Below are 72,089 nucleotides of genomic sequence, written 5' to 3'. Positions count from 1 at the left end.
GTGTACATACAACACATTTTATTAATCCACTAATGTACTGATGGGCACTTGGGTTGTTTCCCCATCTTTGCAATTGTGAATTGTGCTGTTTTATACATTCTAGTGCAGATATCTTTTTTTATTCAGTGTGTTTTTTCCTTTGGGTAGATGCCCAGTAATGGGATTGCTGGATCAAATGGTAATTCTACTTGTAGCTCTTTGAGGTACCTCCATATTACTTTCCACAGAGGTTGTACTAGTTTGCTTGATCTAAACAAAATGATAAACAGCAGCACTGTAATAGTTGGAGACTTCAACAACCGTCTGATGGAAAAAACTGATCCTCCAAACATAAAATAATCAAAGAAACAGTGGACTTAAACACAACTCAAGAACAAATGGGACTGACATTTACAGAACATTCTACCCCAAAACCACTGAATATACCTTTTTCTCATCAGCTCATAGGACATTCTCCAAGACTGACCATATCCTAGCCCACAAAACATGTCTCAACACATTTAAAAAAAAAACAAACAGAAATTATACCATGCATCTTCTAAGACCACAGTGGAATAAAATTAGAAACCAACTCCAACAGAAACTCTAATCTCTACACAAAGTCATGGAAACTTAACAACCTTCTGCTATATGATTATTGGGTTAAAGAGGAAATTAAGATGGAAATCAAAAGATCCTTTGACTAATTGATAAAGGAGGCACAAGTTATCCAAATCTGTGGGACATAGCTAAAGCAATCCTGAAAGGAAAATTTATATCCATAAAGGTCTACATTCAAAAGACAGAAAAATCACATATCAATAAGCCAATACATTGTCTCAAAGAACTGGAAAAGGATGAGTAAACCAACCCTCAACCCAGCAGAAGAAATGAAATAACCAAGATCAGAGCAGAACTAAATGAAATCAACAACAAAGAAAACTATATGGAAGATTAATAAAACAAAAAGTTGGTTTTTTGAAAAAATAAACAAAATTGACATGTTTCTTGCATATTAATGAGAAGCAGAAAAAAAGAAAGGACTGTAATAAACTCCATCTGGAATGAAAAAGGAGAAATTACAACTGATACCACGGAAATACCAAATGTCATCTATGAATACTATAAAAACCTCTATGCACATAAACTTGAAAACTTGGAGGAAATGGACAAATTTTTAGAAACATACAGACTGCCTAGGCTCAATCAGGAAGAAATAGAGTTCCTGTAGGATTCTATTTTTTTTTTTTAATTTCAGCTTATCATCATGGGGGTACAAAAGTTCAGGCCACATACACTGCCCATGTCCCGCCCATCCCCCCGAGTCAGAACGTCAAGCGTGTCCATTCCCCAGACAGTGCACATTGCACTCATCATGTAGTTATACCCCCATCCCCTCCCCCCACCCCATCCCCCTAAGTCAGAACATTTGAGCGTGATCATTCCCCAGATGGTGCGCAATGCACTCATCATATAGTTATACACCCATTTCCTCCCCCCACCCCCATCCCCCCAAGTCAGAATATTCAAACGTGACCATTCTCCCAACGGTGCACAACACACTCATCATGTAGTTATACACCCATCCCCTCTCCTCACCCTAATGTCCATGTGATAATTTGTGATGTTTCATTTTTTCTTGGGTAACTTGGCTAAAGGTTGTAAATTTATTGGTCTTTTCAAATAACCAGTTGTGATTTTTCAGATTTTTAAAATTGCTTTCACGTTTTCAACATCACTGACTCCTTCGTTTTAAAAGACTTTCTTTTCTTATACTAGCTTTACACTTAAATTGTTCTATTTCCTCTGTTTTCCTAAGGTGGAAAATTGTTGATTTCAGATTTTCTTTCCTAATACATGAATTTAATGGTATAAATTTCCAACCCAACACTGCTTTGTCTGTGTTATTACAAAATTTGTTAATCTGAAGTTCCATTTAGTTCAAAATATTTTTTAAATCTCTTTTGAGATTTCTGCGTTAGTCCACGTATTGTTAAGAATTGTATTAACAGGTATACAAAAAGGTGTTTAGCCACACTAATTATCGGGAAAATACAAATCAGAGTCACAATAAGTTATCACCTCACACATATTAGAATGGGTACTATCATAAAAAAGAAAGGTAACACATGTTGGCAAGGCTGTGGAGAAAAAAGAGTACAGTGTTGGTTGGAATGTAAACTGCACAGCCATTATGGAAAACAGTGTGTGGGTTAGAATTTTAAAAAGTGAACTACTTTATGACACATGAATCTCATTTCTGGGTGTATATTCATATATCCAAAAGAAACAAAGTCAGTATGTCCCAGAGATATCTGTAGTCCCATTTCATTACAGCATTATTCACAAACGTCAAACCATGGAAATAACCTGTATGTCCATTGACAGGGAGGAATGGATAAAGAAAATGTGGTGTAGTTACGCAATGAAAAAGTCAGTGTTAAAAAGAAGGAAATCCTGCCATTTCTGACAACATGGATGAACCTGGAGGACATTATGTTAAGTGAAATAGCCAGGCACAGAAAGACAAATACTGCTTGCTCTCATTTTTATGTGGAATATTAAAAATGTCAAATTCAAAGAAACAGAGTAGACCAGTGGCTCCCAGAGACTAGGGAGAGAGGGAAATGGTGAGATGTCATTCAAGAGGTACAGTTTCAGGTATGCAAGAAGACAGCCAACATCCATCAGGAAAGTCCCCTAGCTGAATACTACCCCATGCCTTCTCCCTTCCACGCTGTACTACTGCCAGGGCCACCAGGGGCAGGGCATGTGGACAAAACAGCACTTGGGCCCACATTAGGCTCTGGGCTGTAGAGGAGGGGACATGGCCACTGAGCCTCAGGGACCTTCTGTGCCAACCACCTCTGTTGACAGACAGGGAAACTGATGCCTTGGGGGATAGAAAGAAAGTGCTCAGTCACTCAGGAGCTGCCTGGCAACTCAGGAGTTGCCCAGCATGTCGTATGGAAAGTGACCAAGTGGTTCCTCCCCCATTTCCAGGAGCCCGCAGTGTGAGGACAGCTGTATAAAAATGCTAGAACAAGTACATAGAAAAGAGCAAGTGCTATAGTGAAAGTAATGTAACCTCACCCCTTCCTCTGACCCAACAAGTCCCTCACCTCTCAGCCTCCACTTCACCTTAATGTGCAGGCCTGCAGATACTCATGGCCTTGTATAAGGTGATAACATCACAAAAAGGTTTTCTCTGATATTTCTGCCAGTATATAAACAGGGACTTTGCATTTAACAAAGTTGCCAATGGGACTAATGGAAGCCAGGTTCCTCTGGGAGGGGACTGTGGGTCACTCAAGTGGGAAGTCCTCTCACCCCGCCCAACACTGGCCATGGTTGGTGGCTTGGGGCACCTGCCCTTCATGCATGGAGATGGAGAAGTTGGGTCATCAAACGGCTTCTCGTCGATGTCCTCCATGGAGCTCTGCAAAGAGAGTTTTTGGCAGCTGGACCAAGAGGTGTCAATGTCCTGCCTGCCTGTCCCAACATGGCAACACCCCCAATAGAAATTCTGCTCCCCAGACCAGGCACATAGGATAATCTGCATAGACCTCCAACCAGGGAAGAAACCAGATGACAGCCTGAAGTCTTGGGATTAATATATGAGCAGACAAAGGTGGTTCCCACTGCATACCCTTCCTTGCCACCAGCCATGACCTGAGCTACAAACCTGACAGACCCACCAGGCTTCCAACACCCGACAACCTGCTCCTGTCCAGGAAGGGTCCCCTCCTCTCTTGCTCCCCGAGCACATGGTGATGGGGAGGGTGTGGGCTGCCCAGAGGGGATCAGAGATGAGGCCTGCCAGGATGGGCCTCCCCTGGGCTGCCAGACTTGTGCAGGGCTGGTTCCCTACTGTCATTCTGGTTATGACATTAATGTCACCTCAGTGAGTCATGTGGGTTCCCCCATGCAGTGACTCCCCAGCCCTCCCTCCCAACATCCTACATTACTTTCACTATAGCACTTGCTCTTTTCTATGTACTTGTTCTAGCATTTTTATACAGCTTTCCTCACACTGCGGGCTCCTGGAAATGGGGGAGGAAACACTTGGTCACTTTCCATACGACATGCTGGGCCCATCCATCAGAGCACCTGGCACAGGTCAGTGCTAGAGGCAGAGCTGCTGGGTGAATAAGTGGGGGACCTCAAAGCCCCTTCCTGCTCCTGACCACCTCATCATGAGGAGCTCGTTGATCATGACAGGAAGTGCAAGTGGGGTCTGAGGCAGAAGATGGCCAGTATGGCCTCAGCATGACTCTTCCCTGGCTTCAGCTGCAACAGCCAAGCTCTGTGGGCACCAGGAACACAGGAGGATGCCACACCACGGTGGCCAGAACTGCCCTGCAGCCCCAGGCAGGAGCATCACAGAACAAAGCAGGCACATGCCTTTGGGAGTCCTTAGGCTCTCCAGGGACCAGGGGTCAAAAGGGCAGGTTCTGCAGGCTCCACGGGAAGCTAGACACATCAGAAGCCTCTCTTGTCCCCTCTGTGCCTCCACCTCCTGGGGTGTGCAGTCCCCTCATAAGGCAACCTCACCTCAGCCGGGGCAATGATTCCCTGCCACTTCTAAATGAGAACCTTGAGGACCCAGCAGGGACTGGTATTTTCCCTGGATGCCAGGCTCAGAGTCCAGCACACCTTTCTCTGCTTCGAAGTACCCCCAGGGAGTGGAAAGTATTTTCCCATGGTCTCAGAGCACAGTGGGTCACTAATGGGGAACCAAGGCCAGTAGACACTTATATGTAAGTGGAACCTCTGAGGTCATCAATTCAAGTGCCCCTATTTATGCAGGAGACTGAGGCTTTATCTCCCATAACCCCTACAAAAGGATGGGGGGAGCCAGACCCACTTAGTTCCACTTATTAATACCATTAGCCCAAGTTTGCAAAACATGTTATTTTAATGAGGTAAAGATGACAGCCCAAAAATATGAGACAGAGGAAGAGATCATAACTCTACTTGCCACAAGAGGGGAAAACATAGTTACGTGGTCGTGTGTGAGCCAGCTGGCCCAACTGACTGCCGTGCGTGGTTTCAACCCCACAGTTCCAGGAGTTCCATGTGACGTGACTGGCACCACTGCATGAAGATCCCTGTGTTAAATGTTCCTTTTCACATTCTGTTCTCTGATTCAAATGGAAGAGTCACCTTTTAACACTTTGCTTCTTTAATTTCCTCCATTAGTGTCTTCTCTTTCTCATCAACCTCAGGGTTCTTTGTCACATGCTAAGAGAACACTGGCCATCAATTCCTAGAATACCATATTTTGCTTCTTCCTAACATTTTAAAATTTGAGGCTGTTCTCTGACTGAATCTCACTCCATCTCTCTCTCTCTCTGTTTTTACCCAAACGGCATGTCCAGTGGAGCCAACATTTTCATCAGCCACTTGCATCCTCTCCCTCCTACTCTGAAAACTGAGCAAGATGTTCATCCTCCCTTTATCTCCATTATTTTTTTTCTTTTCCTTATTTCAACATATTACGGGGGTACAAAAGTTTAGGTTACGTATATTGCCCTTGTCTCCCTTACCCCCACCGAATCAGAGCGTCAAGCCTGTCCATCCCTAGATGGTGCGCATTGCACTCATTATGTATGTATACACCCATCCCCCCCCCCACATCTGCTCAATACCTGATTAATGTTATTCCTAAATGTGCTCTTAGGTGAAAGATGTGGGTCTAGTTTCAGTCCTCTACATGTGGCTATCCAGTTTTCCCGGCACCATTTATTGAATAAGGTGTATGTTTTTGTCTGCTTTGTCAAAGATTAGATGGCTGTATGAGGATGGTTTTATATCTGCATTCTCAGTTCTGTTCCACTGGTCTGTGTCCCTGTTCTTGTGCAGTACCAAGCTGATTTAATAACCACAGCTTTGTAGTGTAGTTTGAAATCTGGTAAATTAATACTTTCCATTTTGTTCTTGTTGCCAAAAAGATATGTTTTAAATTATGTTTTCAGAATGTTAATTGCTAGTGTATAGAAATACCATCAATATTTGCATCTTAATATCATATTTGGCAACATTTCTGAACTCCTTTATTACTTTGAGTAGATTTTTAGTAAATTACTCCAGAGTTTTTTAATATATTTGATTATTTCTTTGGTATTAAAAGGCAATATCTTGGCTTTGCACTCTGGAGTCCTTTTCCTCATTTTCTTTTTCTCTCTTACATGATTTCTTTAGTCAAATCCTCCAGGACAATGTTAACTAAAAGTGGGAAAAGTGAATATTTCTGTCTATTCCCAATCTTATGAGGAAAATGTTCATTCTTTACCCACTAAGTATGATGTTTACTGTAGATTTTCTGTAGATACCCTTTATCAGGTCATTTAAGTTCTTTTCATCTTTTAGTTTATTTAGGGTTTTAATCATAAGGTGGATTTAGTCAAATTCTTTTGCTTGGTGTCAGTAAGATAATCATATGCTGATCTGTCTTTATTTTATGTAAATAGGGGTTACAACATTAATTGTATTTAACTAGTTTATTAAAATATGACAGATGTACAATCTAATCTCGTAGTGCAGTTATGGTCTGCTTTATTATTTAACATGGATCATGTCTTCCTTTGTATTTCTTCAAACATGTATTCATGGCATCATTATCAAAGGCTTCCTTCCATTTCCACCATAATGTACTTTATTTTGCTTTGTTTTTTATAGGTGAGGTCTTGCTTTGTAGCCTGGGCTGGAGGGCAGTGGCTATTCACAGGTGCTATCACGGGGCACTATAGCCTTGAACTCCTCCCCCACTCCTCTACCTGGGGGGGGGGGTTGGATTACAGGCACATGACATTTTTGAACTATGCTTCATTGCTGTCCTTTTGTTCATTTTTGCACCCAAATGTTTATAGCAGCACAATTAACAATTGCAAAGATGTGGAAACAACCCAAATGCCCATCAATACATGAGTGGATTAGTAAAATGTAGTATATGTATACCATGGAGTATTACTCAGCTATAACGGTCATATAGAATCTCTTACGTTCACCTTGATAGAGTTGGAACCCATTCTACTAAGTGCAGTATCCCAAGAATGGAAAAATAAGCACCACATATACTCACCAGCAAATTGGTTTCTCTGATCATCACCTAAGTGCACATTTGGAAACACCACCAATTGGGTGTTTGGCTGATGGCCGGGGAGGGGATGGGTGTATACCTACATAATGAGTGCGATGTGCACTCTCTGGGGAATGGACACGCTTGAAGCTCTGACTTCGGCGGGACTGGGGTACAAGGGCAACATACATAACCTAAACTTTTGTACCCCCCAATATGCTGAAATAATAATAAAAAAGTAACTAAAAAAAAAGATTAAGACTCTAAAAGAAAATACAATAAAAACAAAAATAAATAAATGGTACTTAATTAAACCAAAAAGTTTCTGCATAGCAAAAATAATAATAATAATTAACAGAATAAATAGACAAGTATATACCAAGGTATCTAAAGAGTGGGAGAAAATATTCAGAAACTGTATATCTGACAAAGGATTAATATCCAGAATCTACAAGGAACTGAAACAAATAAGCCAGAAAAAACAAATATCCCCATTAGAAAGTGGCCCAAAGACATGAACAGACATTATTCAAAAGAAAGTATACAAATGGCCAACAAAGGTATGAAAAAATGCTCAACATCACTAATCATCAAAGAAATGTAAATTATATACACAATGAGATATCACCTTACCTCTGTCGGAATGGCCATTATTAATAAGTCAGAAAACAACAAAGGGACTCAAGAAAAAGATGGCAGTTCGTGGTGGCCTTGTGGCTCACCGCTCCCAGAAAAGGAGGTGAAGAGCAGGGACGGCTACAGAGTGGGTCGCTCACCCCACACACAGCGTTGTGAATTCGCAGAGCAGCAGCGCTGGACACGAAGGTGACAGAGCTACATTCACAAAGACCGGGGAGTGCGAGAAACGCGGTAGCGAAGAGCTCGCCTGAGGGCCGCGCTCGCCAGGCGGCGCCGGTGAACCGACCCGGCGAGGACGCCCACCGCCCCCACAGGCCTCCCCACCGCTCAGACAGGGACGCGCCTGAAGTCGGTGCAGCGGTGGCAGGGACGGCAGGCTCTGTGAGAGCAGACGACAGCGGGAGACATGCTGACCTCTCGGGTGCTGTGTGCCGGGACGCACAGGGCTGGGGAGGGACCGGTCTGAGCGGGGCTTCCAGAAACTGTGCGCCGGAGTTTGGAGACGGGCACCTCACCCCTGGAGGTCAGCGGGACGAGGGCACGGGAGTAGAACGGTGCGCAGCGGGCTCTGCCCTCGGAGACCACTAATTCCCACTAATTCGGCGGCTCTGGGTGGGACAGAGAGAGCCGAGCTCTCTGCCCGGCAGACGTGAATCTGCGGGACTCTGGTGCTGAGGACACAGTTTGCAGTCTGTTAATTCTGCCCGCCGGCCTGGCTTTGGCTGTCCCCTGCCTGAGTGCTTGGCTCGGACACCTGCTCTCCAGGTCTGGTCGGCTGCCACCTTTTGGGTCCCCGCTTGGAGGTCCTGTTCGGCGGCACGGTTTCAGGTGCCACTTCACCCCCTGCCCGGGGGCTCTGGTTGCGGGCGTGGCAGGCTCCGCCCTTGGAGGCGGGGCAGGTCAAGGGGAGTTGCGTCCTCTGCCCTGCGCACCTGCAACTGTGGGGCCCTGGTGCTTAGGAGGCAGATAGCTTAAGTGCCAGAGTCCCCTCCTCCAGATCCTAAGCACCCCCTGCCTCCCAAGCTCTGAACTCGCCCTCCAGGCCGGGTGAGCCTGCCGTCCGCATGCTCCAGAGCAACGGGAGAGTCCTGCTATGCACACAAGTCCAGAGACTGCTGCTGCCAGTGAGCAGGAAGCTTCCTGCGGTCAGAACACCAGGCTCCCAGAGCCCCCAGGGGACCTCCCATCCCACTGACTCCAGTCAAACATCAGGCGCCCTGCTGCTTCTACAACTACAGGGCACCTCGTCCTCCCCTGGGGGCCTCAACTCCCCAGGCTTCATCCTGTGCATCCCACACAGGCGTAGCTCAACTCCAGCCCAGACTGTAGGAGCCACAGAAGTCCCGTGGGTCCCAGGGTGTTCTCCATGACTTCAGAGCCTGGTCATTCTGGATGGATTGCATCCCAGAGAGAGGACTGGAAACCACCAGAGGGTGGACTTTCCTCTACCCAGACTCTTTTTCTCCCATCCCCTCCCCCTCCCATGGCTACAGACAGAATTGAGCCGCCACACAGAGGCTCCCACGGGGAGTGGGGCTCAGAAGTTCCCTTTTGGGGTCCTGCAGTGGACCAAGGGGTGATTGGACTGCATGCTCCCTCTTTTTGGTATAACTTTTTTTTTATTTTACCCGAGATTTGATTTGGTTATAAGGCCACCATTAATACAGAACCTTACATACCTCCTCAAATGATAAAAGACTTTTTGTCATTTCTGGAAAGTCCTTTCTGATATAGAGAAAAGTATCCTTCTGATTTCTACAGAATTTATTTTCTGTCTCTGAGGCATGACTCTTCTGGTTAATTACTTTTGGTTCTTATTGTGCATCTAATTTAGTATTTCATTTGATCTGCATGTCTGGGTTATATTTTTGGTGAACATTATTATCTTGATTTCATTTTGGTTTGGTTATGTGTGTCCATAAATGACTTTGCTCTATTCCCTTTCATGTTTCTAAAAATCTTCTCAGAGCAAAAAAAAAAAAAAAAAAAAAAGAAAGATTATAAATGGTGGGAACAGGATGGCTAATTAAAAGGCACTAAGTTTTTTGCCACCATCTAAAACACTGATGCAAACCACTGACATTCTCTGACAAGATTTATTGGATTTTCTTTGCTCTTGGGGAATTAATAAGAAATAGAATGGGATTCTCAACCTTTAAGGCAAGACAAGGTTTTCTGGCACTCTAGCTGGTCATACTATGACCCATTCTCATGCACATTTTAAAACTTATAAACAAATTACATAGGAAACCTTCAAAGCCTAATAGTCATTATTCAAACTTTCTCTTTAAAAGAAATCGGCAAACAGTTAACATGTGGAGTCTTCTAAGTTCTCTCTATATGCACATGTTTTTCTGCCTACTTTGAATCTGTTGATTTTTCTACTGATGTTGAAATAAAATTCACTTCTTATGTCATTTCTGGTAAGTTCTTTAAAAAAAAAGTCTTTAAGGGCTCTCAAATTAATAACTGTATAAGTTACAACAGCTCCATGATAACCAACTACTTAGACACTTTTCAGAATTGTATATTTAAGTTTGCCTAACAATTGATTATGGGGATGGAACAGTTAAATGTAGAATTAATTATCCAAAATGAGAGAACTAGACCCATATTTTAAAAGTTAGACTTCCAGATCCAACAGGTCCAAATCTTGAGCTCAGAGTAATAATATATTTCCTCTCTGCTTAAACTTTTCTTTGTCTGCCATCTGGGAGCCAAAAAATAAAAATAAAAAATAAAAAGCCCATTTTTACTTAAAATGCTTCCTGGCAGGCATTGATTAGTCAGGCAAACTAGACTGGCAAACAAAAGAGAGATCTGTTACAAAAAAATTCAAGGCTACATGGAGATTTTCTTATACAATTCAGACCATAGCTAAAATGTAAATATTTAAATATTGAAAATTGAACCCTAAACTCATTTGAAGTTTTTTAAAAAGGGATTCTTTAAAACCAAACTGTTTCACCCAAAATTTTGGTCCACAGCCTTCATCAAATTGCTTACTAGGAAATACTTTAACCAAGTGAACTGGTCCTTTTTTCAAAGCAATACAACTTGGACCAACTGTGTTTCATAAAGGGGTGAGTTTGTAGGTTTTACCGTCACATGACCAAAATTTTAAAATTCTAAAATGAAAGCTATGCCTGATAAATATGTGCAGTTAAATATAAAATAACTTTTTAAAATGCAGAATTATCAAAAGTAAAAAAAAAAAAATCAAGGAAAGGAGAAGCCAAACAATTGACAGGCCATGAAGTGGCCACACTGAAGTGACTCAGGATGACGGACTCAAGAATGAGACCTTGAGACGGGTGTGGAAGTCTTCATAGCACACAGAGCACCCAGGAGATCTGAAGGTGGCAATGCCGAGGACATGGTGGTGGGCAGCACAAAATTCTAAGGAGCAAGACATTTACTAATAGACAGAGGGAGGAATGATGGTTTTCATGGAAGGAGCACAGAAAGTCTGTAAACCACACTTTCTGAAGTACTTCAGAGTTTGTGAGAATGAGTAGTCTTCTCTTTAAGATCTAAGTAAATAAATGTCCTGAAGGGAAATGCAGGTTACAGTTCAAGCCAGGAGATGCAAGCAACTGTCAGTAAAGAGGCAATCTAAGGAAGTAAAGGGAGTTTGCTAATCAAGTAGCTAGACTTCCAGAGACTATAAATGAAAGTGTTGTAAAGTATGAAATGAAAAAGATGTTGTGCTAAAGGAGAAAAATCAGAATATAATGATAATAAGAGTACAGTAGACAATAGGGAATCAAAAGGGCTTATGATTTGGATAGAGATCAAAGAAGCCAGGAATGCAGCAGAGAGGGTCCCACATCCAACAAAAGGAGGGTCCAGGAGCCTCCTTAATCATCTGACGTGGAGCTGGCATCTCAGGCCGTGAGCAAGAAAGCCCGAATCTAGTCATTAGGCACTCAGGAGTGGGCAGTCACCCTCCCGGCTTTGGCCCTGGGTTTCTGGTTCCAGGTAAGAGTAAGGCATCAAACCCATGGACCAGGGACAAGAGGCGCGCTATGAAAGGAAGGTTCTGCTCTGGAGCATCCCCTATGGGACCCTGTCCAGAGGGATGGGAGGTGACGCTGCTGCTCAGTGCTTTGTGCCATTTTGTGCTCCCTCCTACCTGCCCCTCCTCGTGGCCCAATTCTAGTCCCACCTGCTTTGTCACCCACTGGCTGCCTGTGGTCATTACCTCTCTGGTCTTCAGTGTCCTCATGGGTATGATCGCTGTAACATCTCTCTTTGTGGAGGGATATAAATGATGGGAAGGAGCTCTGAAAAGTGTGGTAAGTTGAGGGGGCTGGGGCACTGGCTTCTTCCCGGTTTCCCAATTCCTGCTGCAGAACCGCCCTGCTGGGCCCTAACCCTGACTATATCCTGAGCCCTGGTCAGTCTTTGCCTACTGAGGGCCAAAGCCACATGGTAAACCAAGGACAGACACTAACACTACAGCCGCATGTCTTCCCTGTGCTACTTCCCGTGATCACACTTAAACCTAGAAACAGGGACATTTCTGAGGCCGGTGGGGCCTCCTCACTAGACCTGAGGGAGGAGCAAGCGCACGTCACAATGAGCATTCAGTCAGGGGATGATGCCAGGGGCAGCTGTGAGATAAATGCTGAGCACTTCTGGGCACAGCTCAGTCACTCGCGGGCACTGACTCATCACCAGTGACTGACTACAATCCTGACTTTCAAAGATGGCAAGAAAACTAGCTCCACTTCACCTTTTCAAACCCCAGCCTCCACCTCCTTCGTCTCCTCCCTGCTGCCATTATCCCACCCTCTTTCCCCCCATTCCTCCTCACTCCCCTCCAACCCTCTTTCCTCCCATTTCTCCTCACTCCCCTCATGATCAGTCTGTTCTTCAGTTCTACCCAAGCTTTTCTGATTTCTGCCCTACCTGTTTTCTCTCTCTGAGCCGTGTCCTTCCTCCCCACCACCCCACCTTGAAACTCACCATGCCCAGCTCCTCCTCTCTTTCTTGCAAACACTCACCCATTTGCCGCCGCCCTGGTTGCTGGACTCCCTGCTACCGTTGCTCCCTTGCCTCTGCCCCCACTCCTCCTCCCAGCCCTGCTTTCTGGTCCCCTGGACTCTAGTCCCCCACCCCACCCACCTCCAGCCACACCCGATGATCTGATTCACGAATCTCATCCTGGGGAGGTGGTTTCCCTCCTACTGGGGCAGCCCTGGTGCCCCTCAGAATGGCCAGGCCTGTGGACCCACAGCAGCCTGACCTGGCGGACACAGGGAACGCAGGACGGTGGCAAACCCACACTCAGCCTCGGTGAGTTACAGGACCCCTTTTCCATGACCACATCCTGGTTATCTTACTGCTGTCCGTATGTCACCTTCATCCCCATCTTGTGAATCCTCTTCAGATGCCAGAGACACCTTTAACCATTTCCTTTACATAGACAGTCTGCGCCTTTCCTCTCCTGCCTGGTCAGATGGCCTGCGTGGTCGCTACCTTTGTAACTGGCTTCTCCACGGAACTTGGTCTTGAACCTCAGAGTAAACTGCAGGGTCACTGACAGAGAAGGTAGAGGACAGTGAGAGTAAAAACATCTACTCTGTCCTCAGTGAGGGTAACTCCTGTTGCTATGCCCTGGGTTAGAGTGAGTGTAAGACAGGGTGACCCCTGAGAACTCAACACAGGGCACAAGGCCCCTGCTCTAAATAGATGGGGACACAGGTTTATTTTTGTCTGTGTTTTGGTTTAATTTGTTTGTTTTGGTCCAATTCTCCCCAGGCTCCATTTTTCTACAACCTGGGATTCCAGAACCATGCCAGGGGCTTTCTGCCCTTGGAAGACCGTCCACTGCAAAAGGGGGAGGGGCCTCCATTGTGCTGTCATCTCAGCTCTGAGGGTTGAGCCCCTCAGTCAGCGGCTTCTACCCCACAATGGGAAAGGCAGCAGAGTCTAGAAGGCAAGACTTACCCAGAGCTACCCAGATGAGAGCATCAGATGAACAGATGCTTTTTGTTTTTTTGTTTGTTTTTTTTTTTTCCTTTTAAGTTCTCTCCTTAAACTGATGCCTAGATTCAGCAGAATCTAAATAAAATCACAACAGATATATTTTGGGAAATTGACAAGCTGATTATAATTTATATGGAAATTCAAAGGGCCAATAATAGTCAAGACTTTCCTTACCTACCAGATATCAGAACTTACTACAAAAATATAGTAGCTAAGACAGTGTAGTATTGAAAGAATAGACAAAAGACAAATGGCGTACAATAGATTCCACAAATAGACTAACACATATGTGGATGCTTTCTTTAAGCCAAAAGTAGGACAGCAGAACATTGGAGATAAGACTATCTTTTAAATAAATTAATGCTTGGTCAATTAGATATTCATTTGGAAAAAAAAATAGATTCCTACCTAACACTTCTTATTGATATATTTAAAAATATTAAGCGGGTACAAACATTTTTGGTTACATGGATCGCTTTTGTAATGCTTCAGTCATGGCTATAGGTGTGCCCATCACCCAAACAGTGTTCATTGTACTCATTAGGGAGGTTGGTCTCCAGTTCCATCCAAATTGTTGCAAAAGGCATTAATGCACATTTCTTACAACCTCCTTCCTCACTCTCTGCCCTGCTCCCCTGGCCAAACTCACTCCTGCCTCAGGGTCTTTGCTCTCGCTGCGTGTGGTGTGTTTCCCTCTGCCTCTTCCCAGGGCCGCATGGCTTCCAGGGAGGCCTTCTCTCACCACCCACTGCAGCAGCTGCCCTGCCTCCTCAGGCCCCTTTGCCACGCCTTTCTTCATGGCATTTGTCCCCATGTTTCACCATCGAGTCTATTTGTAACCCTGTATATTGTGTTTTCTGCCGTCATCTAGATGGTGAGCTCTAGGAGAGCCGGGACCACGTCTATGTCACTTGGTGCTCTCCCCCCAGGTCCCAGCACAGGGCCTGGCACAGAGGGTCTGCTCCCCACATAGTTACCAGGTGATGTCTGTCTGGAAGCCTCTGAGGCCGGAATGCTCTGCCTCGACAAAACAATGTGGCCAGAGTAGAGGGCACAGGGTAACCACTGGTCCCCAAGCCTGACTCCTTTTCCTCACACCTTGGCTCCCAGGCAGGTTTGTGAATCTCATTCCCGTGCTGCCCAGGGACCAGGGAAGGATACACTGAGACGCAGAAGGAAAACCAAAGAACTGGAGGGACGCAGAGCCCTTTACACAGTGAACACCAGGAAGCACAGTGGCAATACAGGTGGTGGCCGGAAGGACAGAGAAGGGAGAAGACTGGCCTGGGTTTGAATTCTGGCTCCCCCTTCCTAGCTGTGTGACCCTGGGTAAGGTGTGAAGCACTTTTATGACAGTTTCTCTGCTGTAAAACAGAGATATTACAGTATGTATCTCATACGGTTGTTGTAAGGATTCAACAACAACCTTACGATTTGTGAAGTTCTTACAACAGTGCCTGCCTCACAGGCACTTTTTTAAATCACTGTCCATGGTGATTAAATAAAGATGCTGAGGACAGATGCTGGAGTCTGCTTCACCAGGTGTCAGCAGGCTGGTCTTGGGAATGCCGCTCTCTGTCTCTGAGTTCTACTCCCTTATCCAAACAAGGAGAATGTAACAGTCTCTCCTCATTTGATTAGAAGGGCACGACGAGCTGCACGGGAGCCTGAGACATGTAGTCTTTGGCGCATCCTCACCCTAAGTAACACAGAGCACCTCTCACTAAGGGAGAAGTGCAGGATTTGGAATAGACAGTTTTAGTATGTTTCTGCAACATTTGTCTTTTAACTCTGCTTTTGTCTTTCATCACACCAAAGGCTTTCATTCTTCAGTCATCAAGTATGCCAGTCATCTTTATTATGCTTCCTGGGTTTTGTGCTTTTCTTAGGAAAACCTTTACAACCCTGCTACAAAACAATGATTCTTCTATACTCTTCCACAAGGCTTTCTTCTCCTTCTTCTTTTTCACACTTAGCTTTTAATACATTTGGTATATTTTGTGTATGCTGTTAAGTTGCAGACACTGTTCCTTGTCTGGATTGGAACGTCATCCCCTCCAAGACACCAGGATCTACAAACCGTGTGCCTTCTCATTTACTCTTCTTCTGCTCATCTCCAGACCCCTGCCTGTATTGGCTGCGGAAGTCCCACTCATCCTTCGAGAGCCAGCTCAGGACTCGCCTCTTCCATAGAGTTGCCTTAAGGGACTTCTGCCAGGCCATTCCCCATCACACAGAATTGGGCACGTATCCCTTCTGCTTCTGTGGCACCGTGTGCCTCCTGCTGGGGCTACATTTACCTCATCATCAGTGTATCACTGAATCATGGTACTGCTGGAGTGACAGCCTGAGTTCAAATCCCAGCTCCACCACTTTCTAGCTGTGTGACCACAACCTCTTTTAGCCTCTGTTCATCCAGCTTAAAATGAGGATAATAGTGAAGGTTTGTTGTGAGGATTATGGCTTAGGGCCGTCCCTACCTAGCACATAGCAAGTGCTCTATAAATGTGGGCTCCTACAAGCTGGTGAGGAAGAATACAAAGGAGGCCACACAGCCCCACCTAGGACCAACCAGTTGTCCCGTGTCTCCCTAGCTGGACTCCATCTGCCTGCATCCACCAAGGACTTTCCAGGGTGCTCCCTGTGTGAGGACTCCCCATGCCCTGTCACTATCTCATTCCTACTGCAGGAGTCTGGCCTTGTCTTCGAACACTAGTTGAGGGCATGTGGCTCTGCACAGACACAGACACGGCCCAGGAAGTCCAGGTGTTCCCAGTAAGGAGGAGGGTAAATAAGCTGATCATCTGCGGCAGCTTCTCTTCAGATAAGGAACGTCTCCTCGGGGAGAGGAGGCTGCGGGAGACAGGGGGAACATTCCATGTGGAGCTCCCACCACTCTCACGAGAAGGGGCTGAGTCCAAAAGGGAGAGGTGTGGTCAGAGAGCTGGAGAAGAAACAACCACTCAAAGACAGGGAGTCCAGCTTATAGTGAATAATGGCAGAGTATTTTAAAAAGTATTCAATGATACTTACTGAATATGAATGATAAGTGAATTACCCAGTGATTGTCCAAAACCAGAAGGCAGACTTTCAGGTGGGGAACTATCCTGAAGGGCACAGTCACCACAATGGGGTTGTGGTGAGGGAGGGAGATGGGGCTCAGCTCTGAACACAGGGTGGGCGAGTGGGAAGGGGCAGCCCAGGAGCAAGGTGGGGCCAGTGACGGAAAGTGACCAAGACAGACATCAGGGTAGGGGAAGATTCTGACTAAACTCCAGCTAACTGGATTGTTCCTGCAGGCAGGCCAGGGAGGTCAGACCTCACCTGGGGGAAGGTGGAGGATGGGGAACCTGATCAGATAGTGAGGATATTGAGGGTGATCTAATATCGAGGGTGGGAGTCACAGTTGCACTGATTTAGCAGGATTTTTTCTAAAATCAAACAATAAGGAGTTGAGCATTAAATTCCCAAAGTCAGGCCTGGTTGAAAAAGAGTTCAATGAGCCTATGCGGAGTTTGGTCAAAGAGAGAATCTTTGTCAGAGGAGAAGGAGGGTTGTGAAGGAAGGTAGGTTGGGGTAAAGATGGAAATCACTTAAATTAGATAATGATGCAACTTAGAAAATATCACAAAGCAAAATTAAATTAACTCACCATTGTTCATTTTTTTAAGGCATAAAGCCCTGGCTCATCTGGGTGCAATGCATGTGGAAATGTTCCACATTTGAGCCCCCAGGACACCTCGTGACAGGCCCACTAAGACAGGAAGGACAAGTGTGGCTGGCCCAGCCAGGCCTTTCCTCCTCAGACCTTCCTACATTTTGTGGAAAACAGACTTCATGTTCCCCCAGGTCAGTTATCACTCTAGAGTTGCAAAGGATCTGCTAGTACTCCATGCTTGTTTGTCACTATAAACCTGGGACAATGCTGTCAGAGGGTGCTGTGGGCATAGCAAGAAAGTATAACCAAAGTGTGCCACCATAAGAGGTAACTAAGCTGGAGATTCAGAGACCTGTGGCTGGGGTCAGAAGGTTGATCAGACCCAACTTGGGGCTCCCTGCCAGGACCTCACCCTGAACAGGCAGAGAACCTCCAAACTCAATGCTGGGACACTGGGAAGCCACATTCAGTGAGCACCTCCCAGCCTCACGTCCCCTGGTGACATTTTCTGAAGGTATATCCTTGAGATTTATATGTGAGAGAATTCACTTTCACTCAGTTCTCTGTGTGACTCCTTCAAAAAATTCATTCTTTCTTTCAACAAATGTGTACTGACTACCTGGTGCACACTGGACACTGATCTAGGTGCAGGGGATCCACTAAGACACAGCCCCCCCCCACAGAGCTTCCGTACAGGGAGGAGTGCAGGGAGGAGGGGGAGTCCGCAGGTGCGGCCTGCACTGTAGGCAGAGGGACAGGGAGCACAGCAAACTGCGTAGGTCACTCTCTTTCAACCTAACAATGTCCCGATATAGACGATGTAGACGTTGGCATCTCCGCTTCACAGTGCAGCCGCACATCAGGAGAGTGGGGCCTGATTTAAGCCCGGGGCCATCGACTCCACACCCAGCTCCTCCCACGTCCCCACAGGCTTCTTCCTGATCCTCAATCCTCCTCCCTAGGTCAACCCAGGACACCACGACCACAGGCTTAATGACTTCAGGGTGCACAGTGGCATCACTCTGCACACGGCTGAGTCGTGGAGCTTGGGAGAAGATGATCATCACGAGGAGCGTCTCAGAGGGAAAGTCAGGCCCTGGATCTAAGGCCCCAAGTGTGTACTGACCAGGGAAATAAACGCTACTTTAAAGCCCAAGTCTCACTTTTCTCATTTCTGCCCAAGTCCACTGGTTCAAACTGTTATCTTGTAACCTAATGTAGGAGTTTCAGATACTGACAGAATGCTGAGTGCATAAATCATTTCCTCTGCCTTCTCAGACACCTACAAATAACAATAAAGGAATAAAAAAGATATAAGCCCAGAAGAGAAAGAATGGGAGGAAAACATTAACAGTCAAGAAAACTGAAGATACATTTAGAAGATAGAAAGCTAACGAAGTAGGGTGGCGGAAACCAGAAAATGCACACCGAGGGGGCAGGTGGGATATGGCTTGCGCACCCACTATGTGCCTCTATCCTATCTAGGGAGTCACAGCGCTCCAGTCTCCTTGTCAATGGATCCCACATGAACATTGCCCATCACCCACCTGGCCTGTGACAACCACAAAAGAACAGGGAACACAGGAGAGCAGCAGTGTTCCTGGCATTCTGAACAGTAGGGTGGGCTACCCTGAGGGAATGGGGCTGTGCCACAAATGCTTTTTCAGAGAAAGAAAAGAGGTGCGCCCACTCTCCTACACCTGAGAGCCCCTGGCATATGGCCATGGTTGCAGAGCAAAGTCTGTAGCGTAGGAGAGTGTTCCCACTCCAGAACAAAAGCAACACCTGAACCTGGGAAGGTCATGGACACAGGGACTCCTCTCCTCCAACCAATGAGTGCTACAGATACAGCCACCTCTGCTCCCAATCATGAGCATTTGTCATGAGTGTGCCATGGTATGGCCAGTTCTGGGCTCACAGGGGGGCTGTACCCCCAATAACACCACGCTTCCTGTGCCCAGATTCTGCATGGTGGGTGTGGCTCATTTCCCTTCCTTCATGGTCAGGCAGCTTTTTGTCAGATGTCCCAACAAGGGAACCTCAGCCCCTGGGTCTCTACATCACTGGATCCATACCTAACGTTCCCCAGCACCTACTAGAACTACAGCAGCCTTAGAGGATTGTTGGGTCTCAGAGGAACCGCTGGACTCCTAGAGCTTGGGCATTCAGGGCAGGCCACTTCCAGCTGAGAGGAGAGTGCAGCATGTCCAAGGGCCCCTCAGGACAAAGGAGACCAAAGTACTAGCTCTCCCCCATTTGGAACCTTCTACTCCTCCTCCCCTCCCCTAACTCTGGCTTCCAAGCTGTGACCATTCCTGCTCAAGGCTGGCTAGGGGATTGTCCACAAGGGACAATCAAGTCAGGGCACTTGGGAGCAGCTGCCCCTCCTCTGACTGCTTGTTCATCGTACCCAGGCTTCCACAGACAGTGAGGCTCATGCCTTTCCTTTAAAAGAGCCACATCAAGCACTGAACAACCTAAGTCACATCCCAAGGAACTGGAAAAACAAGAACAAACCAAAAGCTAACAGAAGACAAGACATATCAAAGATCAGAGTAGAACCATGGGAGATTACAACCACAAAACAACACAAAGGATCAATGAAATGAAGAGTTGGTTCATTAAGAAGGTAAATAAAATAAACAGACCACTGGCTAGGTTAACCAAGAAAGAAGAGAGAGAATTCAAAGACACTCAACCAAACATGAAAAAGGAGATAGTACTACTGATACCACAAAAATCCCAAACATTATCTGAGACTACAGCGAACACCTCCATGCACTCAAACCAGAAAATCTAGACGAAATGGATGAATTCCTGGAAACATACAACCTTCCAAGCTGGAATCAGGAAGACAGAAATCCTGAACAGAACAATAATCAAGATTGAATAAATAATAAAAAATCTCCCGGCCGGGCGCGGTGGCTCACGCCTGTAATCCTAGCACTCTGGGAGGCCGAGGCAGGTGGATCACTCAAGGTCAGGAGTTCGAGACCAGCCTGAGCAAGAGCAAGACCCCATCTCTACTAAAAATAGAAAGAAATTATCTGGCCAACTAAAATATATATAGAAAAAAATTAGCCGGGCATTGTGGCGCATGCCTGTAGTCCCAGCTACTTGGGAGGCTGAGGCAGTAGGATCGCTTGAGCCCAGGAGTTTGAGGTTGCTGTGAGCTAGGCTGACGCCACAGCACTCACTCTAGCCTGGGCAACAAAGCGAGACTCTGTCTCAAAAAAAAAAAAAAAAAAAAAAAGAATCTCCCAACTGAAAAATTAACTAAAAACTGCTCATCATCTCTAATCATCAGGGAAATGCAAATGAAAACTACCATGAGAGACCAACTTACTCCTTTAAGAATGGTCATTATCAGTAAGTCAAAAACATTATATCCTGGTGTAGATGTGGTGAAAAGGGAATGATTACACACTGCTGGTGGAAGTGTAAGTTAGTACAACCTCTATGTAAAACAGTATGGACATTTTTCAAACAATCAAAGGTAGACCTACGATTTGATCCAGGAATCCAACTAATGGGATCTGCCCAAAGGAAAGTAAGTCATTTTATAAACAATATACTGATACTTGTATCTTTATCATGGCATCATTCACCACGGCAAAGATATGGGACCAACCCAAGTGCCCATCAAGTGATGAGTGGATCAAAAAAAAGTATGTATGTGAGCATGTGTGTGTGTGTGTGTGTGTGTGTGTATGGAATACTACACAGTCATAAAATGAATTAAATAATGGCCTTTACAGCAACCTGAATGGAATGGGAGACCATTCTTCTAAGTGAAGTATTGCAAGAATGGAAAAATAAACAGCACATGTACTCCATACTAAATTGGAATTAATGAATCACCACATATGGAAGTAAAAGTAAATGGAAATCAAGTAGGTGGGGGGGAGGGGATGGGTAAATTCACACCTAACGGGTACAATGTACACTGAGTGCAGAGCATTATAACTTTGACTTAAACTGTACAAAAGCAAATTATGTAACCAAAACGTGTGTACTTCAGTAATATTCTAAATTCTAAAATTTTTTAAAAAGTTAAAATTAAAACAAAAAAGACTAAGTGGAAATAAGGAAGAATGACTCAATTGTGGCATAGACCCCCAAAATGACAAATGTCCAAAATCATGCAAAATGCTACGTATAGTTAAAAAGCCTTTTTAAATTATGCTAGGAAGAGGAAGAGAGGGGATCAAGGAACTGACATGCTTTAGTTTTGCTTATTAGTGTTTTGCTTGCTGTCTTTTTGAAAACGAAGCAACAGATGACATCAGAATTTCTCAAATTGTCCGTATTTCTACTAAAGCTTTGTGAACCAACAATTTCAATAAAAAGACCACTGACCGCTATTTTCCCTCCTTTTAAACACACACGTAAGGGGGGTAATAAGCGTTTGGAACACTAGGAAGGGGTGTGGGCGGCTGCACAGCTGTCCTTGGGTGGAACCTGCCTTAGCCAAAGGCGACGCGCCCGCGGCCCTTCAGAGGCCCCTGCCCGCGCCCCCCTGCTTCCCACCCAGAGGGGCCTGGGTCTGAGCCCACCTGAGCCGCTCCAGGAGGTTTTCACCGGGGCCAAGGCGGCTGTGGGGCAGGATGGGCTGCAGTGCCGCGCCGGCGAGGTGCGGACCCAGCAGGCGCCCGCGCCCTGTGCCTCCACGGCCATCCAGGAAGTCCCTTGTGGGACGAGACAGCACAGGGCGGCTGGGCGTCCGGCGTCACCCAGATCCTGCACCTTCCGCCTCTCGTGTGTCTGCGGTCTGGGCGGCCAGGGGGTTGGGGACACTGAGGGTGGCCTGGTGCGGAGCGGGAGTGACTTCATGAGAGTGGGAGGGGATTCGTGTGGGCGGGCGTAGCCTCGTGCCTCGTGGGTGTGGCATTTTGTTTGGTATAGTTTAATGCTGGTAGCAATAAACGCTGACTTGTAAATGTAGCCTATGGTCTATTTAATATTGGGACTTAGCGGGATCCGCTTGCCCAAGTTGTGAAAAAATGGAGAAGTAAAATACAAGAGGGTGTGGATGGAAGTGTCAATAGAGAAGAAGCCAAACTATTTGGAATAATTTAAAGAGATTGATTCTGAGCCAAATTTAAGGACCATGGCCCAGAGCCATGCCCAAGAAGCCTTGAGCAAGTGGATTTGCTGTGGCTGGGTCATGGTTTGGTTTTATACATTTTAGGGTGACAGGAATTATAAGTAAAGTTATAAATCATGGAAGACATGATTTATGACTATATGGAAGACATACAGTGGTTTGGCCCCAAAAGATGGGACAACTCAAAGGAGGGACGGGTTACAGCTTATAGGTGGATTTAAAGACTCTTTGACTTGTAATTGGCTAAAAAAAGGAAGTTTTGTTAAAGGCTTGGAATGTTTTAAGACCAGGAGCTGTTAATCAGAGACCAATCACCAGCCATATGTTTGTTGTGTAAGTCAACCATCTGCAGGTTTGTCTTGCAGAGCCTTGGGCCTGTGGGAGAGTTACAAAGGCTATCTCTAAGAAGGGAGGGGGCATGATGAGGCAGGTCTGACCTCCCCTCTCAAGGCTAGTAACTCAGTTTTAGGGTATCCCCTGGCCAAGAAGGGGGTTCCTTCAGTCAGCTGGTGGGGAGGAGGCTCAAAATTTTATTTTAGTTCACAGAACTGAGGACCAGCTTTTTATTTATTCATCCATGTGACCCCTAGAGGCCAGTCTGGAGGGAGGTGCTGATGAGAGCCCAGTGGCTTTCCTGGGGTGAAGACAGGAAAGGGGCTGGAAAGACACATCCCAGCAAGGGGAAGCCTCCCCACCCCACCCCCCACCCCCGCCCTTGCACTTGGAGTCCTCAAAGAACTTCCCTTTTAGGATATCTTGGGAAGTTAAATGAAAAATAAAGTTGATTTTAAACCAAATAAAGATAACATCTAGGTTTGGAGAGGTACATTGAGTGAAGTTACTGATGGGGTGGGGGGTGTTTCCTATCACCCTCCACCCCTGCCTTGCCAAGATGCCAGATCAGAGGCAGGACAAAGAAGGAAGTAAACTGTAGATCTTGGCTACAGTGCTCTGGATTTTCCTTTCTCCCCCGATAAAATGGTAGAGATTTGTCCTGTGACCTCAATTCTTGACGGATTCAAGAAAGGCCAGTGATTTTAATTTTGTTCAGCATTTTTCTTTTCATGAGGATGGGCATGATCATTTCCAAATTCTTTACATTTGTAAAGTGAAAACATAAGTTCTCATTAATTTGCTAATGGCGATTTCAAATAGCCTGTTTATTTTTCAAACAACTAGCTTCTAATATTTTAAAGGTTTTTAAAAATTAAAATTCACTTAATTTTTTATTACAGATCATGTGACATGCAATATTCCCTGAGGTAGACATTGCATACAGATCTGAGATAGGTGTAGCCATGTCTTTAGGATCATAAAAGACAACAGTGCAATCCATGCAGCTCACCTAAGGGATCAGAGCTGCAGACAGAGACATTTCTCTCTGAGGAGTCCATGTGGAACAGTAACTTGGCCTTGAACTATTGAAATAATAACTTCAAGGTATTTAACGTCCTTTGTTCAGGAAGGCTCTGTGTTTCTGACATTAGGATAAAGAAGTATTTACAAAGCTGCATAAACAGCATCAATTTTGTTCATATTGAGTAAGTGGAAGTATTTTTCTCAGAAAAGAATGTTGAAAATCTGTGATGATTTCTTGAGCTGCCTAATATATAATGTTCTCAATGCATGAATATAATGGAAAACCTCAAAGAGGACATCTATTTGAAGGCATTTATATTCCTATAAACCCAATTTTATGAACACATTCTATTGAGTCAGAATAATCAGGTTAGCATCCAATAGGACCTAGAACTTGTTTAATTCTTTTTATATAGGAAGGCAGTTTCTCAAGCACAGATTGATCAAGTAGTTTCATTTTACTGTCAAAGTGGAACACAGCAACCAGTTGAGTGTAATAATGATATGTTAAGTATTAAAATATTCCATAATCTATTCCCTGTGTTGAAAGTCTTTCCCAAGACTCTTTGAAAGCTGAAGAGAATGGGGATTGGCAGGCATCTGCCAACAACTCATCCTAATGATGAGGAATGGTCACTCAGCTATAATTACTCGCAGTTCTTCTCAAGATACATGCATATAAATGTTTGTAGTATAATACTAAACAAGCAAATTTTGGTTGATTTTGTTACTCTTCATGGCTCTGAGATAAATGGGTGGAGGAAAGTAACCTTCAAATTAATGTATTTTAACTGAATTTTAATATTTTTTTTACTTTATTTTGTATGTTTTCAAAACTGTCTATCATAATCACGAACTGATTACCAAAATTATGAAAATCACTTTTTTTGATATTGTTTCATTTTTAATTGATATAAAATATTTTACATATTTACGGAGTACATGTGAGTATTTATTACATGCATAGAATGTGTAATGTTCAAGTCAGGGTATTTGGGGTATCCATCACCTTGAGTATTTTTTTTAATTTCAGCATATTATGGGGGTATAAAAGTTTAGGTTACATATATTGCCCTTCCCCCCCATTCAGAGCTTCAAGCGTGTCCATCCCCTAGACAGTATGCATCACACTCATTATGTAGGTATACACCCATCCCCCCCCATCTGCCCAATACCTGAGAAAAATCACTTTTTATCTAAACTAGAGTGGGCCATTTGGGGGTTAAGGCCATTGGCTTTGGCGGGGACTCTCCAGTGGCTGAGGTAGGAGGCAGGGGCAGGCCTGGGGACAGTTGAGCTGGGCTGCCTGAGCTCCCAGGATCCTTCCCTCCCGCACCTCGCTCACTCCCTCTCTGTGCGCCTCCCAGCCCCTCTGGCCACAGGTGGGTGTGGGGTGCCATAGCCGCTGCCCCTGCTGCCCTAGGGGTGCCCACATGCCTGGGCCCACCCAAGTGCCCCGGCCACGCCTTGGAGGCAAAGGTGCTGGGTGGGTAGGCCGGGCTCCCTCCCTGCTGGTGGGGCGGGCTGGACGGTGGGGGTGGCCCAGGCTGGGCGCAGAAGTTGCCTGAGGGTGTGGTGAGTGGGGACGGGAGGAGGGTGGGTGAGCTGGGCAAGGCGGAGGCTGTTTTTAGGAAAGGTGTGAAGTGGGGAGTGCAGCCCACTTTGCCCTTTGACTGTGTCTGCACAGTTACCTGCGCAGCAGGGACTTTGGGCCGGAAGGACACAGGATCTGCTGGAAGGAGGGGGCTGGGCCAGCTTTCAGGTCAGGGGTCAACTTCCTTTAGAGGGTTTATCTATGGGGACAGTGGGGGGGGGTTGCTCACGGATTTACCTATTTGATAGAGCCTTGATTTAGGTCAAAACTGAACCATGCTAATCTTCTCTGTATCTTTCCAAAAATTATTAAAGCCATATATGACAAACGAACAGCCAATATCATACTGAATGCGGAAAAGCTGAAAACAAAACCTAGCCAAGGCATTAGTCAAAGGTAGCAAATTTACTCTGCTGCTCTGATAGTTACTGCTCTGGTACTGGTCAATTTGTTTATTCCAAATGCAGGAGAGTGACACACAGAAGCCTCTGTTCTCTTGGACTGCAGCCCCCACATTTCTTTTCAGCAGGATGGTGATTGAAACGGTGTGAAACTGGTCCACGGGTGGGGAAAGATTTCTCACACAGAGTTTAGTATATACAGAAGCAAAAGTTTTACTTTCCAGAGAGAGAGAGAGAGAGAGAGAGAGAGAGAGAGATGGTTTGTCCTACAGAACTTCCAGTCTTCACTGCAGCCTGGCACTGTTATTGCCTACAGACAGCCCACTGACTGTGATCATAGGAAATACAGTATCATCTGCTGTAGAACAGATCAGAGTAAGAACAGTGGATGTATCTGAAAACAAGAAAATGACCAGCGTGCTGCTTAGTAATAATACCTGTCTCACACTGCGTTTCTATGCTTTTCTTAAATATCTAGTAATGCTTTTGCTTTAAAATCTACTTTTTATTTTTTATTTATTTTTATTTATTTATTTTTTCAACATTAAATAATTTATTAACTTTCTAATTCATTTCATTAAAAGATTAAAGGAGAAATTACATGTAAGCTTCTCAATAGATAACAGAGATCAAATAGCAATTTGTGATACAATCTCTTACCCAAACTAGGAATAGAAGGGAATGTCTTTAGTCTGATGGAGCACATTCACAACAATCTATAGCAAACATAATATTCAAATGTGAAATGTTATTAATACAAAACTTATTTTAAAATAAAATAAAAGCAACAAAGATACATGCTAGCACCATTTCTTTTTAGCATCACCTTGTTTTTTTTTTTTTTTTCTTTTGGTTACATTTTATGTCTTTGCCTCACCCCAGTGAGGACTAGAGGCTTGCCCTTCCCCTCTACAATGCTCACAGTGCCCATTAGTTGTGAGTTTACCCCCTCATCACCTAATCCCTGGAGAATATTACTACGGTGTGAGCACCATAGTGTTGATCACTTAGTGCCAATTTGACGGCGAGCACATGTGGAAGCTATTCTTCTGATCTTGTGATACCTCACTGCGGATAATGGGCTCAAGCCCAATCCAGAAAAATATAAGAGGCGCTAGATCACTGTTGTTCCTTATAATTGAGTAATATTCCATTGTATACATATACCAAATTTTAGTAATCCACTCATGAATTGATGGGCACTTGGGTTGTTTCCCCAACCTTGCAATAGTGAATTGTGTTGCCATAAACATTTGAGTGCAGATGTCTTTATTATAGAATGTCTTTTGTTCCTTTGGGTAGATGCCTAATAGTGCTATTGGTGGATTGAATGGTATTTCTATTTTTAGCTCTTTCAGGTATCTCTAGATTCTTTTCCACAGAGGTTGCACCAATTTGCAGCCCCACCAGCAGTGTAAGAGTGTTCCTGTCTCTCCACATCCTCGCCGACATTTGTTGTTTTGGGATTTTTTGATAGAAGCCAATCTCACTGGGATTAGGTGATATCTCATTGTACTTCTGATTTGCATTTCTCTAATGATTAGAGATGCTGAGCATTTTTTATATGTTTGCTGGCCATTATTCTGTCTTCTTTTGAAAAGTTTCTTTTCATTTCCTTTGCCCCAAAGTCCTAGACCATATGGCTACACTTCAGAGTTTTACCAAACATACAAAGAAGAACTCATATCTATACTACAGAAATTATTCCACAACATTGAGAAAGATGGTATCCTCCCTAACTCATTCTATGAAGCCAGTATCACCTTGATACCAAAGCCAGGAAAGGACACAACAAAAAAAAGAAAACTACAGACCAGTATCCCTTTTGAATATAGATACAAAAATTCTCAACAAAATTTTAGCAAATCGAATTCAGCAGCACATCAAAAATATAATTCACCATGACTAGGTGGGCTTTATTCCAGGAATGCAAGGCTGGTTCAACATATGCAAATCTATTAATGAAACTCACCTCATAAATAAAAGCAAGAACAAAGACCATATGATTCTCTCAATACATGCAGAAAAAGCATTTGACAAAGTCCAGCACATCCTTATGATAAAAACTCTGAACAAAATAGTCATAGACGGGTCATACCTTAAAATTATCAAATCCATTTGTGACAAACTCATGGCCAATATCATATTGATTGTGGAAAAATTGAAACCATTCCCACTTAGAACCAGAACCAGACAAGGTTGCTCACTATCACCTCTTCTATTCAACATAGTGTTGGAAGTTCTTGCTAGAGAAATTAGACAAGAGAGGGGTATTAAGGGCATTCAAATGAAGGCAGATGAGATCAAACTCTTGCTCTTTGCTGATGATATGATATTATATCTAGAAAACCCCAAGGACTCAACCAAGAGACTCCTAGAATTGATAAATGAATTCAGTAAAGTCTCAGGATACAAAATCAATACACACAAATCAGAGGCATTCATATAAGCCAATAACTGGCTGAAATAAGCTGAATTTCAAATAAAAAATGCAATACCTTTTATAATAGCCTCAAAGAAAATTAAATATCTAGGAATATATCTAACAAAAGATTTGAGAGACATATCTAGGAATATATCTAACAAAAGATTTGAGAGACATATACAGGGAGAACTATGAGACACTAAGAAAAGAAATTGTAGAAGATGTAAACAGATGGAAAAATCTACCTTGATCATAGATTGGTAGAATCAATATCATTAAAATATCCATACTACCTAAAGTGATCTACAGAATTAATGTAATCTCTATCAAAGTAGCATCATCATTCTTCACAGATGTAGATAAAAATAATTTTACGCTTTGTATGGAACTAGAGAAGACCTCGTATAGCCAAAGCAATCTTAAGTAAAAAGAACAAACTGGAAGGTATCAGTCTACCAGACTTCAAGCTGTACTACAAGGCTATAGTAACTAAAACAGCATGATATTGGCACAAGAATAGAGACATAGACCTTTGGAAGGGGACTGAGAATCCAGAGATGAAACCATCCCCATATGGTAATCTAATCTTTGAAAAAGCAGACAAAAATATACACTGGGGAAAAGAATCTCTTTTAAATAAATGGTGCTGGGAAAACTGGATAGCTACATGTAGAAGATTGAAACTGGATCCCCATCTCTCACCTCTCACAAAAATCAATTCAAGATGGATAACAGACTTAAACCTAAGGCATGAAACCTTAAGAATTCTAGAAGAAGATATTGGGAAGACCCTTTTGGACTTTGGCCTAGCAAAAGAATTTTTGAAGAAGACCCCCAAAGCAATCACCACAGCAACAAAAATAAATTAATGGGATCTGATCAAATTAAAAAGCTTTTGCACAGCCAAGGAAACTATCATTAGAGTGAATAGACAGCCTACAGAAAGGGCGAAAATATTAGCTCTCTACACATCTGATAAAGGGCTGATAATAAAAATCTAACTAGAACTTAAAAAAATCGACAAAGAAAATAAAATCTACTTTTTTTTTAATGTCACCTTTTTTTCCTTCTGGAACTCTTCAAGAATTTGTCTTTGTTTCCAGTATTCTACTTCATGTACATATTTTTCATTCATTGTGCTGGCCACTCAATGGGCCTTTCAAACTGAATGATCCTCCAATTCGGGAAATGTTATTGAAAGAAAATATTTTGATTTAATTTTTCTCCGTTAGCCTCTTGATATCACCTATTTTGTGGAGAATGTGCCTCCCGTACTTGTCCTATAATTAAAGTCTAATTTTTTAGTATTACTATAGCTAAACAGTTTTCTGCTGAGTTAATGATTATCTGATGTACCTATTCTCTTTCTTTCATTTTATACATTCTTTACCTGCACATTTCTGATAGGTCTACTTAAAATAACAGTCTACTCAAGTCTAAATCCTTTGCTTTTTATTTGGAACATTAAGTATATTTATATTTGCTGGTGAACTGGACATATTTGAATTCATTTTTACCATTTTATTTAGTGCTTCTGGATTATCTTTCTTCTCTATGTCCACCTTCATCTTATTGTTTTCTTTTTTGGATTGGATGTTTCCTCATTTCAAGTTCCCTTCTACCACCTAAGATAATGTGTTCTCTGCTTTCATATTTATTTAGTGATTAACACATTTTTACCATGTACTTTATTTATTAAACACTAATTTTATTATACCCCTATAATCTTCTCAAAGAGTAAAAAGATATTATATCATTTAACTCATAATAATCCTCATATCTACTGCTTGGTAACAAACCACCCTAAAACGTATTGGTTTAAAACAATAGTATTATTATCTACTGTTATCTCCCCAGTGCTGTGGACTGGCTGGACTCTATGTTGGTGGGTGTCTTTCTTGAGGTTGCAGTTAGATGCTGACTACAGTCATCAGCAATCTCTACTGGGCTGGACGTCCAAGAAGGTTTCTTCACTTTCATGTCTGGTACCTCAATTCTCATGCACGTGGCCTCTCTCTTCTGCAGATGAACCTGGGTTTTCATGTGACTCAGAAATTGTCAGCTGAATCCTCAGCCACATAACTGATGCCATGTATTGATACACACAATTGTCTCCAGAGTTCCTTGACTTGCTGGAGAAAGGGGAAAGTTGATTCCTAGCCAACCTCAACACTGAGTGTGTCATCCTTTACATTCCTCTTCTATTTAGGTGTCTTCTAACTGACTCTCACCTCTGATGGGCCTTGTAGTTTTTGGCTTTTTTTCCATGCCATACAAGGCCATGAAAGTGAATATCATTTTGTTTACCTCCTTAGACTAGTATTCTTGGTAAAGAGAAGATCTCTTTAATGTTTAATTTTTCTGGGTTCCTGCTGCTTTCATTTAGATTTTCACCACTGATTAATATGTGTGTGTGTGTGTATATATATATATATATATATTATTTTTTATATATATATATATACACACACACACATTCATTCATTCTAGTTACTGTTGCTCCATTCAAGCTACTTCAAAACTTAAGGCTTAGAACAACACTCATTTATTTTACTCAAAAATCTGCTGTTTGGGCAGGGCTTCATAAAAAATTCAGGGTCTTTTTTTTTTTTTTTTACATGGTTTCAGTTGGAGCAGTTCAATTGGGAGGTGGAGATCCTCCTCCAAGATGATTCAAACACATGGCCGTGAATTGGTACTTGTTGCTAGTTGGGAGCTCACCTGCCGGAAGATCTTAATTTTTCTTTATGTTGGCCTCTCCACAAGCTGCTTGGGCTTCCTCATAGCATGGTGGCTAGGTTCTAGCATGAGCAAGCCAGTAGAAAAAGGAGGTAGTGCATAGCATTTTTATTACCTAATCTTTAAATTCAGTTAGAATCACTTCAACCATACACTACAGGTAAAAGCACTCACGAAGGCCTTGTAAGCAGATTCAAGGGGAGAGGGCATAAATTCACAAAAGCAGGTTCAATGAGAGGGCATAAACTTGACCTCTTATTGAGGGAGTAACAAGGTTCTAGTGGAGCTTGTGGGATGGTAGATATTTTGCCACTATCTTCAAAAGATGAAGTCTATCAGAGGTACCTATATCATTATGTTCTTTCTTTTTTTTTCTTTTTTTTTTAGAGATGAGGTCTCACTGTGTTGCCCATGCTGGAGTGCAGTGGCTATTCACAGGTGCAGTCACAGCACACTGCAGCCTCAAACTCCTGGACTCAAACTATCTTCCCACCTCAGCCTCCCAAGTAGCTGAGATTACAGACATATGCCCCTGTGCCTGGCCTATCTTCTTTAAATAATAGAAATTAAATCACATGTTTTTCTTAACTCTCAAAAGAACCCAACATAATACTTGAAATACATAGAGAGCAAATTTAAATAAGCAATACTAGCCATTCTTTGCAGCTAAAATGGATTAAATTTTATTAAAATGCATATATCTGATATGTAATTAGTATATTTTTACTATATTGCAGTTTGGAATTTGTGGTTTCATGAAATTTATGTTCATAAATAGTTATATATAATATGTATATATAAAATGTGTTTATTGTGTATTATATTTAATATAAATATATTTTCTAAATTGCAAATTATCCATAAACATATGTTTTATATAGGTAAAGCCATATACATTTTATATATTAAACATATTTATATATAAGTGATTCTATATCTTATGTTATATATTTGCATATAAAACTTGCATGTTTTGTGTATGCAGAACCATATATATTTCTATGTATTATACATATAAACTCACCTATGAGCATAAATTATATAGATATTTAGTTATATATAAAATATATTAAAATATATAAATCACACACAAACATATATAACCATTTATGAACATAAATTACTTCATGATACCACAAGCCCCAATATGCATATCACTCAAATACATTTTATACTTTTCAAATGATGGAAGCTTAAAGCACATAATTCCCATAGCTTGGAATATAGTATCAATTCATACTGCATGCATATGGAATGAATTGTGTGTCAGATTGATGTGTGAGGTCATTAATTTGCATACTGTTCTCTAGTTTTATTGCAATTTAATTCACTTTATTTAACAGAGTGTATTTTAGTCAAGCTACATGTGATATAGGAGGGCTGTCCAGAAAGTATCCAGCCATGTACCCATTCTCTTTGTCATAACAGTGGCTGGATACTTTCTGGATGGCTCTCATATGTCATAATTCTTACTTTTGCCCATTTCTCACATATTTGTTTGAAGAATTTTCACAATATTTCCTTCAATATCATGATGAATTAATTTTTAAATGTTAATAATTTTAAGAAAGGCCGGGCGCGGTGGCTCACGCCTGTAATCCTAGCACTCTGGGAGGCCGAGGTGGGCGGATCGTTTGAGCTCAGGAGTTCGAGACCAGCCTGAGCAAGAGCGAGACCCCGTCTCTACTAAAAATAGAAAGAAATTATATGGACAACTAAAATATATATATACAAAAAATTAGCCGGGCATGGTGGCGCATGCCTGTAGTCCCAGCTACTCGGGAGGCTGAGACAGGAGGATCGCTTGAGCTCAGGAGTTTGAGGTTGCTGTGAGCTAGGCTGACGCCACGGCACTCACTCTAGCCTGGGCAACAGAGTGAGACTCTGTCTCAAAAAAAAAAAAAAATAATAATTTTAAGAAAACAAAGCAAAATATAGAAATGTTAAAATTCACTTTGCTGGCAAGGAAAAGAAACTGTCTCTATTCCGTACCTGTCGCAGACTGCATCAGCTCCCAGCTGCCATAGACACTGTTGCACAGAACACACCAGCATTCGCCTCATGTGACGTGACTTGTCTTCTTGATTGCAGGAACACTTTTCTCAACATTTATGCCTAGAAGATACTAAAAATTGATACTGAATTTAATCGAATATATCCATTCCTAAAAAATGAATACTTCCATAACTGAACATAATCTAAGGAAATGTAATGAAATTATGTTACTTTCAGATTTTCCCACTTTGTCACCAGTAAACCCACATATTTAATGGTAGTAGACAAAAACGAACCAGTTTATGAAGATGTGCCCAGATAAACTTGTTCACACAAAACCAGTCTGAGGTCCATCTGGCACCATGTGCAATTGAATCCCTAATTTTCTATCGCGTCAGCTGCTGATTTGAAATTCCTCCATACGTGGTATTGTTAAGTATTGTCAGGAGTAATAATTACTACCAATCACAGCAAAGTAAAAATTTATTTTTAAGTTACACGTGCCCTATAATACTGAGGCAGAAACTATTTTTATCTATGCATTGACCTCTTGGATTTCTTCTGTGAAAATCCCTTGTCAGTGTTTTCTAATGGATTATTTGAATTTTCTATATTGATTCAATGAATGTTTTATGTATTTTGCTATTTATATATGCTGCTGTACCTTGTTATTTAGATACATTGCAAATATCTTCTCCAGCCTACTTTACATACTTAATTTTTTACCTCATTATGAACCAAAACTTTACATTTTAGATAAGATATATTTGAAACACTTATATGTTATTATTCATTAAATATTAATATGCTGGATTCTGTTTATGAATTTTCTCACACTGAATATAATTGTGATAATAATAGTAGTTATTGATATATAAATTGTTTGAATCTATGATCATAAGTTTGGTATTATTTTGTGCCATCATTGTATCTATGGCTATCAAATACATTAATCCTGCAAATGCATTGTTCAGAGTTCATCTTTTAATTGCATGGCATGGTACACAAATCTGTGCCTTTCTGGAATTACTGAATCCTGAGTAATGAAATATAAATGTCCTCCAGTTAAGCCAGATAGAATCGGGAATGGTGACATTAAAGATATGAATTACAGGTTCATAACATGAAGACTTGGAGATAAAACACTAAAGTCCTATCCAAAGTTAGCAAATATTTGTGAGATTTGGGGCAGGTCACCACCAGCCTTGAAGAGTCAGTCTCCTTGTTTCTGGACTGAAGAAATTCACAGGTATTTTAGACTGTCTTCCAATAATGGTTTCATTTGCTTCCATTGGGTTCACCTTCTGCTCTTTATTTGAATTGAAAAGAACCAACTAATGTCTGTATTAAAACCAGCTTTCCAACATAATATTCAGATTATAAGATACTTTAAATGTGATTTTTAAAAGTCCTCTGTGGATTTACAATTGAAGGATAAATTAAACTAACAGCATTTTAAAATAATCATTGTAATATTAGACATTTCAATTCACTGCACAAATAGTTTTATAAAATATTTCCAAATGGTCACAGGAAATATCTGTATATTTCACAATTAACCAGCAGAAATTCAAGAGTTTAGAAAGTTATGTAACTCATATAATAATGCACAATTTAAAAATTGGAGAAGTGGTAGCAGGATTCAAATTTCTGATCCTTAACTCAATAGCTTTATTTCATTAATTTCATTAATATAGAAGTACAAATTTAAGGATTGGCATTCTTGACCTTTCCTTTGTCACTTTGTTGGATAAAATTAGGAAATTTTAATCTCTTTAAATCTTAGATTCATTAAGTGCAAAATGGAATGAGATAATATTAATAGTATCTGTCTCTTTTTAGAATTATTTGACAATTATAAGAGGAAATGCAGATAATTTTATAACAGAATTATGGCATGCTAAAATAGTTCTACCCAGACTATCCATAATTTTATTTTACTACAATTACTCAGCCATGAATAGATGTTTCCCACTGAGATATTTTGGGGAAAATTAACATATATTTCAAAACATGCAACATAATTCTCACTGTTTTTAATCAAAAGGACAGCTTAAGAGACAACATTTCCAATATCTGTACGTAGCTCTGTACTTCATTCACCTTCTATAAGTTCCTTTTGAACACAGAGCAAGCACACGTGGTCATGGTGAACTTAATCATTCTAAGGCTATTAGGTTTTTGATTATTAATCTTAAAAATGTTTTAATATTTAATATTCATTTTATGCTAAATGCATAAAATGCATTATAGCAATTTTAAGCACTTTAATATAACATGAAGCTTAGCAGACATGCAATTTTCTTTCCTTTTTTGAGGTGTTTAATTTGTTTATTTTCTTGTTTATTAACAGATAAGGCAACATATAGACCCTCAATGTTAGTAGTAATGAGTATTAGCACAGATGATTTCAATATGGGTGTGGCACACATTATGAGACCACCCTCAATATTTCTTTAATTCTTAAAAACTTTAAAGAGGTAAGGTAATCTTATAATGTAGTATTTCATGTGAAAAAGGCCATTGTACCCAAGTGAATTCAATTCTGTGTAATTCTAGAGAATTTCAAGTTGTCTATACCATTGCTCTACACATGTAAAATAGGATAGAAATCATGCTCTCATTACTTCATTTTTTATTTCATTTTTAACGGACACATTGTATTAATAATTGTACATATTTATGGAGTAAAATTTTAGGTAAAAATACATATGTACCTTGTATAACAGTCCAGTCAAGGTAGTTAGTGTATACATCATTCTATACATTTATCATTGCCTTGTGGTGAGCACGCTTAAAAGCCTCTCTTCTAGCTCTCTTTAATATATAATACTTTACTGTTAACCATAGTCCCCCTGCTGTCTTAAGAACTTCAGAAACTATTCCTCCTATTTAACTATAACTTTGTACCCGTTGACAAACCTTTTCCCATTCTCCCCTCCCCACTCCTTTCCCAGTCTCTGGTAACCACTGTTCTACTCTTCTACTCTCTGCTTCTATGATGTCAACTTTCTCTCTTTCCTCTTTCTTTCTTTCTTTTCTTTTTTTTTTTAAGATTCTACATACAAGTGAAATGGTGTGGTATTCGTCTTTCTGTGTTTGCCTTATTTCACTTAACATGATGTGCTCCAGGTCCATCCATGTTGTTGCAAATGATGGGCTTCATTCTTTTTTAAGGATTAATAGTATTCCATTTTTCATATATACCATATTTTCTTTTTCCGTTCATCTGGTTATTAACACTTAGGTTGATTTCATGTCTTGGTTATTGTGAATAGTGCTGCAGTAAGCGTGGGGTACAGACATCTCTTTGACATACTGATTTCATTTCCATTGGGTATATACTCAGGAGTGGGATTGCTGGATCATATGGTAGATTGCTGGATCTATTTAAAGATGTGTCGGCCGGGCGCGGTGGCTCACGCCTGTAATCCTAGCACTCTGGGAGGCTGAGGCGGGTGGATCGCTTGAGGTCAGGAGTTTGAGACCAGCCTGAGCAAGAGCGATACCCTATCTCTACTAAAAATAGAAAGAAATTATCTGGCCAACGAAAACATATATAGAAAAAATTAGCCGGGCATGGTGGCGCATGCCTGTAGTCCCAGCTACTCGGGAGGCTGAGGCAGTAGGCTCGCTTAAGCCCAGGAGTTTGAGGTTGCTGTGAGCTAGGCTGATGCCACAGCACTCACTCTAGCCAGGGCAACAAAGCGACACTCTGTCTCAAAAAAAAAAAAAAAAAGAAAAGAAAAAAGAAAAGAAAAAAAAGATGTGATTACACCAAACTCAAAGTTATTAGACCTATTGTCTTATATTTATCTTCACTTCAATGTAGTTTCCCTAGAATTGGTAAAACTGCACCTTTCTCAGCTGTACAGTTTATTATAGACCATGCTGACCAATATTTTGGTCTGGCCCTATCATGGTATTTTTCTTCAATTTTATCCAAATATTTTAAAACTGAAATGACTGTGTTTCCAGATCCTCATGGTGGAGATGTGGCAACCCAAACATAATATGAATAATAATAACTGTAGCAAACATTGTCTCAAGCACTGCTAACCCTTTGATATGCATTGTCCCAATTAACTTTACAAGAACTAAATTAGGTATAGTCTGTTATTATTTTAGAAATGTATATGTGTAACATTGGAGTTAGAATAATTTACTTTTACCTAGAAAATCAGGGAAAGAAGTCAGGTCTCAAACCAGGCATAGTAAGTCCAGAACGAAGGTTCTGAATGTAAACTTCTCATAAGCATTTCAAGCCTCCCTGTTGTTTGTTCCAATTAATACCTTAATAGTGTCAACAGTGATATGTTGACTACAATGAACTAAGACAAATAATTGACTATCAAAGGTTCTAGATCAAATGACTATATTTCATGTAATTGATAAATTAATTCAAATAATGTGCACTATTTGTCAGGCACTCTGGATAGATGTGGTTCCGGGTTCTGTTTTGCTACCAAATAGATTCTGATTGCAAAGAGAGAATGGAAGGAATATTTTTATAAATACATGAATAAATGAAAAAAAAACATAAGATAATTATAGAAATCTTGATTTAACCAAGATAAGGAATTCCTTTTCTATATAGTTTAAATAACTCTAGAGTTTAAATAACATAAAGAAACCTATAACTAGAAACCACAGCATCCACAATTCAATCAGGAATGATTTGAGGAGGTAAGTGCGTGGGCTTGTGCATTAGAGAGAGGTGACTTCTGGTTTGTATTCAAACAATTAAAAGTTATGTGTATTTTGGCACATTTCTTAGACTTGAAGACTGGTCTCCAGTGAATGTATGTACAATGCATACAGTGATTAAATGCAGGGTTTCTGTAAAAACAAAGTAAGATAGTGTATATGATGTGCTTTAATTAATTACAATTGCTTCCATCCCCTCAGAAACTGTCATTTTTCCAAGAGGAAACTGAATAGAAGAATTAAATAGTAAAGTTAAATGCATCCGTCTAACTTAGGGCTGGATCATCAATTAAATCTTAAGTCTCCTGCTAAGTTCATTAATATTCTTTATATAAATACAATTTGCTAGGATAAACATTCAATATAAGCACAGAAAACGTGCAGCCTCAGTGGAAGTTAAAGAAACACATGGATTAAATCACATAATTACTATTTTTATGGACTCAAACTTTATCTGTTTCTTTAAATATAGGTTACCATTTGAAATATAGTGAAAATTAACTATAGGGTAAAAATGAAAAATCTTTATGTAATCTGTTTGACAATATGGGGTGAGAATTGTAGAGTTGGCCTTTCCCTTGAGACCATTGATACATATTCTGAATTTCATTCAAAGAAATAACCTAAAAGAAAGGGGATATATACACAAAAACTTTAGGTTTTTTCCCAACTTCCTTTACATGTCCAATGAGAAGAACTATGATGGAACTATATTATTACATTGCTACTTTATGCAATGGATAAAAACCAGCAGATATATCAAAAAACTGTTTGTTCCTCCCCTCTTCCTCCATTCTCTAAAAAAATCTTGTTTTCTGATCCAATACATAGCAATGTGAAAAAGTTTTTTTAAAAAAGAGGAAATGTCCCTCCTGGTGACAAAGGTTTATTTGTGTAATTTGACTTTATTGGACCAGGAAACTGATGTTATATTTGTCTCCCATTTGTAGATGAGGAAAGTTGGTCTTAGCAAAGTTATTAGCTGTCCCAGATGAAACTCAGAATCTAAGTACAGGATTTAGTAGTCAAACCAAGGGCATTTAATTTCCAAGTTGAAATAATGACTGAGTCTTAGAATATTCACAGAAAAAGGAGGCAGTGGAGGAGCAGTCACCCAATCCCCCAAAAGGCACATGGCAGAAGTGCCTGGGGGGGTGTGCCTGTGTGTGCACCTGCCTGTGTGCATGCACCTGCCTGTGTGCGTGTGTATGTGTGTGTGTGTGTGCGCGCGCATGTGCAATGGGTGCTATGGTGCCAGAGGAAACATTCAAGTCCATAGACACACCTGGTTTTGCCCCTACTCTCTTTTCTACTGCTACTGGTCCTAATTCTCCTTTCAGATGCTCCAAGCTTTGACTCTTCCCCTCCACAAAATTAGAGGATAAAGCAGTATTTTTTTCCAATTAAATTAACTAAACATTAATTAATTTAGGTCACTGGTTTTCTTAAGAACTCTTTCGTTAATCAAATAAGGAAACCACAAAAGAAAAACAGAAACAGGTAAAAGGAAGAGGACTACAATTAGATGTTACTTAATTGTGTCTAAACTATACATTTTGACATTAAAAGATTTCTGTGTGTTGATCACACTTTTGAATCTGCTGGAAATCTCCATTCCTTCAACAAATTAGCTTTCTCTAGACGTGAGAAACTAGCCCTACAAGGATCTGTTTTGCAGGTAACATGACATTGTGATTCCTGATCTTTTTTCTAGAACTCTAAAAAGAGAAAATATATCCTCCATAAAGAAATAAATTGCTTTTTCACACATATTTTCAGAACTCTGAAGTTATTACTTGGTCTGTGACCCATTTCCCCCACCCCCATAAGCCATGAGTTGTTAAGTGTGGTTTCCCTACTAATCTCCTGCTAATATCTACAAACTTAGCTTCCACAGTGGCACATATCATCTGGGGTCTTTCCCTAAACCTGTTGCCATTATGTCACCTCACAGTATTTGTTATAGGTCATCTCTCCCTTTCGTTAAACTTTGTCCTCAACATCTCTTTTCAGAATATTTTGGTTTCTGTCTGGGTTGGGCTTAAAGATGTCATCTCTTTGTAGAACCCAGGTGACTTTGCCCTTAAATATATTCCTTCGCTTACAGCAAGTTTGGTGTGATTTCATTTCTTTACTATTCCTGATCATAGATTCTCATAATACTAGCACTGCTTTAACAATGGAATACAAACACTGAAAAATGCATTAGCCACCACACATAATTTTTACTGAAAGGGATTTTTTTGCATTGCACCATATTGTTAAAGTGTAATAGAATCATTAATTTGGGGGGCTCTGAGGATCAGCTAATATGAGTCCATGTCATGATTTTTCCATTATTGCTGGGATGACCTTGGGAAAGGTATTATGAACTGTGGGCCTTGTTCTCAACCTATATCATGAGGATAACAATAGTACTTGCTCAAACTACTAAGTAAGTTTTGCATTGTGTATTTGTGTGTGTGTATGTGTGTGTGTGCACATGTGTGTCAATTAGGAAATATGTTTTCGGAGATTTTCATAGTACTTGATTCATGAAAAGTGTTTAGGATGTGATGGCTTCACTAGCCTAGTGAATGTTTAAAAACATAAATAAGGAACAGTCCATGTTACATGACACAAGAGCACGGTATAATTTAATGAAATCATTGTGATCTTGTTTCCTTTAATTCTCTGTAGTACATTTAAAATTTTTATTGAACTCTTTATATTTTAAGTTTTATTGAAGTATTCAAGCAGATACAGTAAAATGAAAGCAACATGGTAAGGTAAATTAACCCACCCACTAAGGGTGCAAATGGTCTAGGTTTAGAAATTGAACATTCCTTTCCTGAGAAAAGCAGCCCCTGCCAGACAGAGCTGGCCAGTAGCCAGGTATTATCAGTCAGGCCTTGGTGTTGCGAGGAGTTGGCCTTGGTGTTCTTCTTTTATGCATATACCTTTATAAAGAACATTAAAGAGGTAGGAAGAGAAATGGCCAATGAAAGATGTCCATGTCCTAATTTCTGGAACTTGTCAATACATTAAAGTTATATAGCAGAGGGAATTTAAGATTGCAGATGGAATTAAGGTTGCTGATCAGCATAAATTTCTGTCAGTTTTTATTTTTGTTTCCTCCCACATGACAAATGCCTGTGACACCATCACACACCTGGTTAAAGTATTAAAGCATTTGTTCAGCTAATGAATGGATGTAGTTTTCTCTTTATTAACTTTGGTTGTTATACAGATTTTCTTGATGGTAAATGTTTGGGTGGATTTTATTTCCTATGGATTGAATTTCAGAGTACAAACAAGACAGTAAAAATATTAATGCCATTGGAACATTGAGTTGATAAAGTTGAATTCTATTCCCTTAGAAGTTAAACAAGTTTGAGAAGCACACTGTTTTCTCCGGTGTCTGTACAGAAAACCCATTCTTACATCATCCCAGATAGAATTCACAAACAGCTTTTGCAGTTGTTAATCCTCAGTCAATAAGGGGTTCCTAAAGACATACTACCTGCATCAATATCCATTATCCCAACAGTCTCCTCACAGCTCCCATGACGTCCTTATTCCGCAGGCTATAGATAAATGGGTTCAGAAGGGGGGTGATAATGGCATAAAATACTGCCACCACCCTATCCTGTGAAGGGGAATGCAAGGAGTGTGGCCTCATATAGGTAAAGAGACCAGTTGTATAGAATAGGGTTGCCACAGTCAGGTGGGAGGAGCAAGTGGAAATAGCTTTTTTCTGTCCTTTACCTGAGCTCATCTGGAACACGACAGTAAGCACACGAGTGTAGGAAGCTAGAATGGCCATGAATGGTAGCAGCAGAATGATAAGCCCACTCAACAGGACAGTATGCTCATATTGGGACGTGTCCTGACACACCAATGGCAGTAAAGACGGAACTTCACAGAAAAAGTGGTTAATGAGCCGAGACCTACAGAATGGAAGCTGAAATACATAGAGCGTATGTACTAAAGAGTTGACCGAACTACTGGTCCATGCACATGAAACCATGAAGCAGCAGGTCTTCTTGCTCATGATTGTAGAGTAACGTAAAGGATGGCAGATGGCTACATATCGATCATAAGACATGAAACCTAGAAGAAGAGCTTCAGTCCCACCAAGAACCAAGAACATATATGTTTGAATCTCACAGCCCAAAACGGTAATGGTCTTACTCTGTGAGAGAAAGTCCATTGCCATCTTGGGCACGGTGGTGGAGATGTACATCATGTCGATGGTGGAGAGCTGGCTGAGCAGCCAGTACATCGGGGTGTGGAGTCTGGCGTCCAGTCGAATGAGGTGGATCAGTATGACATTCCCCATCAGAGACACCAAAAAGATGATGATGATGGCAGCAAAGAGCAAAGTGTTCATTTGGCCATATTGGAAAAGCCCAAGAAGTATAAAATCTGTCCCAAAACTTTGATTTCCTGTGTTCATGGCTTAAATCAAAATATTAAAGCATTTAATACCCGAAGAGTTCGTCTAATAATGTTGACTGCCATTTGAGAGAAACATTAAATATAATTAAAAATTCTGTGAGATTTTAATAGATATATTTGTCATTCTTTTCATTTGACCCCAATAAGGACAGAACTCTTAAGCCTTTCTTACAAGTTGTTGAATTGGGTTTTGTCCCACTTTTGATTACAAAACATCATTTGCTGGTAGGTATTAACACATAAAATCCTCTTTATAATGCTGAAGCACTTAATTTTGGGTTATAGCATATACGATGTTTTACAAATACAAATATTTCACCTGAAATGTGAGAGAAATGTGCTATGATAAACACAGAAGTTTCTAAAAAATAACCTCAGGTTCTGTAAAGAACTCCTAAAAGAAATTCCCTCTTCCCAACCTCCTCACACCATGTCAAAAATTACAATTGTTTACATGAAATTCCAAAGAAAAGTTTCAATTAATGAATAAGAAATATATTAAGAACTATATATTTTGTATGATATACATAAGATATATGTATATAATATATTTTATAACACTATCTTTAACATTATACTTTAAAAATATTGCCCTTTCCGGTCACAAAGGCATATGATTATAAGGCAGTCACTCCACGAGCGAATGGCTTGGACCTTCAGTGTGAGTTAAGTAACTTAAGATAAACATCCATTTAAAGTGTGTCTTAAACCAATCCCAGTCCTTTGGCAGGGACAGAAGAATCAACATTAACACTTCTGCTTACCATGATAGAGCTGAGAACTAGTTTACTAGTATTAGACCCACATCCTTAAAGCCACACATTTCCTCTTGAAAAACTTGATCAAATAAGCAATTAAATTCATATTTATTGATCGTGATGTAGCCATTTATGATTCTCATGATCATATACATACATTTTCACATCATTGATCTCCACATTATTTGAATTTTGAATTCTGTCTTTATTTAAAATCCTTCTTATATAATGATTTCAAGAAGTTAGGTAACTTATTACAGGAGATGAGAACTAGAGAAATGCAAAGACCTAGAGGCAACTGGTATGAAATCTGTATCTCGTTAATATTCCCCAGGCAATAATAAAGTAAATTTCTAAAACTGAAAGTATTATAACAATTTCACTGCCAGGGGGCCATGCAACTTAGAAATAGTGTGTTTTGATAAAACTGAAAAAAAATGTCACCATGTATTTGGGTTTTTGGAATATTTTACCTATTTTCAAACTCCCATCATTCTAAAATATTGTTAAATGTGATTACATGCTAAGTACAATGTTACATTTTGAGGTTAAAGTGAGGAAGAAGGATCCATGTTTCCTAGCGCAGTAAGAATGCAGTGACCCTTCAGGGTTACGCTGTCAGGTAGAGGATGCACAGGGCTCACAAGCACCAACCCTACATCACCACACCAACCTGCCCCAGCCCCTCTGTCCTGCAACCCTGAGATGATCTGAATCCAATATAAGACCAAACAAATCTCAAATACATACTTTGATGTTGTTTTTGCAAATATAACTTCAGTAACACCTGGATAATGTATATAGCCTGGTAGTATTCCCAATCAAAAATAAGCGCATAGGAGAAAAAGCATAGAATTCACTCTGAAGAATTATTCACATAAAATACATACCTTTAAGGAGTGTGTCTGAGAATAGTTTCAAAATTTTTCTTTACATGAGTTACAGTGAATTTGTCAGGGGGCTTCAATTGTTCTGATTTACTTCAAAAATAGTTTTCTAAGCAGCTAGTCGGCACAAGCTGAGTGACGGTTGCCATGAATGGTCCTCTTTACCCCCACCAGGCCCTGCCTTTGCGACTGAAGAGTAAGGTACAGCCTTGAGAGCAGGTCTTCCTCAGACAGACACACATAAACACAGGTTGCCTTTCATTTATAAAATAATCAGTTTATAAATTAGTTCAATCTTGCTGTATATATAAAACCTCTTTAATACATTTCAATAAATTATATCTGTTGATCATATACATGGAAAAGCTTTGAAAGCTGAATGGCATATATTCCAAGTAATCAAGCTATGTAATGTGACACTTCTGAAAAAGAAATCCTAACCTTTTGAGATCTCTAATTTGAAGCAAAATTTAGTAGCTATTACATACTATGAATTTGAAAGATTGTCGATTTTTGCCTCATAAAATAAGCCTTCAATCCTTGACCATAAAGAAATTCAGTGGAAAGCAGAATTTAAACAAAAAAGCCACCATTTCCTCATCCTACATAAGCCATTTAACCTCTCACATTAAATGAGCTTGCTGCCTAATCAAGGTTAATGCTCATATTCTTTATCTAAGGGACCTTCTGGGAAAACTTGGTATCCAGTCAGTAATTAAACACACTGTATACATAGCAACTGATGCTTTATTAGATCTAATGTCTTCATTCCAAAAATGAAGATAAAATTGACTTAAGGATGAATATTAGAAATATGTTTATTCAAATAAAAAATAATCAAATAATTTTCAACTAAGTTCTTTTTAAATTTTAATTTATTCTGAGTACATAATAGTTGTATACCTTTATAAAGTACACGTGATGTATACAGGCATACAATGTGAATCGATCAAGTCAACTGATAAGTTTTTAAAAATAATTCTTATTCTATACACAGTTAAGATATACATATAGATGGGAATCTATGTAATTAACCAACTGATATATAATATTTAATAAGCAGCTTAAATATGATATTCAAAAAAATTACATAACATAGGCGATGGTCTGTATTACATATTATAATTTTTTTCAAAAGAAAATCTTAAAGTGGTTGTTATGGTCACAGAAGTTGAGGACTCAGATCTCTGAAAGTCCACAGGTACAATTATAACTGCTATAACCATTAAGAGTTAGTTTTGCTTGAGTGCATAGAGAGGAAATTAGATAATGGTATGTATTCACTCAATCTTGTTCTACTGAAGTGGGATTTATTTAATCTGAGAAAGTTAAGGTAAGGTTGACTTTTGACCAGTCTCCCTACATAAATTCCATGCATGGCAAAATGCAACTCCTTTGCTCAGATATAAAAGCAAAAAAAAAATGTGCAACAATTTAGAAGGCAAGGTGAGGTAAGTTAAAATTCAGAGCAAAGCTACACAGGCTTACCCTGTACTTAACTGGGTTATAAGTTTCTATTAAATGCTCACATGAATCTTATCCTTATTTTCCGTCACTATAATATTTGTTATTTTTTTAGTTTGTAATAGTCTGACTCACTTTTCTGTACAACACTTTGTAACAATTTCCACAGAAAGATAACTCCAGTGTTGAAATATCACCGTATTTTGGAAGGAAATCATTGATGGGATATTTCTGGAATGTGACAGAACAAACCTAAGTTAGAAGCTTGAAACATGTGCCATGTTGGGTGTTCCCCTTATGAAAAAGGAAATAAGAGATTGGGCGTGGTGGCTTCCGCCTGTCATCCTAGCACTCTGAGAGGCGAGGTGGGATCACTTGAGGTCAGGAGTTGGAGACCAGACTGAGCAAGAGCTAGACCCTGTCTCTATTAAAATTAGAAAAATTTAGCCAGGTGTGGGGGTGCGCACCTACAGTCCCAACTACTCAGGAGGGTGAGACAGGAGGCTTGCTTGAGCCCAGGAGTTTGAGGTTGCTGTTGCTGTGAACTAGGCTGACACCAATGCACTCTAGCAAGACTGTCTCCAAAAACATACAAACAAACCAAAAAGGGAAGGGAAGGGAAGGGGTGAGGAAGGGAGAGGAGGGGAGCAGAAGGAAGGGAAGGAAAGAGAAAGAAAGGGAAGAAAAGAAGAAATAAAAAATGAAAATCAAGATACGGCCTTGGAAGAAGCCTGAGCACATGAGATGCCCTGACAATAGTTTCTTTAGTTTCACATCTGGATCTGAATTTAAGTCTAATTCATTTAGTAGCACTTAGCTTTTTTTTTTTTTTTTTTTGTTATTTTCACTTGACATTGTGTGAGTACACATATTGTTATGGTCTGAGACACGAGAAATGACCACCTAAAGACTGAATTGAGCCAAATCAGGAGTCTTTATTAGCTGGCCAGCGACTACTCTCTGCACCGCCCAAAGGTGGCACAGAAAGTAGCAGTCAGCCTTTGAAACAGAAAGTTTTTATATTGTAAGTTTGTGGGTGGACAATTACTAAGATAGAGCAAGCACATGTATAAAAAGCCTTGAGTAAGCATTATATCATTTTCTTATCTTTGGTGTAACAAGATCTGGGCAGTTAGGGCTCTGGGCCATATCTTGTTCACGCAAAACATGAGTGTTGTAATAGCTTCACACAAAATGTGGGGGTTGTAATTGTTTTATGCAGAACATGGGTGTTGTAGTCACTTAGGAATTTCTGTGTTGGGGGTAGCAAGCAGGAGCAAGCAGGTTTTACAGAAGCAGAATGGCAGATTACTGATTTTTTGGCGTGAAACTCAGACTGTAACAATATTAGGATTATTATATACCAACAAAAGTACACTCCTTAGGATTATTATGAGAAAATTAATTTTAAATGGTGCCTGTGATATAAAACGGGAAGTATCTCCTCATCCATTGAGCAAGGGGGTACAAGCTGAGAGCAGTGGTGGAGGGGGGTTGGATAGGGTGGCTTACCTCTGTCTGAATGGAAGAAGCAGGATCTGATTATTTCCTTTCTTTACTAAGAGATTTTCTCCTTCTTTCTATTGTATCTGATGATAGCAGCTACAACTGACGGTGATTTTTGAGAAGTAAATACTTAACACAAGCAAATAACTCACAATATTGTCTGACACAAAATGTCTTCAATAAATATTACTTTTAATGATGACCAATATTGTTCATTGATGTTGCTATATTATTCTTATTTTTCACATAAACTAAGATGGATTCAGGAATGGAGGTATGTCATTCACGGCTTTGCTCCAACGTGGACACGAACCCTTTCAATAGTTATCTGCTACCCAGTGGGACCTAGTTTATGAACCCTCTTAGTTTATAAAGAAGGGCAATTTAGGAAAAAAGACACAAATATCAGCAATAACAACATTAGTCATCACTAAAAATCATATTTATGGAGGTCTTGTTTCATGTCAGGCAAGATTGTGAGTTATTTGCCTGTATTAAGTATTTACTTCTGAAAAATCACCTTCAGTTGTAGGCGCTGTCACCAGACACAACAGAAAGGAAGTAGTGTGTCTGTGAGTAACAAAAGCAAGCACTGAGTCCCGGTTCTGCTACTCAGACAGCGTTCAGCCATCCTGCCAAGAGAGAAATCAGTTACAGGGTATAAAATACATTTAGACAGAAAGAATAAGTTCTAAAGATCAATAGTACTGTAGGGAAATTATACTTATAGTTAACAATTATACCTATAGTTAACCTACACCTAATTATACCTATAGTTAATAATTAATTTATTGTGTATTTCAAAAGAGCTAGAAGAAAAGAATTATAATGGTCCCAATGCAAAGAAAAGATAAATGTCTGAGGTGATGGAAATCCCAGAATGTATTGCAAGAGACGAAAGAAACACAGACACAGACACAGAAATAATATTTAAGAGAGCAGGGAAATCAGGGGACCATCAGCACTCTGGTGCCAAGATGGCAGGGACTGAAACCCAGCACTTTCTTTTTATTCTCTTTGCCATGCAGCAAAATACAATGATCTCACGTGAAAAAATCATGGGATACAATGATCAAAGGTCTCGGGGCTCCCCCCAAAATCACAAGGTGTCCTAGCTAATTTCCTTCTTTTTAGAAGTGAAAAACACATAATTCTTCAGTAGGTACAACACTTTTGATCAAGGTAAACTAACTAATTTTATCCCAAGCTTGAGCTATGTACATGGATATCAATCTTTAACTTCAGTAGCTGCAACCCGTTTGATCAAGGAACAAAGAAACTACATGCTTTCCACTGGGAGGCTGATTTTACATTAACTGAGTCATTGTGGGAGAAAGGGAGAGAAGGAATTTGGCCCAGTGTTCTAACAGCGGAAGCCTTGAGACCCTTCTCCCAGGCTGACATATGGCAATCTACCTCTACAGCCATGAGAAGTTTTCATTTCAGGCCGCTCCACGGCTTTTCAGGCATGAGATCCCTTAGGCTCTGAGGTTGCAGCATGCTTTTCTGTACTCCCAGATCACTGATACATGTCCCCCAACTATGCAGTTAACATCTGCCCTTATTTCAGGCTTCTGCTCAGGCAATTTCTTCCCCTCCTCTCCTCTCACAGCCTCAGACATAGCATTCCTAAGTCCCAGTGGTCTTAATCCCATCATTTTATTTTTCCAGACTGACTAGAAAACATGGCTTTACATCTTTAGCTTTTTAGAACAGTACATGAATGACCTAGATAGCTGTGCATCAGCCATGGTCAGCAGACCTTACATTGAGAAGTACTGAATATCAGCATTGAGGTACACCTGCATGATTCTCTCTCTCTCTCTCTCTCTCTCTTACACACACACACAGACACACACACACACACACGTGTGTGTGCACAATCTAAGAATGGGCCAGAACATTGTGAATAGTTCAGCCCAAATTCTGGCGGATGCTGGTGATACAAGGTAATAGATCAACATCCCAAGTTTTATAAGGTTTTAACATAAGAAGAAGTTCCTATTTTCTCCTTTCATTATACTGTCTTTCTTAAAATTAGATTTCCCAAAATCAATCTTCTCAATGTCCCCTTCACTTCTTTGTTTCTGAGAGTATAGATGAGAGGATTGAGCAGTGGGGTGACAATGTTGTAAAGGAGGGTGAGAAACTTGCCCTGGTCCCAGGAGGAGCTGGTTCCTGGTTGCATGTACATGTAGATGATGTTTCTGTAGAAAAGTGAGACCACGGTGAGATGGAAGCCACAGGTGTTGAAGGCCTTTTGCCTCCCTGAGGATGACTGGATACTTAACACAGCCCTCACAATGTAGCCATAAGAGGCCAAAATAAACACCAAGGATGACAGCACAATACCCACTGCAAGAATAAAGGCAATGCCTTCGATGGCAGCTGTGTTGACACAGCCATCCGGAGCAGGGCTGGCATCTCACACAGGAAGTGGTCCACTTTGCGGTGCCCACAGCGGGGTAACCATAAGGTCATTGGAGACATAATCAAAGAGTTAGCCACCCCGCATCCCCAAGCAAGGGACACTAAACCCACACAGAGCTGTGGCTGCATAACAATCAGACAGCAACAAACCAGTCGTACACTATGACGGCCAGGAGCAGGCACTCCACACCACCCAGCCCCAGGAACAGGAACAGCTGGATGGCGCAGCCCACATAGCTGATTGTCTTGTCATGGCCATTAAGGTTGCAGAGCAGCTGGGGGATGGAGCTGGTGGTGAAACTGAGGTCCAGGAAGGAGAGGTGGGTGAGGAAGAAGTACATGGGGTGTGCAGGTGGGGGTCCCACTGGGACACCAGGATGATGGTGGTGTTGCCCACCAGGGTGAGGAGATAGGCTATCAAGAGGGCCACGAAGAGGATTCTCTCCAGACGGGGGTGGTCAGAGAACCCCATAAGGATAATATGGTTTGGGGAGCTGTCATTGGTTCCTTCCATCTCTCTGTTGTACCTCAGGAGAATGGAAAATTGAAGGAAGAAAAGTAATTCACAGCCACTCTGCACTCCTATCATACCAACAATATTTGACACTTCTCATGAAAATATGTGTGTGTGTGTGTGCATAACTTAATACATTAATAATAGAATTGGATAGAAAAATTGGGGAATGAGAAAGTTATTCAAAACAAAACACAAAACCTAAATATTTAAAAAGGAGCAAAGATTTTGTCCAAAATTAAAAGTAGAAACATTTTAATGGGAAAAAAAGTAAATACAGTAATTCCACAATGTTCTGAGAACATTTTCATAAAAACAGATATTTTTAATATAAAAATATGTTCCAAAATTTAAGAAAATAATTATTAAAACAGAAAATTTCTGTATTTTTCCTCTATCTCCTATATCCCTTGAACCAAGCTACATATGAACAAGCCAAAACTTGTTTAAACATTTGCACTGTACCTCACCGCCAGGGAGAACACTGGGCTACCATCCTAGGATTAGATTCACTTCCTCTTCTTCCTGGGAATGAATTTTGTGAATGTACCCAGAGCTGATCAGAAATGGTTAACTACTGGCAGTCACTAATTTGGGGAAAGATCAACTTCTTTTAAACTTTTTCCCCCTAAATCAGACTTACAAGAGCACATATTGGGTTCTCTGGGTCTCTATGACCTTTAATCACCAGAAACAGATGTGACCTTGTCCACCTGTTGGACACTGTCTCAGACTGTAGTTTCAGTTGCCCTCTACACGCAATCTTTCAGACACGTGGAATCTGACCTAGTTACGCCCACACCCAGTACGTTACCTATGGCCACACAGCACCTTGGCAATCCAACTCTTCTTGAATTACCCACAATCTCCCTCCCACATCTAGGTTTTGAAGACATAGGTTATGGTCAGGATCATCCTTAACTCTAATACCTGATATTTGGCCTGTGTGCAGTAGGAGAACTTCACATTTTAATTAATGTAATAGTCAGTAACTGTTTCATTAATAGATCTAGAGGAAGGATTTTTTTTTAACCAGATTGTTAAAACTTGGTAAAAGTTAGATAAAATGTTATTATGCAAATGCACGACAGACTTTAACTGAAATAATCACACCAATATACCTGGCTGTTTCCCAAAACCCTAGTGAAGGGTAAGTCCTTGGCAAAAGTGGGGAAATTGCTTTTTTGTGCCTCTTTTCTTTCTTATCACTGCCCGTCGTCTCCACACTGGAGCAATCTTTGCTTTCTTCTGGTTTCCCATGTTTTGTGTCATTTGGCTACAAATCACCTTTTTCTGAGACTCGACCCATTATCCAGGCAGTAGTGGGTCAGATTCCAGTCAATAAAACACCTCCTTTAAATCTTGTAGTGGTTAAGATGATTATTATTTTTTCTGAATTAATTTGAGTCCATTTTTTAATATCTGAAATTTATTATCTTATGTAAAGCAAGATTTTAGTTTGACTCCATATTATAGTACTAATATGAAACAACAAAAGCCTTGAAGACACAGAATCTTTCATTTTCCAGGGAATATAATCATTGCAGAATGACAGAGGGCAGGGCTGATAATCTGCATTGGAGAATTTCACCCACTTCCTGTCTCATCACAGCGCCCATCTCTACTGGCTGCGCGTGCGTGAACCCCTGGCCTTGGCTTTTTGTCCAATGTCCTTTTCCCCGTTTCTCCCCCTCTTCCTCCACTTCTTCCCCTTCTTCTTCAACTTCCCTTATCTTTATTAGTAATCTTCAGTGACTCTTCTGAATTTTCAGTCTCTTCTATGAATAAGTGTTTTTCTCCACTCACCCATTGAGCAATCCCCAAACACCTTAACCTGGTTTCCAGGAGCCCTACAATGTACACCAGCTCACCTTTAACCCTCACCAACAGCCTAGGCATCTTCTGCCCACCAGTTACTGCTCTCTGGAGCCAAGTGTTTCCAAACTCCCTTTATCCACGTACCCGGCACTTACCTCACCCCACCTTGCTTCATCCCTGCTTTGGACTTATGATTTTATTCCCTACAAACAAAAATGTTGCTTCTCTATTGTTGCATATCTGCGCTCTCTGGAGGATCCAAGAAAAGACTGTACCTTACCAAGCTAATGCACAAACTAAAAACTGAGAAAAGCATCAGAAGGAACACAAAATGCCTACTCTTACTCACTATTTTTGGCAGCATGTTGCCAAAAATATCTCAAGTGCAGAGTCAAAGAAGCTAAAGATGTCAGATTGAAGAAACAAAAGAAAACTGTTCTAACACCAGCAAACCACCCTACTCTGTGATTGCTGACTGTCCTTTGTCCTCTCGGTTTTGTGACCAAAGTAGGTCCAGCCTGAAGCTGGTGAATTGGGAGTGACTCTCTCCAATGTCATGAGGTAGGGGACAGACCCATGGAAGGGAGAGAAAACAGGAAGCCCCCAGCCTCATCCTCTCCTATTTAACTCCAAAAACCCTCAACTCTCCTGAAGAGATGGTTTTTATGGAGGTGACATCAGAAGATGCCTCCAGGGAGAATCCTAGCAGACAGTGCAAAAATAACCTGAAACAATAGGGATCTTGATGCTCTGGGGCACTTCAAATTCCCCATGGATCCTTTCTGGGTAAATTTGGAGGTTTCAGAGGCAGAAATTACAGGGTAAATCAGTCCTACTTCCGTGTGTTGTATAGTTGTATTTTTTTCTTCTGCCCATGGCAGAGAAATGAGGAAAGCTGAAGGGATTGTTTTGCTTATTTGCTTTGGAAACATTGCATAGGAAATGTTCTTATCAGTTCCTTTTGACTAAAACCAAAATTAATTCATAATTTCTATAAATGTTGAAGACCATTTAGTCCTCTTTTTTCCCAAGAAATATTTGTATAAGCAGCCAAGCAAGGCATAACCATCCCCATATTAGAAGTTATGGAATAGCATTTCCTCATTTCTCTACTTTCTTATCATAAGAGCAGTAGAATCTGGGTTCAAATGGCTCCTGAGTCTCTCCCATAGGGCAGCTTATGGGAAATAACAACACAGGCTGTGATAAAAAATATGAATTGTTGACTTTATTTTTTTCTGGATTTGAAAGGGGAGTGTCAGCACATGTATTCCTACTTTAATTAATACATTAGAAGTTTAGCTCCAAAAATTCACTGGGTAAATTTGAGCTAGAAATCTATCCTGTTATTTAATTTTTATTTATGCAAATATTTTCCCAATTCTCCTATAGTTTCTGACAACAAAAAAGATAAAGTAATTTGATAGCTTGGTTGGATCAATTAACCTAGCAACTGTATAGAAATAAAATGATGAAATACATCATTTCTTGAATAAAACTGGCCAGAGAAATTACTCAAAATCTTCAATTTGTCAGTCCTATGCTTTCAAGCAAATAAACAATATATTTGCCTTCTTTTTCATCCTGGTACACAAGTCAGGCTCCACTAGGAGAGCTGGAGCACACGAGAGACAAAATCATGCTAATTACCCGACAGAGACAGAAGGAGGAAGGTGCAGTTTGATGAGTCCCAGGGCTGGCAGCTCTTCCCCAGGAGACTCGCACACCCACAGCTCTAACTTGCTCTGCACAGTCTGTCTCTGAACTGGGGCCTCACCTCACTCGCCCCACAGAGGCCACAGATGACACCGTTTATATCTCTGCAGACTGGGCTTCCCTCACTGAGACATAATTGGTGAATTTAGTTAATTAATCGAAACAGTAAAAATATTTCTGTGTTTTTTAGCTGTACAATCCATTCCATTTTCTTCTCCTTGGTCCCATGACAGAAGAGTACTATAGCATAGCTAAAACCCACTAGAGCCCATCCTCATTTCCACTGAGCTTAGGCGTGAGAAAATGATAGCAATATCAAGAGCAGACATTAATATTACATCAAAGAGAAAATAAATACAAGTATGGATAGGAAATCCACAGAATATACAAAAATGGAGAGTTGGTTATTCCAAAACAGAGGATTCAATGAATGCAAAATAACAGAAAGAAAAATATACAAATCTACACAATGTAGGTGCAAAATGTATTATTTTGCTTTTTTTAGAACACAGAGAAATAAGTCATTCTTGTATTAGTTTATCTCAAGCTTAGATCTGTGCTAAAACCATGCCTTGAGTGCTTAAAACCTAGAAAATACATATTGCACAATTTTCTATAGCTAAGAAAATATGACATAAGGTAGCAGGAATCTTGTACATGAACCTTAATGCGTCTGTGTCTGGTAGGGGTAGTCAGTCTGATCTGGTATGAACTGGTCGTCCTCTACATCTGATGACAAATTGAATCTGTGATTTCCTAACCCCACCTTAGCTGGCTGGATTGGATCCCCAGTTTCCATAACTCACATCTTCCTTCATTATTTACTATTTTTATTTATTTTTATTTGTTCATTTTTGATTAACACATAATAATTATATATATTTATGAAGTACTGTATGATGTTTTGATATATGCATACACCGAGCAATGATGACATCAGGGTATATCCATCACTTCATATATTTCTCATTTGTGATGAAAAAATTCAAAATTCTCTTTTCTAGCTATTTTGAAATATTCAATACAATATCGCTGGCCATTTTCACCTTACTGTGCATCGGAACAGCAGAACGTATTTCACACATCTAACTGTAACCTTGTACCCATTGACCAGTCTTATTACATCCCCCTCCCCTACCCACTCCCTGCCCCTGTAGCCGCTGTTCCACTCTCTACTTCCATGAGATCAGCTCTCCAGAGTCCACATGTGCGTGTGATAGGGCAGAACTTGTCTCTCTGTCTCACTTATTTGACTTAACATGATGTCCTCCAGGTTCATCCATATTGTCACAAATGGCAGGATTTCCTTATTTATTGAGGCTGAATAGTATTCCACTGTGTATACTATTCTTACACTTTTGTATTTAAAAAATGCCACATTTTCTGTATCCGTTCATCTATTGGTGTAGGTTCATTCCATATCTTGTCTGTTGTGAATTGTGCTGCAATAAACATAGGGGTGCAGATATGTCTTCAACATACTGATTTCATTTGTTTTGGATGTATACTTAATAGTGAGAATATTGGATCATATTTTATTTTCAAATATTTTGGAGATGGTCCAAATCTTCGAAGAGAGTTAAAGAGAAAAACATGCATCTGTGGAGTTAAATATATACCCGAGTCTATTAACTTAGGAGAAAAGGGAAGGCATAAATGAATTCACTTACTGCTTCACAAAGGAAAAAATGATCAGAGATTTTTAAGTGCTAGGAAAAAGGAGATCTGTGGCTATGCTAATTAAGGTTTGGAAACTAGTATTCTCAATAAGATGAAATGTACATTACATTCAAAGTTCTTTAAATCAAGTCTCATCTATTTAACTGGTCAAGAATGTTCATGAACAAAATGAACAAAGCTGTAGGCACCAGACTACATGATTTTAAGCTATACTACAAAGCAATGGTAATTAAAACAGCACATTATTGGCATAAAAATAGATACATTGGCTAATGGAACAGAATAGAGAGCCCAGAAAGGAACACATGAATCTACAGTTATTTGCCTACTTTTATTTTTTTTGCCTGTGTTTTGGGGGTCAAATCTAAAAAATCCTCACCCAGATCAATGTCGTGTAGTTTTTCCTCTATGTTTTCTTTTCTTCTAGTAATTTTACAGTTTCAGGTTTTAAGTCTTTAATTCATCTGAGTTGATTTTTCAATACGGTGTAAGAGTCCAATTTCATTCTTTTGTATATGGATATCCAGTTTTCCCAAAACTGTTTATCAATGTCCTTTTCCCATTGTATACTCTTGGTACCTTTGTCTAAAGATGTTTGTAAACCTTGCCTTGGAAATAAAGGAAGAACAACCAGATGTTCAGGCTCAGGACACGCTACTCCTAGATATGACTGTAGGAGACCAGAACGTGCCCAGTGGGACTCCTGCTGAGGACAGGCCATGGTGATCAGCCACCACCTGGGGGATAGCAGATGATCAGGGACCTGGTCAGATATTGAGGATGGAGGTTTCTGCTTAACCTGACTTAGCAGGGTTCTTCACTAAAACTGGATTTTACAAGGAAGTGCACAGATGGACCTACCAGAAAGTTCAGGAGTCTGCCTAAAGTTTGGCCAAACAAAGAATCTTTGTCATCTTCCATGGCGCTACCAACATCCAGTGCTTCATATCAAGTCTGGACTGAATTGTGGCTGTTTCTGCTTCATTATCTCACTTATAATCTGTCCCTAATTATATGGCCTTTAAACTAGGGACTTGTGGGAAAATGAAGAATGAATGTTAGGGGAAATGTCGATATATTCCATTAGGACTACATATAGGACAGGAATTTTAACAGGTACCACCATCTACTTATTTTGCTGATAATATAGTGTGATTTCTGAAACCTGATCTGCATTGGAGAAAGTGAAGAACTGCATGGTGCCCGTACAGTTATCTCCACCTCCATACGTTTGAACCATGGGATAAATCACCAGTCTTTTCTGTTTCCTCCAGGTGGCAGTATGGCGCAGCCTTTCACCACAATAGGCCTATTTAGGGGCCAGGAAGTCAATGAGAGTGATTCCTCAGCTCCAGAGTCAGTGTTTCTACTATTCCCTGCGGGCTGGGAAAGTAACTAGGGGTTTACAGTACTGTGTCTTTTTGGTTCAGAAATTTGAAATCACTGTTTGCCCCCTCCTAAAAGCCAATTATTAATATTTTATCAGTGTTAGCTGTTAGGTACGGAGCTGAGATAGAGACCCGAAGCCTCGTGTGTAGCCAAATAATGTTTAATTGGGGCATCCGGGTGCAGACAGGTGGAGGCCAAAGAGCGTCCACTCTGAGGGAGGGGAGAGTCTTGGGTTTTATAGAGGGCTTCTCGGGGGGAGTGAGTGCCTGCGCCAGAACAGCCGCTGCAATAAATTTTTTTAAACGACCCATTTCTGGGACCCCTGTGTCAGTCTCCTCCTGTGGAGATAAGGGAGGGGGTAGCTTCGTCCTTATCAGGGGGGATAGGAATGCCCGCACAGCTATCTGTTAGGTTTACAAAGTTGGGGACTCTCCAGATCCTGTGGCTATTGTTTTACAAGCCTAAATTTTGCATTAATCACATTCTGTCCTATACATACTTTTTGGGCTCCCACCTGGAACAAACATAACATTAGCATTTATTAGCCCACCAAAATATGTACTTCCTTTTCTCCAGTGCATATTTATCTGTGTAAATAGTAAGAATTACCTCTTCAGTAAAAAGTCAGGTATGAATTCCAGTTAAAAACTTGGAGGACTATTCTCATGTTTCCAGTCCTTTCTAAATAGCCATCTTGAAATATGTCAAGGAAGTATTAATATATTTTGTGGTGAAATATTTTTAGTTTCTTTCAATCCCATACTTGTCTTCTTGATCATTGTTCTTGTTATTTTCATTGGCCATTTTGAGTTATTGTAATATCCAAATCTATTATTTAGAAGATGAATCAAATTTATTAATTTTAATAGGGATTTATATTCCTTTGTTTGTGAAAATTTTTAAAAAGACAGGGCCTCTGTAAGAGTTTTACCTACGTTTTCTTCTAGAATTCTAATAGTTTCTGACCTAAGGTTTAAGTCTGTTAACCACCGTGATTTGATTTTTGTGAGGGGTGAGAGCTGTGTGTCCTGTTTTAGTCTTCTACATGTGGATATCCAGTTTTCCCAGCACCATTTATTAAATAAGGAATCTTTTCCCCAGAGTATGTTTTTTTCTGCTTTGTCAAAGATTAGATGGCTATATGAGGATGGTTTTATATTTGGATTTTCTGTTCTGTTCCACTGGTCTGTGTCTCGGCACTTGTGCCAGTACCAGGCTGTTTTTAGAACCACAGCCTTGTATATAGCCTGATCTTTTGTACCCCCTTGATGAGCTGAAAAACAAACAAAAAATAAAAAAAATAAAAAAAAGACAGGGCCTCACTAGACTTGGCCTCAAACTCCTGGCCTCAAGTGATCCTCCTGCCTCAACCTCCCAAGTAGCTGGGACTACAGCCTCGTGCCACAATTCGTGGCATATATATCTCTTTTTATGTCCCCTTTGCTTGTGTGTATCCCAGGGAATTTTTTAGTGAAGATAGAGGATAATTCTGAATCTGTGAAGGAGAACACATATTCTCCCCTGCTTGTTGCCTGTCACAGCCATGATTACCTGGTCTGTGATTAGGGGATGTAACACACTAAAACAAGAGGCATATTAATAAGAGCTTATCAGTATAGATATCATAATGGACACGTTTTCCTAATAGTTCTCAGCTTTGTCTTGGAAGAAAATCTGGATAGCTTTTCTGGAAAAAGATTCTCCCTTGTTCTTTGTTCTGCTGGTGTTGGCAATGAATGTCACAGTGGTTGGCAATGCACAGAAACCTCAGCAAAGAGCAAAGTCCTCACCACAGAACTGAGAGTGCATTCTGACAGTGGAAGTCAGGGTCTGCCCTCAGTTCTGAGTTCCTCATGGATTTCTCAGGACTTTTGTAGCATAATGGAAGCAAGTACTTACCTAAGAGCTGGGACAAGTAAGCCTTCCCTGGACAGGGATGTCTGCTGTTATCATCTGAAACCAAGTGATCCTTCTGTGTATAACCATAGAGCAGGAATAAACTGACTCATTCTGGAGAAGGTCAGTTTCCCCAAGTATGTTGCAGGGAATAAAAATACTTTACCCCACAATGTATTTCTTTAACTTATTTTGAGATGGCTCTCAGAGAGCCAGCAAACAGAAGTGGCCATGCAAAGCTGTCATTTGTGGAGAAATTTACATCGATAGAGAAGCTGTGTTAGTGCAGCCAGGCCTACCCTCGTCTGCATCTAGGGAAAATTAACTGACAGTCTGATACCCTTGACAGGCTGAGAGGAAACATTTGCCACCTATCCTCTCTGAGGGCTGCTACTTGTGAGGTTTCATCTACATAACAAGACCACCTTTGCTAGCGGAGTGTCCTTTTCTCTCCCTCCCATACCCTGTCTTAACACTACAACCTCATTTACCACTGTAACCCATTTGGGGCCATGCTCTGAGCCCACGTCCTTTCTGTAACCTCAAGATGGTATATGAGCTTCGTCACCTCATTAGGGGGTTGGCTCTTCATTCTGAAGGCTCCTGCATATACATGTTAAATAAATCTATGTGCCTTTTCTCTGATTAATTTGCCTCATGTCAGTGATTTTCAGCAAAACTTCAGAGGGACAAAGGGAACTTTCCTCTTGGCCTCTACCATGTCCTGCTCCCCTTTCTCTCCTGTCTCCTTTGGGAACTGCCTCCCTTCCTCCTGCATCTCAGTCATTTCCTGTCTCCCACACATTTTGCATCAGCAATTAAACACATTCTAGTGTCAGTGCTGAGCATTTGATGATTCCTGTAATATTTCATTCATTCATTGAAAAATACTTTATGAGAACATAGTGCCTGCCAGCCCCTGGGGATAAGGCGCCACTGTGACACTATCTGTATGGAGTTTACAATTGGAGGGATTTAATTTTCTTTCCGATTAGCAAGAATTTTGTTTTAATTAGGGATAATAACCTCCAGCATTTCTCTTCTTTTCATTATTTAATTTTGTGCAATATATTTATTTTTTAGTTGTTCGAGTTAAAATGTGAATTAGGTCATATCTATCAATATTTTTCCTTGGTTCCCCATGTGTTATTGATACTGTAGCCTGTTCTCTTGAGATTTTGGTGACCCACGATTTTAGTGATTGCAGTAATGTAAGTTTTGACAAGACCTGTATTTGCTTGCACATAATGACCACTTGCTGCCTGCCTAGCACGACTTGTTCTCTCAGCAGTTATTAACTGCTGGTGTTCTGTTTCCTTGTCAAGCAAGAGGAGACAACTCCAGGGTCACAAGAAATATTGACGAGTCTGTTTTGCAGCAGGAATGAATGTCCTTAAAAGCATCACGACCAGCTGCTGACAACCAGAAGTCTGGTTGCTCAAGATGTTATCTGAGACTGAAGCAACGCGGACATCCCCCCTTGGTTCCATGAAACTCCCCCTCCCTTGCTCCCGCGCTGCATAAAATCTCCCTACTTTGTCGCTTTGTTGAGATAGACCTGAGAGATCTTGCTCTCCCCTCTTCTCACTTTCACCAAATTGAATCAACTTTCTCCATCTCCAAGCACTTATGTCACAGTGCTTGGCGTCAGCTGCACATCTTGAATTTGGGGTTTTGACAACAATCCCATTTGTTGCCAGAGGACTTCAAACTCAACACCAAATACTGACAATTTTTTAAGTGCAAACATTTTTTATGACAGGGCTCACTGCCTCGCCCCAACTCTAACCCTGGATTGCCTACAGCTCCCTTCCCTTCTCAGACAGCTCCTTGTTGCAGAGGAGCAGTATCACCTCATTTCCTTCTAGCTCTGCAGCACACAGAACTCTGGGCTCTCGTAACACTCTCCTCAAACTGCCCTGACAGTGTTACGTTGTCCTTTGGATTGTATATGTGAGGCACTGGCCATTTTGTAGCATCCATTTACTGGCCGGTGACATACTGCAAAGTAGGAGCTCCTTCCTTTTGGAAATTTGCTTTCGTCACCTAGGATGGCTCTATGCCTCCTTCTCAGTCACCTCCTTCCCCCACCATGAAATCCTTTGCCTCAGCTGAGCACAACGGTATTTGCAGCTTCAATTATTACTTTCTTGGCTTCACTCCCTGGTATAATTCTATCTTCTATCTTCCTGACGATTGTAACCACAGGTTATTTTTAATAATTTCTAATGAAATATCTGCCATAGACTCTAAATAGAATTTAAGTCTGTTTTGTAGAAAAGGGAGTCTCCAAAGGTCTCTCCAACTCAACATGTTGAAATTAAACTGGGCGTTTGCATCCTGCACATAGACACATGGCCCTGTTTCCCACCTGTGCTTCCTTCGTCTAGCAATTTTCACACTTGTAATTACCTTGCTAATTTACAATCTATATCTGTGTGTGTGTGTGTGTGTGTGTGTGTGTATTTCCAGTTTTAACCAAATACAAGGACCTTTTCAGTCATATTTGGTACTGTAACTTTCGTCTCTAAAGGAGCACCTTGCACAGAGTAGCTGCCCACAGCATCTGTTGAACTGATGCACGCGTCAGTGGATGGGCAGTGCAGCTGTGGTTCCCCTTAGTTACAACTACCATGGAAATGAAGATTGCTGTTGGTCTAGTAGGTGACAGTCAGCCAAGTGAGTGTGGCTCTCCACTTGGCAGGATGGTGTGCAAGAAAATATAACTCAGTGCAATCTCCTAGATCGTGCCTCATTTTTCTTCTGCAAATGTCTGTGTGTTCTGTGGATATGAGTCTTTGACACTCACCATAACAAGGCAAAGCTATAAATATCAGTGCCTAATAGAAGGTAATAGTTGTTACAGTGTAGCTGTGATGAGTCATGAGTGAGTTTCAAAAGGATGTTATCCTCAAAGAGTATTTGGGATGAACAAATGAGTATGGATGGAGTTGAGAAAGAAGGGCCTAGAATAATCAAATGTCTGGAACAAAGGATCATGAGGTACTCACTATAGGTTTTCATACTGGAAAGAAAGCTGTGACAGAGTGTGACTTAAATGAGCCCAAGAATAATGGAGAATTTGAGGCCAACAGATCCTGATTCAGTGGAACCATGAGTTTTATAGTCATCAAGTACAAAATATGGAGAACACAAATCAAAAAGTATGGTATCTTTCTCATTTTTGGATGGCTAAAATCTCCAAAACAGTAATTATTTGAAACAATACATATTACTTGTTTTTCTCCACCACTGTTTCCCAGCAGCCTGTATATTTACACTAGTATTTGCAACAAACTTCCTGAGCAATTTTTTTGTATAAGATACACATACACACACAAATGTGTGACACATATATGTAAACACATGTATATAAACGTGTATATACATTACATACATTTTTAATTTGTGTGAGTAGGTGAAAAAATATAACTCGTGGATTAAATAGATATATAAATATTTACATTTATTTTAGATAGGGAAGATTTGAAATATGTCTGCTGTGGTTGTTTGTCCCCTTGGAAATCTTCTACAATAAAGAGATTTGGTGGTACAAAAATACAGTTAGATAGAAGAAATGAGTTCTAGTGTTTGGTAGCACAGCATGGTACCTGTAGTTAACAACAACACAATGTATTAACATATTTCAAAATAGCTAGAAAAGAAGATTTGAAATTTTCCCAACACAATGAAACGATAAATGTTGGAGGTGATGAATATCCCAATTACCCTAATTTGATCATTGCACATTGTATGCATGTGTCTGTGAAATTCAACAATTCCAATTTAAAGCTGTTGAAAATTTTACTTATTCTGAGCCTCGAGAGAAATGTGGCTATGCAGCCTGAGTCATTTAGCATGGAGTTGTAACCTTTGTTTCTCTGATTTATAGATACACTCCCTTCTTTATTCTTGTACTGTAGATAATTAGGAAGACCAAGTGGGATCAGATATAGGACCCCTTCAGCTCTTCATCCCCCCTCACAGAGTGATAATCTTCCTTGGACTGTGGCAATCTGTAACCAATCAGGTTGCTGTAATGTGTGCACCAGTCTTATATGGAAAATGCCACAATCCTGCTGGAACACCTCTGTCTCTGCCTATGTAAGTGAAACCCTTAACTTCACTCTGGAATGCTGACACCATCTATTTGGCATCAGTGTTTTCTGTGTAGCCATTCTCAAGCTGTGTGCTCGCATAAGCTCTATATTTGAGCATTACTTTCTGAATCTCATTATTTAAAATTGGCTTGCCAATATATGTGTACCCCATAAATATGTACAATTATTATGTATTAGTAAAAAATAAACAAATAAAGAGATTTAGCTTTTCAGTAAACTTAAAAGGTCTGTACTCCAAATTTTCTATGAAGATTTTGGAAAATTTATTCATCTAATGGCTGTATATCTTCTGCCATATCTGATGGTATCAAAGGTGATATCACCCCCAAGGGGATATAAAAATGGATTCTGGGAGGTTAGAAAAAATCTCAGATATTGCAATTGTTTGTGGCCCTCCAGAAGTCTATAGCATATATGTAGATATTGAAGGAGCGCAGGGAATTTCACCCCAAAATATGACTCTTTGGTGTAAAGAGTATTTTGAATTAAAGGCTCTCAGTGATCAACAGACACTTAGCAGGGGCTTTCCTTAGAAGGGGTTTTTCCCATAAAGACCAGAGGGACCCATCAAGAAGAACAACTGTTTTTTCTTGCCCTCCCTGTTATCTCAATATCTATTGCAGGAAAGAAGATAAAGAATGCAACCACACCTGGTCCAACCTATTTTAAAAAATAATGCCTATCTCTCAGGTTAATTTAATTTCCAAAGAGAATCATGTACAACTCAATCTGTTTCTCCCCATCCATTCATTCTCCCAAGTATCTATTCATTCTCCCTAGTAATCATTTATTGCCCCTCAACAGAATTACCTATACTCCTCATCTCCTCCTACCCCTCTAAAATGAGGGTATGTAAGCTTCTTGACCCCACTAGGATACTGGGCAATCACTCTATAATTCTCTCCATGTGCATGGTAAAAAATTTGCAATCCCTTTGTCTTATTAATTTGTCTTATTGTGAGTTGATCTTTCGGTGGCCTTTCCTTCACTCCAACAATATATATTATTTCTGTGGTATAGAAGAAAACCAAAATTACTTTACCTCAAAATATATGTCTTTGACATATATCAAAATGGCTATTTAGAGGGTCTGAGATAGGAATAACCCTGCAAAGCTGCCTTTTATAGAGGAGATTTTCATCTGTAGAGAAAATTCTGCTTTGGTGAAGTAAAAAGCCAGGCTTTCTCTGAGCCGCCCTCCCTTGCCTGGATCTAGATGAACTCAACCGCAGGCTGCCATCTATTCTTTCCAAGGGAAGCTCTGAGATATTTTCACCTGCATAACAAGACAGCCTCTGCTTGACAACCTTTCCTCCCTTCACTCTCCCACAACATATGAAGACACCTCCCTCAGAGCCCAGAGAAACTTGATCCCAGGCCATTGTTCTTTGGGCTCATTCATTTCTCCTGAAAATCATTTATCCCTACAATCCCCCATCTCTTCTCTCCCCAGTGAAGAGAATATTTAAGCATCAACCATATCACCTTTGAGTTTTTACATGTTGTCTGATGTCAATGCACAAGTGTGCACATAATAAACTTATAAGGCTTTTCCCTGTTAATCTGTTGATTTTCCATTTGTTTTATAGACTCAAATTATCAAACGTTTAGGGGGAACATTTAAACTTCCCTACATGTATTAATGTTCCATGAGAAAGGGAGTAATAAAAAAAGTGTAAAAAGGCATTTTAGGAGTAGCAGTAATAAAAAATAAATAGGTCAAGGAGCACCACATTAGACAATTGTCAACTAAGGAAAGTACATAATATCGTACGTGATAAATGTGATATCAGAGAACAAAACAGACATCCTTTTATCAACTAAGATGGGCTCTGAGATTAAGAAGATAAAAGTCACCTATGGCTTTAGGGTTGAGGGCCAGGCTGGCATGGCAAATTTCTAAATTCCTATGACCATAAGAAAAACACACCCTTGCCAAACTCTCTAACAGTAGGAGCTGTCAGACTGACTTACAACACCGACCAGCACAGTTCTGATTGAGCAGAGGACTGGCTTTACAAACACTCTTTTCTGATAAGCTATTGTAGACTTTAAGCCAGTTCCAGCCAGGTTATAGAGGCTGTGCACAAACTGTCTTTGTGTCCTATAGTTCACCTTTTGACATATAGAGACAAATTCTATCTCATTTTAATGCTAAAACCTTGCCCCAAAGTGAACATGGGATGTGTGTTCTATATATGTTTAGTCACTGCACATGCACTCAGCTCCCCTTATAAATATGTACAGCGTTTCCCCCAAACCTGCTGAATGTGTACGGTACCAGCCTCAGGAGGCATGGAATGCAATCTGTCCTTCCCCTTTGAAAAGACAGCACCTTCAGCCCACACCAGACACTATTTCTTCCTAATTTGCAAACTGAGATCACCAATAAAGCTCTGCTTTCTACTGTGTAGCCATCCTGGTCGTCATTTGGATGACACAAGTTTGAAGGAAACCAAAATATTTTACCCCAAAATACACTTCTTGATTTCTTTCAAGATGGCTATTCAGAAGGACTAGAAACACAAGAATCACTGAAAAGCTATCTTTTATAGGGAAGATTTGCATCTGTAGAGAAAAATCCATATTGATTCAACCAGACTTTCTGTGAGGCTCTCCCTTGTCTGAATATAGGAAAGATTCAGTGAGAGTCTGACGCCTTTAAAGATCTCAAAGTAACATGTAAGGATCTCAAAGAAATATTTACCATATATTCTTTCTGAGAGCTGCTACCTGTGAGGCTTTACCTACATAACAAAACCACCTTTGCTAGCCAGGCCTGCTCTTCTTCCCCTCCCATATACTGTTTTGCCACAAAAACCTGTTTTGCTGAGATCCAAGCCCCCATTCTTTCTGTATGCTCAGGATGGCATAAGTGTCAACCATCTGGCCATGTCTTTGAAATTCTGTATTCTGTAGACTCTCAGGCAGGTTAATACATTTGAATTACCAATACCTCCTATTCGTCTGTCTTTGGTCAGTTGATTTTCGGTGGAACCTTCAGAAGGTGAAGGGAAGTTTTCACTTGGGCCTCTCCAAAATTATATTAATTTCCACAAATTTCCATATAATGAGTACTATTTAGAGGATTTAGTGGAGAACGTCGATGGTGGGAGGGGGAAACCTTATTTCAGTTAAAATAAAAAATACAATTAAATAAATAATTAGTACCTTTTCAGGTAGAGAAATATAATTCTTTTATATTCTGGAACCTGCATGATTTATTAGAACCTAGCCTGCTCAGGGCATTATACAAGTAGCATAGCTGAGTGCTTGGGAATTGAGATACTATAATCAGAACACCTTTATTTAAATTCCCATTCCCCCAGTAACTGAACATTAAAACCTCTGAGCCCTAAGTTTCTCCTTTGTAAAACAAACTCCCCATCTTTCTTGAGGGTTCCATGAGTAAATACAGATAAATCTCCAGGGTGGTTGCCACATACCAAGCACCTCAAGAGTGTTAACTATTGTTAGCAAGGTGGAACCATAATTGTGTTTCAGTGAAAAACTACAAATCATTTATACAGCACAGCCCTCTGGTTATCAGGTTATCAGATTCTAGCCCTTTCTTGCGTTTGAGCCATTTGCATTTCCTGGTAAGTTATAGGTGACTGATGGATATGCAAATCATATCATGTCTCATATTGACTTCCTCCCAGTGGCTCCATTTTTGCAATTCAGCTCAACATTTCTGTGCTTTATAAATTTATACCAGCTTGACTTTTCCACTGAGCTGATTATAACATCCACCTAGTTCCCTCAGATCTTACGAGTAACACAAATTCTTTAACATGTGCTTATTTTTATAACTATATGAGTCATGAGTGTACTTTATTCTGAAAATTATATTTTAATAGTATGCATGGTAGAACTGACATTAACAGAAGAAGGAGCCATTGCTATAGTAAATTTGCAAAAAGTAATTAAATAGACAAGAGTTTCGAGAGAGATAAAAAGAAGAGAAAAGGAGGATGAGACAGAAAACGAAATGCAGTGGCTGTAAGCAGAGAGGAATAGGAGAGGGACACCTGCACAAAGAGCAGTAGTCATCAGGCAGTGACTGGGACAGAAAGCCAGTCACCTAGGGAGAGGACAGTTCTATTTTGTTCTGTTCTGCCTCATATTTTGATCTTAATTTTTTAGCACAGTGTAGAAAAAATGGCTGTGAAACCAAATGCACAGGACAATTAAAGGAGGTGACTTCATCCAGGCTGAGGCAACAGAGAAAATTCATTAACAAGCAATGTCTCCAAGCAAAACAAGGGGCCTGGAGATTTGCAAAACAGCTAAACCGGGTGGCCATTCGAGTCCCCCAGGAGCCTGCAGGAGCGTGTACGGCTGACTCACCTGAGTCTCGTGGGCAGGGCCTGCCTTTGCAGTGAGCCCACTGCCGTAGCACAAAGGGCGGGGTGTCTGACCTGTGACTGTTTCCTAGGACCACAAGGCTCAGATGAAAGCAACTTTCCCAGGCTTAGACACCGAGAGTTGAGTCTCCTATGATTCCACAGCAACTACATTTATTGGTGACTCCATGTCAGAAGATGATCAGAGGAAACAACAAAAATCACTCCCCACCTTACAAACCAACTACTTCATTCTTTAGAATCACACAAGCTTTCTTTGTTCTCTTGGGGTCATTTTCTCCAGAGGCAGGGACCACGGCAACTTCAGTGCCCCTCCCCAGGGGTGCTCCATAGCTGATCACCCTCAGTGGTACTGTAAAGGCGAAGGCCCTTGGCCCCTGGAGTTTCACTGAAAATCACTAGCATGAGGCAGATTGATTGACAGGAGAAAAGGTGCAGGCACTTCTTTAACACGTGTTCTCGGGAGCCTTCATAATGAAGACCCACCCCCCAGTGAGGTGCCGAAGCTCATATGCCGTCTTGAGGTTACAGAAGGAACATGGGCTCAGAGCATGGCCCCAAATGGGTCACATGGTAAATACGGACTGCAGTGGCAGGAAAGGCTATGGGGGGAGAAAGAAGCAGCTCGGGGAGCACAGGTGGTCTTGTTTGTTCACAAAACCTCTCACCTCTCAGAAAGAACAGGTGATAATTGTCTTTTCCAGAGCGCTGAGGTGTCAGACTCACTTACGCTTCCCTGGATCCTGATGAGGGAAGGTCTGGCTGCATTAAAGCAGATTCGTTACAGATGCAAATCTCCGCCACCAAAGACAGCCTCACAGGGCCACTTCTGATGGCTGCCCTCTGGCAGCCATCTGAGAATATTCCCAAGAAACATACTTAGGGGTAAAATATTTCTATTTCCTTCAATATCTGGTCAGGTTCCTCATCCTCCACCATCCCCAAGGTGGTGTCTGATCGCTCCCGCCTGTCTTCAGCAGGATCCTATTAGTCTGCTTTGGCCAAAACCCTTTTACCCCTGATGGTTCAAACCTCTTGGTAATTTCCTACCTCCTGACCCCCAGGCTTCTTGGCTGTAAATGCCCACTTGCCCACGCAATGCTGGAACTTGAGCCAAATCTCTCTGCCCCACTGCAAGACCTGTTGCCGTGGTCCCTAAACCTATGGCAATGGTCCCGAAGAAAGCCTCCGTTACTATACCTTAACAAGGACATTGAATTTTTTTCTAACACAGTAATGCACACTTGTGGATTTTTCTAACTCTTTGGAGTCAGCCCTACAGCCACACCTTCCACACAGACAACTCATTCTCTCATTCACCATTTGCCCACCCACATCACTACTTGAAAACAGCACTTTTGTCTCCTTTGTCAAAGATTAGATGGCTATATGAGGATGGTTTTATATTTGGATTCTCAGTTCTGTAACTCTGGTCTGTGTTTCTGTTCTTGTGCCAATACCAAGCTGTTTTAATAACTACAGCCTCGTAGAATAGTTTGAAGTCTGGTAAATTAATACCTCCCATTTTGTTCTTATTGCCTAAAATTGCTTTTGCTAAATGGGGTCTTCTCTGGTTCCATACAAAGCATAAAATTATTTTTCTATATTTGTGAAAAATGATGTTGGTAATTTAATAGGGATTGCATTGAATCTGTAGATCACTTTGGGTAGTACAGACATTTTAACAATGTTGATTCTTCCAATCCACAAGCATGGGATGGTTTTCCACCTGTTTACATGATCTGCGATTTCCTTCCTCAGTGTTTCATAGTTCTCCCTGTAAGAGGTCTTTTACCTCCTTAGTTAAATGTACTCCTAGGTACTTTATTTTCTTTGTTGCTATTGTGAAGGGTATTGAGTCTTTGATTTGGTTCTCAGTTTGACTGTTATTGGCATATATGAAAGAATCCTCATTAAATAAGGATGGTGCTGGGAAAACTGGATAGCCACATGCAGAAGACTGCAACAGGACCGCACCTTTCACCTCTCACAAAAATGAAATCATGATGGATGACAGACTTAAACCTTAGATGTGAAACTATTAGAATTCTAGAAGAAAATGTGGGGAAGACTCTTATAGACATTGGCCTAGGCAAAGAATTTATGAGGAAGACTCCAAAGGCAATCACGGCAACAACAAAAATAAATAGGACCTGATTAAATTAAAAAGCTTCTGCACAGCTAAAGAAACTGTCATGAGAGCAAACAGACAACCTACAATGGGAAAAAATTTTCACATGCTACACATCTGATAAAGGACTGATAACTAGAATCTATTTAGAACTCAGGAAAATAGGCAAGAAAAAATCAAACAACCCTATCAAAAAGTAGGCAAAGGACATGAACAGAAACTTTGCAAAACAAGACAGAAGAATGGCCAACAAACATATGAAAAAATGCTCAACATCTCTAATTGTCAGGGAAATGCAAATAAAAACCACAATGAGATATCACTTATCTCCAGTGAGAATGGCCTTTATCAAAAAGTTCCATAACAATAAATGTTGGCGTGGATACAGAAAGACAGGAACACTCATACACTGCTGGTGGAACTACAAACTAGTGCAACCTCTGTGGAAAGCAATATGGAGATACCTTAAACAGATATAGGTCGACCTACCATTTGATCCAGCAATCCCGCATCTACCCAAAAGAACAAAAGATATTCAATAAAAAAGACATCTGCACCCGAATGTTTATAGCAGCACAATTCACAATTGCAAAGATATGGAAACAACCCAAGTGCCCATCAATCCATGAGTGGATTAGTAAAATGTGGTATATGTATACCATGGAGTACTACTTAGCTGTAAGAAATAATGGTGATATAGCACCTCTTGTATTTTCCTGGATAGAGTTGGAACCCATTCTACTAAGTAAAGTATCCCAAGAATGGAAAAATAAGCACCATATATGCTCGCCATGAAATTGGTTTCACTGATCATCACCTAAGAGCACATTCAGGAGTAACATTAATCGGGTGTTGGGCAGATGTGGTGGGGAGGGGATGGGTGTATACCTACATAATGAGTGCGATGCACACTGTCTGGGGGGATGGACACATTTGAAGCTCTGACTTAGGGGGGTGAGGGGACAAGGGCAATATATGTAACCTAAACTTTTGTACCCCCACAATATGTTTAATAAAATAAATAAATAAATAAATAAAACAGCAATTTTGAATATTCAGACCCGGGTCCCCTTGGTGCACAGGAATTCCCCTTCCAGTTGGCTCTGGCTGTTTTGTTTTTACAATTAAAGACCCCCCTGGAGATGATGCCCTTTGTAGAGAGGGGTGGAGGTGAGGAGGTTGGAAAGAGAGGGCAGGAATGCAGGCCCACGGTGCAGGAGAAGAGTCTGTGAAGCTGAGGGGACTGAGCAGTGATGTCACAACAGGGAAATGAGTATCATACTTCAGCCAGCCTTGCACATCACTCCCTCCCACCTTCTATTTCCTCTTGTTTTGGTCAATGGAAAAGAACTCAAACTCTGTAAAATAATTTAAAGAGGTTTATTTTGAGCCAAGTATGTGCAACCATGGCCCAGAGAGTCATGCCCAAGAAGCCATGAGCAAGTATGCCCGCCATGGTTGGGTTACAGTTTAGTTTGTATATTTCAGGGGGACAGAAATTACACCTACAGTCATAAATCAGCACGTGGACAGCATACACGGGTTTGGCTTGAAAGGCAAGACGTCATGGGAGTACAGGTTATAGGTGGGTTTAAAGATTCTTTGATTTGTAAATGGTTAAAGAAATGAAGCTTTGTCTAGAGGAATGTTTTAATTAATGTAAGGAAGTCTGTTAATCAGAGACAAGCACCTTGTCTCTGTGTATATGTCACTACTGGACATAGACACAGACTCGGGTGAACTGTTAAGTAAATTGATGACCTGAAGATGTGATTTAAGTTTTATTGTGTGTAGACTTAGGCCTGTTAATGAGTTATAAAGGACATCTCCAAGAAGGTAGAGGGGCATGATGAGGCATGTCTGACCTTCCTTCTCATGGCTAAAAACACAACTTTAGGGTATTTCTGGGGTCCCCTTGGCCATGAGGGAGTCCACTCAGTCAGGTGGGGGGGCTTAAGGTTTCATTTTAGTTCACAGTCTGCAATGCTATCTCAGCTTTTTCAGAATGTGTCTGCCTTCCAAATGCCTGGAAAGAGAGCAATGGGTGATGTGTTCCCTAAGTCCTTAAAACGTAGCCCCTCTCCCAGAAGTGAGGGCATCATGTGGGAGGTTTGCAAATGCAGAATCTCAGGCCCCTCCCTCCACTTAATGAAGCCGCATTTTAGCAAGAGTCCAGGTGATCTGTGTGCACATGAAGTGGGAGTGACCCTGGACTTCATCAGGTACGGAATGGGAACCAGTCACGCACTTTAGCCCCAAAGGGTCTTTGATACTGCTTTCCAAATGCTGAAGAAATTTTGCTCTTTAAAAGTTTAAGAGTACATTTAGGAATAGCATTGATCGGGTGTCGGGCAGATGTGGGTGGGGGAGGGGATAGGTGTATACATACATAATGAGTGCGATGCACACTGTCTAGGGGATGGACACGTTTGAAACTCTGACTTGAGGGGGTGGGGGGGCAAGAGCAATATATGTAACCTAAATTTTGTACCCCTACAATATGCTGAAATAAGAATAAAAAATAAAATAAAATAAAATAAATAAAAAGTGGAAAAAAAAAAAAAGATCCCGATGCAATAGAAACAGCAGGACTTGGGAGTCATTCGGGACTTGGAGTAAACCTCTGATTCAGTTTTCCTTGAGCAAATGATTTAATTTGTCTGCATCAAAGACCAAAAGGTAAAATAGAGGTAAGAATAATCATGCTGACCTCAGACAAACACTGGAAAGATTAGACGAATTCCAAGCACCCAGCACAGGGCAGGAACTTAACAAACACCAGGTTCTTCTTGCTAATAAAATTAAAAAATTCCTGAGAAATATTGATCCTTTAAGATTTATTTTTCCATTCTTGGGATACTTCACTTAATAGAATGGGTTCCAACTCTCTCCAGGAGAACCAAAGAGATGCCATATTGACATTATTTCTAATAGCTGAGTAATATTCCATGGTATACATATACCACATTTTGTTAATCCATTCATGAATCGATGGGAATTTGAGTTGTTTCCACATCTTTGTGATTGTGAATTGTGCTGCTATAAACATTCGGGTGCAGGTGTCTTTTTTATAGAATGACTGTTGTTCTTCTGGGTAGATGCCCAATAATGGGATTGCTGGATCAAATGGTAGGTCTACTTGAATCTGTTTAAGGTATCTCCACATTGCTTTCCACAGGGGTTGCACTAGTTTACAGTCCCACCAGCAGTGTATGAGTGTACCTATCTCTCCACACTCACGCCAACATGTATAGTTTTGGGACTTTTTGATAAAGGCCATTCTCACTGGAGTTA

The 72,089-nt window shown here is 40.7% G+C and overlaps 1 protein-coding gene and 1 pseudogene across 1 annotated transcript; both read right to left on the bottom strand.

The window, feature by feature from the left end:
* Positions 1 to 41,195: 41,195 nt before the first annotated feature.
* LOC138382547 (olfactory receptor 2AK2-like) lies at positions 41,196 to 42,116 on the bottom strand. The gene has a single exon (XM_069467010.1). The coding sequence runs from the start codon at positions 42,114 to 42,116 to the stop codon at positions 41,196 to 41,198; it is 921 nt and encodes a 306-aa protein (XP_069323111.1).
* A 6,634-nt stretch (positions 42,117 to 48,750) lies between these two features.
* Positions 48,751 to 49,677, bottom strand: LOC138382393 (olfactory receptor 2W3-like; annotated as a pseudogene).
* Between the last annotated feature and the right edge of the window lie 22,412 nt (positions 49,678 to 72,089).

The sequence above is a fragment of the Eulemur rufifrons genome, chromosome 4 (genome assembly GCF_041146395.1).
Source record: "Eulemur rufifrons isolate Redbay chromosome 4, OSU_ERuf_1, whole genome shotgun sequence".
NCBI classification, from domain to species: domain Eukaryota; kingdom Metazoa; phylum Chordata; class Mammalia; order Primates; family Lemuridae; genus Eulemur; species Eulemur rufifrons.
Note: the sequence above shows the minus strand (reverse complement) of the source record. Positions and strands in the feature narration are given on the sequence as shown.

What these genes read in the sequence shown, in the direction of transcription:
- LOC138382547 (XM_069467010.1), bottom strand. Translation starts at nt 42,116, where the DNA reads ATGAACACAGGAAATCAAAGTTTTGGGACAGATTTTATACTTCTTGGG.